We start from the raw sequence: 72,089 nt of genomic DNA, 5'->3' as shown, positions 1-72,089 counted from the left end.
TCATGCGTCGGGTAATTCACCTCGTGAATCTTGAGCTCTCAGACGCATACGCAACAACCTTACCGTCTTGCATCAGCACACAACCCAGACCCACATGAAACGTATCACTGTATACCACGAAGTCCTTACTGGGTTCAGGCTAAATCAGAATCGGTGCCTGAGTTAACATGTTCTTGAGCTTCTCAAAGCTCTCCTGCTATGCATCAGTCCACACGAAAGGAACTCCCTTACGCAATAACTTAGTCATCGGAGCAGCAATCAAAGAGAACCCTTCTACGAATTGTCGATAATATCCTGCCAACCCCAGAAAACTACGAATTCTTAACACATTCTTCGACTGTTTCCAATCCAACACAGCCTCAATCTTACGAGGATCCACTCGAATCCCCTCTGCAGAAACTACGTGTCCAAGAAATATCACTTCACGAAGCCAAAACTCACACTTGTTAATCTTTGCCTATAACTATTTCTAACGAAGAATCTATAAAACCACTCTCAAATGCTCATCGTGCTCGTCCTCAAACTTAGAATACACCAAGATATCATTGATGAACACCACCACAAATTGATACAAGTAGGGCTGGAACACACGATTCATCAAGTCCATGAATGTCGCTGGTGCATTAGTCAACCCAAAGGGTATAACTAGGAACTCGTAATGTCCATAATAAACTTAGAATGCACATCGGCCTCGTTCCCCCTCAATTGATGATAACCTGACCACAGATCGATTTTGGAGAACATTGAAGCCTCTCTGAACTGATCGAACAAGTCGTCTATTCTCAGAAGTGGGTATTTATTCTTAATCGTCAACTTGTTCAACTGACGATAGTCGATACACATCCTCATTGTACTGTCTTTTATCTTTACGAACAGAACAGGTGATCCCCACGGAGACACACTGGGATGGATAAACCCATGACCCAACACTCCTGAATCTAAGCCTTAAGTTCCGTCAACTCTTTCGGTGCCATTCGATAATGGGCGATAAACACCGGAGCTGTGCCCGAAAACAACTCAATCTCAAATTCTACCTCACGATTCGAAGATAATCCTGGTAGTTCCTCTGGGAAAACATCTAGAAAGTCCTTCACCATTCGAATATCATTACCCGACGAGTCTCCAGAATCAGCAGCACTGATATACGCCAAATACGCCTCGCAACCCTTCCTTACTAACTTTTCTGCCACTAATGCAGATATCACATTGGTCAGATAATCTCGTCGTTCCCCAATCACGACTACCTCAATATCCTCCTCAGTTCTCAGAACAATGCTCTTTGCAGTGCAATCCAGACTCACTCGGTGTTTAACCAGACAGTCTATTCCCAAAAATAAATCGAACTCCCCAAATGGAAGCTCCATCAACTCAGCTAGAAATACAGTCCCTTGGACCTCTAACGGTACGTCTCTAAACAGTTTGCTAACCTTAACAGACTGCCCCAACGGACTCACCACTATTATCTCACTAGAAGTGCTCTCAAACAGTAAACCCAAGGTTTCATACACCACACTAGCTACGTAAGATATATTGTGTCTATATTTATCAATGCATAGTAAGGTACATTAAAAATTAAGAATGTACCCGTGATGACGTTCGAAGCATCTTCATCCTCACGACGACGAGCAACATATACCAGTGTAGGCTGCCTCGCCTCAATCGGTCTAGCACCCTTGCCTGGTTTTCTTGTCCTCGGTCCATACCGTTACCACCCCTAGCCTGACCTCAGCCCCTAGGTGGCTACTAGCCTACCCTCGGCGGCTGTGCAGTCTCAGTAGTCGGAGCTTGCATCTAATTAGTCCTCAATGGACAGTCCTTAACACAATGCTCATTAGATCCACATCTAAGGCAGGCTCTAGTAGACCTCTAACACTCGCCCGGATGGCATCTATTACAGAGCTAACAAATTGTTACCCCAGCAGGTGCAACAGTAGACCCAACTCTCACGGCCCCATCAGATCTGACCTTTTTTTTAGGCCTCATCCCAGTATTCGAAAGTTTTGTATCCCTCTTAGCCTCCCCTCTGTCACGGTTCTAGCGCTTAGCGCGCTTAACCTCCTCAGCAATCTTGGCTTTCTCGACCAACACAGCAAACTCACACTCCCTCTGCGGAGCTATCAAGATCCTCAAGTTATCCCTAAGGCCATCCTTAAAACGGACACAACGCTCATACTCAGTCGTCACCATGTCTTATGCATAACGGCTCAGTCTCAGAAATTCGGCCTCATACTCGGCCACTGAATGATCTCACTGAGTAAGATTCAGGAACTCACGCCTCCTAGCGTCGATATAGCTAGCTCTCACATACTTGCCCTGAAGAGCCATCTTAAATAGATCCCATGTCAACTGATCGGGCTGAGTGTCATCCTTAACTATTAGCCATCACTAATACGCTTCATCGCGAATCAGTCAAACAACCCCCTTGAGCTTCTACTCAGTAGAAAAGTCCAGATCATCCATAATACGCTCCGTGGCCTCCATCCAGTACTCGGCTACATTAGGATCAACTCCAATTATGCCCCTAAATACCTCAGCCCCATTGGATCAGAGTCGTTCCATAACTAACCCACGGCCCCCAGAACCAATGTTGGATCCAGCGACCCTCTCCAAAATCTGTAGCATAGCTTGGGGCAGTGCATCGTCCCCAGCTACATGATCATAAGACCCCGACTCGGTATCAGTAACAGGTGAAACCAGCGTCTCACTAGTTTCCAGATTCGAAATCGTATCAGATGCGAAAGACTCAGCTTGAGACCCTCTACGGCCTCTACCTCGCCTCTAATACTCCGTCCACGAGTACCACGTGTACTCATCGTAATTTCAATTTAATCTGTATTAAAAATTTTATGCAAATCAGTTTACAGTTCCGATATTTGTTAACAGATAGTTTATGCAGTAATGTTATCAGAGTATTCAGAGTCTGTTATCGCAAGTTGCAGTGTTGCTACGGTTTTCAGTTTACACTACCTAGTGTGTCTTGGTAGAGTCTACTACCTACAGTAGTTTCATAGCATAAAACAGTATTTTCAAATAGAAATTCAGTATGTTCTAAGTATGCTTTCAGACAATTCTAAACAAAATTTCAGAAACTTACAAGATCGGTGCCAGAGACTCGGTAAACCACATACTTAATCAGAGTATTTGAAAGAACATTCGAAAGTAATTCTTTAAAACTAATTTTAGAACTCAAAATTCACAGCCGAGCTTTGAACCTGGCTCTGATACCACTAAGTGTAACACCCCAAACTCGGCCTAGACGTTATGGCTGGATCTGACAATGTCACATGAGAGTATTTTTAACCAAACCATATCGATTCATAATCCATTCCATTCGTTATCTTTTACTTAGTCAGAAAATGTGTAATAGTTGAATTGTTTCGAAAACGTTTCCTTATCACGGAAGTTTTTGAAACCCATATGTTGTTATTATTTTAAGAAACTGTTTCTATCTTGAAAAGAAACACATAGTTAATTTACGGAAAACCATAATTTGACATTGCAATTTTTAGTTCACGTTCCTAGCTCAAAAACCCAAATAAAAATCCAGAAGTCCGAGTCTAAAGTTACATAAAAAAAATCCCCAGAAAATAAAGTAAAAAAACAAAAGTAGAAAGTTCATAACCAAAATGTATGTAGTCGTGGTCACCGTCAAGTCCTCCACTACAACGATCCACCTACTGTTGGGGATTACCTGAACAGATAAATAAATAAAGGAGTGAGTTTTCGCAACTCAGTGTGTACAACCCTACAGTATAGCATGCATACAAACCGATAACAGAATTTAGTCATAATTCGGGCCTAAGCCCTTACAGATTCGGTGGGGCCCTTGGCCCACTTAGAAACAAAATCAATTATAGTCTTAGAGCCTCAGTCCCTCTCAGATATAGATGCATAACAGATCAGAATAACAAAATATGCCCACCAACCCTGCACACCGACTCCGTCCAACCCAACACACCTTGTGGGGATAAAATCGACCCATCCAACCGTACATACACTAAGGTACTACAATGCAGCACATATCATAAGTATGCAGCTTAGCTGCCAGATAGAGGGCTTATGAAGCCCTTCAGTACTTCCTTCACTTCATCATACCCATGCCGATGCAGTGCATCATACAATATAACATGCTATAATGCAGATAACAGTTCATGCATTTATTTCAGAACAGATCAGATATTCATGCTAGGTATAACATGCTAACACATACATCATAATATCACATTACATAATAGGGCTCTAAGTAAAGCTTACCGACCTTAGGACAAATCACAACCGACTTGGGCGACTCGTGCAACCTTACAGTACATTTCAAAAAAATAGGATCACACGCCCATGTCGCCTGCCCGTGTGGGCTCACACGCCTGTGTGGCCCATACGGCCCAAATTGGCCTTGGCCGTGTGAATCACACGGCTTGGCCCAGATTTTTAAATGCCCGTGTGGCCTATACGGCCCATTTTCTTGAGCCCGTGCCTCCCACACGGCCTACAAGCCATCACACAACCGTGTCCGTCACGCCCGTGTCAGGTGCGCATGGCCTGGTTCGTCGACCACCCGTGTACTACCATACAACCTACCACACAGGCAACCATACGCCTATGTGACGTCGACAGAACGCTTTTCGACTTTCTCTGACACCTGGTTTGATTTCAACACATAATCACTCCCGGGCACTTCAGAACCTATATTTGACAATTGACACCCTAATTTCAGTCACTTAAACTGAGTTATTACGGACAGGCAATTCCCGCAAGTTAACAACGACCTTACCTCTAATGAACGATGGCAGTTCCTCACTGATTAGAGTGCCGTTTTGCAGTCCATGGAATTTTGATTGTCTCCTAAACAGAAAACAATCTCTTAAGAACCCCACAATCGTAAAAACGAAACAAACGCACCCCTACACTTACCGAATTCGTGCCAAACGCAGAGATACGCAACGATGATGGAAACACCCAAAAACTAATATTAAAAGGAATAAAATCGGCAGCAACAAGGGATTTTCGGCTGGGGAAGAAAAAGAAAGAAAAAGAATATGGAGGAGGGGGAAACTTGTAGAGAATTTCGGCAGAGAGGGAGAGCAGAAGTTTGGGTAAGGACAAGGCTTTATTCAAATAAAAACAAAATTTTTCCCAAGCTAAGGCTTGAACTTAAGACCTCTCACACACACCCAGAACACTTAACCACTAAAGCAAATTTCGGGGTGTTACAATTTAAATAGAATCTAAATATTAATTAGGTAAAAATAAACTTAAATAATTATAATATCTTATACAAATTGAGCATCTAACTTATTTTATTTTCTTAGATTTTGATAATCAAGATTATCTAAAATTTATAAATTCCTTAATAAATGAGTCCAACCTATTTTGATTAAGTATATTTTATAAAAAGAAAATCTAGCTTTACCCATTTCTAAAAGCATAAAAAACTTTAAGAAAAGTGTTAGCCGTCTCAATGTCTATTTTAATTTTTTTCTAATATAGTACGAATAGAATAACATTTATTGATTGATCAAACATTATCTCTATATTTTAGAATCTCAACAAAACATGAGTTTACTAACTCAAAAAAATATTTGAAATCTAAATACGAGAATCCTATGCAGAATCTTTGCACATTATCAAACCAAGAAAAAGGTCATTGGTGCCATGGCCCATGCCCAATCTGTGCTCCACCACAAGTGACTTTCCTGTTCCATCAAGACTTAGAGTATTACAAGTCAATGGAATTAGTTTAAGTTACGTTCCACGTATTTAAGAAGTTATATTTAAGTTAATTAAATATTAACTCGATTGATATAAATATTGTTGTTAATATAGGAATATGTGAGTTTAAATGCTCTAAAGCGTATTATTCCCTATTAATGAATTAGGAAAGAGTTATGGAGAGTTCTAAACATATTATATATATATATATATAAACAAATATGATCAGAATATTATTAAAAAAAATACAATATGCACTTAGATTTGTTGAATCTAAAACTATAAAAAATATTTGGATTTATACTATTAGATTATTGCACACGGTAATAAATTTATAAAAATAATATTACTATTAAATAAAGCTTTGGTTAAAATGAAAAAAATTAAAATATTAAAAACCGCAATATTTTAAGTTTAAATCCTATCATATGCATATATTTTTATAAATTTTATATAAAAAGATAAAACACTCCAATAATATTTGTTATATTGTAAAAATAATGAGTTTTTGGTAATTTTAAAATTGAGTTGTGATCTGCCAATTGAGTCTTAGCTCGATTGGTATGGATATTGTTGCCAATGCAAGAGGATGTGGGTTCAAATGCACTGAACCTCCTATTTATAGGTATGTGTAGTTCTAAATATTGTGTCAAAAAGATCAGATATCATTAGAATTTATAATAAAGTTGCGTAGTAGTATTTGTTGAAATATGACTCCAATATTTTATACCACAACATCAATAAAAATATAAATATAACTACAACATTGTAATTATTTACCTATGCATTTTTATTCATTTTTTTAATTACAAAATAATAAAAATTAAGTCCTTGCTAAAGTGCTATAAAATTACATCTATTTGACTTTTTTTTTAAGAGTCTGAAACTCAATAGTGTTGAAAATAATAATTTCGGAATCCCATTTTTAATATTCGAGTATGTAAATATTATTATTAATATTAGGTTAGTAAGAAGTTTAATTGGAGTTTGGCTCTTTAGTTTTGTAATTGGATTGTTAACTCTGGTACAAGTGTAATGACCCTAAATTTAGTGGTATTGAAAAATGAGGTATTGAGACCTCATTTTCATAAATCAAGCCTATAAATATTTCTATTAAATATTAATGGAGTTACTATATAGATGAATTGAATTTTGGACAAGTAATTTTATCAATTGGATAGTTAATTAAGGTGTAAGGACTAAACTATAAAAGTGGTAAAAATTAACCGCTATTAAATTTTAATTAATTGGGGGACCAAAGGAGTAAATTGACCATTGTTAAATGACCAAATGGCGGTGATAGCCAACTATCATCCACTAAGGTTTTTCAAGTGTGGTTAATGTTAATTCAGTAAGGATTAATTATAAATTAATTAAGGTATATAGACTAAAAATTTTTTTTATCATCATTCATTTGTTCTTCTTCAACCGAAAATACAAAGCAAAACATAGGGAATCCATTTTTAAGCTTTAAAGCTTTTGTCCTTCCAAAATTGGTAAAAATAGAAGTCATTTTCTTGTAATTTTATGTTTTTAAGGTCTCGAGAGCATGATTTAGCTAACTTGAGTATTAATTTGTAAAACTGTTAAAGTTTTCAAATGTTTTTATTGTTGAATATTGAAGTATTTTGTACTAGATTGATAGGTTTTAAGCTTATATATGAAAAAAAAAAGACTAGTTTGTAAAGTGAAAATTATTAGTTTTGAACATAAGGACTAAATTGTAATAATTTTAAAATTAGCATAAATTTTATATAATTATAAGTATTAGAGGGATGTAGAAGGATGAAATTAATATTAGTTTTGAAATCAAAGCTCAAGTTTGAAAGTTATGACATTTTCGGTTTTAGGGGCTAAATTGAATAAACTATAAAATTCTAGAGAATCTCTATAAAATGAAAATTTATTGGCATATGCATATAAATTGATGTTATGGGATATTTGAAATTAATTACTATTTAGAATGGGATTTGAATCAAGTCGAAGATAATCGGGGAAAAAGGAAAATTATAGAATAGTCATTGTTGTTCAACTTGTCTATCAATTTTTCCAAGTAAGTTCATATGGTATATTTATGTTTTGACCCTTATGTATGTTGTAATGCGAATATATACAAGTTTTTAGTGAACTTTGAATTATTTTCAATTTAGTACAAAAAGGGTAACATTTGGATTAAAATTGATAAGGAATAAATATAAGCTTATATTCTAGAAATTGCCCTCGTGAAACTTCGTAAATGTATTTTGCACATGTTTATAGGTTGATTTTTTATGATTCCCAGCTCCAACATTTATTACAGACTCAAAGATACATGTGACACAAGTTTAGTCTAGACTGGTAACCTGATGTCGTTTTAAAGGTTTAGCCTGAACTGGTAACCTTACATGTATGTGTATATATATGTGTGTGTAACTCTGATCAAGCTATTTTATGTGTCGATATAAAAGCTTAGCCCGTAGGTAACCTGAATATTGAATATTGAATATTAGGTAATGATATGTTATAATACAGGTTATAATGAATTTGGCAATTAAGCTCACCAATTCTTTGTGATGTTTATTGTTTTCATACCTTTGAACTTACTAAGCATTTGAAATGCTTACTTAGTTATTTTTTCTTTCTCTATAGATAGTCAGATTGTGGAACTCGTCAATCAGACTTCACGAAGCTCACGTTATCCTTTTATCAATTCGATAGCCTTTTGATCATTTTGTAGCTAGGTTTTATGGCATGTATAGAGGTGTTATAGGTGTGTTAAATTGTATCTATTAGCTTAGTTTGAGCTTGGTTAGCTTGTGAAGTAAGATATGTTTTGATCATATTATGAGACCATATGTATAGTGCTTGAATGGTTTGTTTGAAAGTACTGCAAATGGTATGATTTGAATAAGGAAATGACTTGGTTGCTGATTTGAATGGCTTGAATGCATAGAAGTTTAGTTTGTATTTTAAACAAGATGTTAGATGTGTCTTGGGGTTAAGTGTGATAATTTGAATTAATTGGTTGGTTTGGTCCATGGTAAATGAAGTTGTAGTGTACATATTGGAGTGGTTTTTAACATATAGTTTTGCTGTATAATTTGACACAAACAATAATAAACCCAATACAAATAATAAACCCAATGAAGTGTAGGATGAAACCATACTAATTATTTTCATTTCCTACCTATTGTTTAGAAACAAATCTCATAATTCCAATGCTTCTTTATTTCTTTCCTATTATGAGTAAATTAAATTTTCACTAATAATAAAATCATGCTATTTTATAGTTTATATAGATTAATTTTTTCAAGGTTGGTTGTTATTTTACTAAGCAACGTTATTTTCAAAATTTGAAGTCAAATCTCTACTTAAGAATACTGAAAGAGCATAAGTCGATTTACTCTCTATCCTAACTGATGTCCACACATAAGTGAGAGAAATCAATACACGATGTTTGTTAAAGCAACCGATAAATGATCTTACAGAATCTTACTCAGTGGATAATTTTGTTTAACAATTATTTGGATCAATTAAACTTAATCAACTCTGACATGAGAAGTAATTGTAACTCCTACAATGACCCTAATTATTACAAATCACTCTCCAAAACTTCACTTAAAAATTCACAATAACTCTCTACTAAAATAACTACAATAGTACAAAGCAAAAAGACAACCAGATACCCTCCACAAGCACACCAAATGCAGTCGACCAATAGCGTTTATATAGGCTTCTTCAAGCCCTGATCAAGCCAGCTTTTAGATAAATTGTATCATCTATTTAAAATTGATTTTATCTTTCAAAATATCTAAGTAAAACAATTAGCTTAATCCCAAGTAAAACGATAACAATAATGTATGAGATAATGAAAATCGATCCTTCCTCTTTAAATTTGATCAGCTTCATTAAGGACAGAATAAAACATGAACTCAGGAACATCTGTTATTAGTGTAACATAGAAGATCCAAGTAAAAAAATACCAACATTATATTGCAATTAGTTGTTCTGGAATTGCTGTCTAAAAATTTGTCCAATAATTTAAACAAGTGATAAAACATGGATGTAGCAAAGCATCAAAACTGGAAAACATGAAGCCAAATATACAAGTAAATAGGGAAAAAAGAAGTTGACTACCAAGAACACACTGCTTTGCTTCCACCTAGCTGGAGTGCTTTTTTTTTTTTTTTATCCTTTCAAGGAATGGATACTTGAAGCAATGCTTGAACTTTGAGTTTGGCTTCTGCTGGACGCACCGGTATGGAATGAAAAGGATGCTGAAGATGTAACAATATTGTCTTGCGGAGCTGCAATGTATGTTGAAACCGGCATCTCCTGTGGTAGCATAGTGTTATAGACTGAGGTTTATGCATGTGATTAATGTGTGGATTAGGTGGTTAGGCAGTTAGTGAGCTGGTAATTTGTTAAAGGGTCTCTCAAGTGTATATATACATGTAGTTGGGCACTATTCAAGGAAAGCAAAGTTTAATGAAATCTGAATGAAGATTATTTTCTAATTTTATGTAACCGTTTTGGTAAAGAAATTCACTAGTTTACCAGGTTCTCATCATGGTATCAGTCGCACGGTGATCCTCGGCCATGGCTACCACGCACTCCGCCGATTCTGACTCCGTTGAGCCTCCTAGCTCCGTGTTTCTTGGTGACCGTGTGGTCACGTCCTTCCCGCGGCATGAGGTTGTGAAGCTTGATGCTGATTCATTCATCCAGTAGCAGTAACAAATTCATCTGATTCTTCGTGGTTACGGCTTGCTCGGATTTCTTGATGGAACATTGACGGCTCCATCGCGTTTTGTTTAGTCTCCTGATGGTGCGCTTGTCACAAATCCATCTGCGTCAGTTTATGATCAACAAGATAACCTTCTTACCTCGTGGTTGTTATCCACGATCAGCTCCTCCTTCTTGAATTCATTCACCGATGTTTGGACTGCCGGTGATGTCTGGATCGTGGTGAATAACTTGTTTGCCGCCGATACTACTGCCAAGCAATCGCAGTTGTGTCATGAACTGATTCTCTCCGGAAAGGTAATCTCTCTATCCGGTTGTATGTTGACAAAATCAAAACCTTGTGTGCTCTCCTTGCAGCGTCTGGCTCTCCAATTTCAGAGGCCGAACGAACGGCGGTCCTTCTCGCTGGCCTCTCATCAGAGTTTGACGCCATCGTCTCTCATGCGTCGCTCTTCCCAGTGCCGTTACCTTTTCAACGTCTTATCGATGCTCTGAGTGAATGTGAAGCTCTCCAGATTCGATCTGTTCAGGATGTGTTAGTGGCTGCGAACGTTGTAGAAGGGACTCAGTTGCCGTCGACAGACGGGGCCTTTCGTGGTGGTCGCCCCCTGGTCATGGTCGTGGCCGAAGCTTTCGTCCTCGCATCCAATGTCAAATCTGCAGCCGATTTGGTCATCTCGCGCAGCGGTGTTACTACCGCTATCATCGTGAGGGGCAGCCGTCGTTGGAAGCACGGGTGCTGGAAGGGAGCCATGGTGGTTTTGCTTTTGGTGAGAACAGGGAAGAGTTTGGACGTGAGAATCAAATCCCTATGTATGGTCAAAATTGGGGTTTCCTGGTCAACATTGGAGGCCTCAAATTCGGCTGAATGAAGTTTTTATTGACCTTCCATCACGTGGGCCATCTACAGGTTATAAAAGTAATGGATTTAATCCATTTAATCAAGCTGGTAATGGGCAAAATGATGGTGCTGGCCCAAATTTCAATTCTGGCTCTTATGGGCGTAATGACTTTGGCATTGGACGACGTTCCGTTGACCTACAATTTAGTGGTGATTCTTTGGGCCACCCGTATGGTGGGCCGACTTTTAGACCCCGTGGTCCCAGTGGATCGGTTCGGTCCCGTTCAAATGATGACCATATTTTGCCAGAGCCTTCTGCTAACTGTGTCAATGTTACCCGATCTTGGAAGACTGTTCATGAGGCTTTGTGGCGTACTAAACCGCGTGCTCGTGTGTTTAGTATGGATTCTTCTTCGTATGATTCGTCTCAATTTGTTGGGATCCCTCTCCGGCTTCCTGAGTTGCATGCTTCGAATTATTCTGATGCTACGACTTATGATTCCAATTTTAATACCACTGACTCGTATGTTCCTTTGCCAGTAGGAAGTACGTCATGATGCTCAGACTTAGGGGCTATTCACCATGTTTTTCGAGACACTTCGGATCTACATGGTTCCACTCCGTACTCTGGTAAGTCATCTCTTTTGATGGGTAATGGAGTATCTACTGATATTTTATCTATTAGGAGTGCGGTCATACCTACGAAGCAGAAATTACTACATCTTTCCAATGTACTCTGTGTGCCTAGTATTCGAAAGAATTTGCTGTCTGTATCTAAATTTGCTACTGATAACAATGTTTTCTTTGAATTTCACCCATCGTATTGTGTGATTAAGGACATCCAGACACGGGAAATCTTAATGCGGGGCCAAGTTCGTGATGGGCTCTATCATTTCTCAACTGGTTCAGATAGTGTGTTATCTTCTGTTCCCACTGCTGCTCACGTTTACTCTTCCGTTGATGATGTGTTTAGTTTGTGGCATAAAAGGCTGGGTCATTCGGCGGATAATATTGTAAAAAATGTTCTTACAAGTTGTCAAATTTCTTTCAATAAAAACCGTCTTGCTGGTGTTTGTGTAGCTTGTCAAAAAGGTAAATCACATAAGTTGCCTTTTTCACCTTCTAGCACTAAATATGTTGATTTGTTTGAATTGGTTGTTTCGAATTTGCGGGGCCCAGCTGCTATTTCATGTGAAGGAAATTTGTACTATGTGTCTTTTCTTGACTTGACTAGTCGTTTTACCTGGATCTACTTGATCAGTCGAAAATCTCAAGCTTTAGAGTGTTTTGGTCAGTTTCAGAAGATGGTTTCCACTCAGTTTGGGAAGCATATTAAGCAATTTCAAAGTGACTGGGGAGGTGAGTTTCGTAAGTTCTTCTCCGTTTTAGCAAGTCAGGGAATTATTCATCGCGTCTCTTGCCCTCACACATCTGAACAGAATGGTGTTGCTGAGCGTAAACACAGACATGTCGTGGAGACTGGTCTCACTCTTCTGGCTCAGGCTAATTTACCAATGGATTATTAGGGTTATGCGTTCTGTAGTGCGGTGTATCTCATTAATCGATTGCCTACTTCGGTCCTTGACGGGAAGACCCCAGTTCAAAGTCTATTTGGTCATGCACCAGCTTATGATCATCTCCGTGTGTTTGGATGTTGCTGTTTTCCGTGTTTACGACCGTTTGGTAAACACAAGCTTGAATTTCGGTCTCAGCCATCTACATTTCTGGGGTATAGCTAGCGTCATAGAGGTTATTTCTGTCTAACGCCCGATGGGAAAATCATTGTTTCTCGACATGTTGTGTTTGATGAGAATCGATTTCTGTTTTTGATTTCTCCTACAAGTACCAAGTTGCCTCTGAATACCACTACATATATGCCAGTGGTTCGGTCTGCTGTACCTCATATGGTTCGTCCGGATCCTGTCTCTGCTACTGCGGACTCTATCAATCATCCTGGTCATAATGGTACCAGAACTCAGCCTGTTTCCTCTGATAGTGCTCATTCAAGACCTATTGTCCAAGAAGAGGTTCCATCTAATGTACGATCTGTTGTTCAAGAGGAGATTTCATCTACTGCAACTTTTTCTCCTGAGCCTCCTACTATTCCTCCTGTCTCGCCTACTAATACTCATGCCATGGTGACCAGGTCTAAAGCTGGAATATTTAAACCCAAAGCCTTGTGTGCGGATAAAGTTGCGGTAGAGCCATGTTATGTCAAAGAAGCACTTGATCATCCAGACTAGCGACTAGCTGTTCAAGCTGAATTTGATGCTTTACTGGCTAACTCAACCTGGGAGTTGTGTCCTCTCCCTCCTGGTCGGAAAGCTATCGATTGTAAGTGGTTGTTTAGGATTAAGAAGAATCCTGATGGGACGATTAACTGGCGCAAGGCACGCTTGGTCTCCAAAGGGTGTTCTCAGGTACTTGGCTACGATTTTAAGGAAACGTTCAGTCTGATAGTCAAGCCTGCTACCATTCGAACCATCCTGCCTGTTACTGTGACCAAGGGGTGGTCTTTACGATAGGTTGATGTCAACAATGCCTTTTTGAATGGAGATTTAACCGATGAGGTGTTTATGCAGCAACCTCCAGGTTTTGAGCAATCTAGTCCAATTGGTGAAAAGTTAGTATGTCGATTGACTAAAGCTTTATATGGATTACGGCAAGCTCCTCGTGCCTGGTTTGACAAATTGAAACAGTTTCTTATTTCTGCTGGGTTTCAATTGTCAAAATCAGATGCCTCACTGTTTGTCCGTTCATCTTCTGATCATACTCTCTGTGTTCTTGTCTATGTGGATGATATTGTTATCACTGGTAACTCGTCTGATGTGATAAATTGCTTTGTTCAGCTGCTTCACAACAAGTTTGCTCTAAAGGATATGGGTGAGCCACATTATTTTTTGGGTATTGAGGTCAGTCGGTCATCCTCAGGTAGTCTTCATTTGTGCCAGCGCAAATACATTCGTGAGCTGCTTGCTCGGAGTTCTATGACTAATATCAAAAGTGTTCCTACACCAATGGTAACTTCTTCTTTGTTATCAAAAGATGAGGGTGAACCTCTTGCTGATCCTACTGAATATCGTAGTATTGCTGGAGCTCTTCAGTATATCGTTTTGGCAAGGCCAGATATTGCTTATGCTGTTAATCGAGTGTGTCAGTTCATGCATGCTCCCACTTCTCTACACATGATAGCGTTAAAATGAATTTTACGATATTTGTATGGTACTCTTTCTCACGGTTTATTGCTTCAGAGATCTGATCGACTGTCTTTGGTCGGTTATACTGATGCAAATAGGGGACTTAATTTTGATAATCGTTGGTCTACTACGGGATATTGTGTGTATTTTGGACACACACCTATTTCTTGGTGTTCCAAGAAACAACAAGTTGTTTCTCGCTCTACGGCAGAGGCTGAATATCGAAGTTTAGCAGCCGCCGTTAGTGATGTTACGTGGCTAGTCTCGTTGTTAACAGAATTACATCTCCAGTCAATTGATCCTTCAACGGTATGGTGTGATAATTATAGTGCTGTTGCTGTTGCGGCTAACCCCATTATGCACTCTAAGTTCAAACATGTTGAACTTGATTTGTTTTTTGTTCGCGAGAAAGTGGCCAGTGGTGAGTTGGTTGTTGGCGAAGTTCCTGCATGTGATCAAGTAGCCGATGTTCTCACTAAGCCGTTGTCTGTTTCGGCGTTTACTCATTTTCGTCATCTTCTTAGGGTCGTCCCCATCGAGGAAGCTAGGTGAATGTTATAGACTGAGGTTTATGCATGTGATTAATGTGTGGATTAGGTGGTTAGGCAGTTAATGAGCTGTTAATTTGTTAAAGGGTCTCTCAAGTGTATATATACATGTAGTTGGGCACTATTCAAGGAAAGCAAAGTTTAATGAAATCTGAATGAAGATTATTTTCCAATTCTATTTAATCGTTTTGGTAAAGAAATTCACTAGTTTACCAGGTTCTCATCACATAGGCACTGGAGCTTTGAAAGAAAGGATGTCGACATCCTGCGGTATCGATGGGCGGTCAAAATAGCTCGGGTGAGCACAGGCCAGCCCAACTAAGAGCAACCGTTCCATTTGTTTCATCTCGTGATTGCCATGCAATTGTGGGTCAGCAGTGTGTAAAAGGCTCTCTTTCCTACATAGTTCCCAAACCCATTCCACCAGTTTTGTTTTGAATCTCTTGCCATTCCTTTCTATTACAGCAAATGCCTTCTTTCCGGAAGCTATTTCTAAGGCAACAATACCAAAGCTATATATATCTGATTCCTTAGTGGCTTTGTATGTGACAAGACACTCGGGTGCTATATAACCATCAGTCCCAAGCATAACCGTAGTTGTTTGAGACTCTTGTCCATGGTCAACAAGCCTAGCCAGCCCAAAGTCACCAAGCTTGGCATTGAAACTCAAATCTAGCAGAACATTACTTAACTTTATGTCTCAATGCAGCACACATTGATCACATTCTTCCTTCAGATAGAATAACGCTGAGGCCAATCCCATAGCGATTTTATACCTTTTATCCCATGTAAAAAAGCATGGCTCTCTATGCAGATGGAAATCGAGACTCTTGTTTGGAAGAAAATCATACACAATTAGAAACTCCTTATTGTCATAGCACCAACCAATGAGTTGGACTAGATTTCTATGCCTCAACATGACAATAGTTGTAACTTCTGATAAATACTCTTTCACCCATTGTTGAGAATTTGGAGTTATCCTTTTGACAGCAATGCTGCAGTTAATGTCCCTCAAGAAGCCTAAATAAACCTTCCCAAAACCTCCCTCTCCAAACAGACCTTCGTCAGCAAAATTACTGGTTGCAAGTCTTTATGCCTTGTAGGAAAACTTCCCAGGTGCTGTCACCATTTCCTGAATATAGGTAATTTATAGTTATTTCAAAATAGGATTTGTTAGAGTTGTGTGATTCAAATCTTTGTTAAAAAATTAATACAGTGGTAAAATTACTGATCTACGTTGTTTTTATTCTCTCTCCTAAATGCCACATCATTGAAAACGTGTCACGTAGGATGCGTTTTTAGGAGAGAGAAAAAATATGCATCTTACATAGTGAGTTTTCACCGCCACATTAGTAAAAACGCACCCTGTAGGACGCATTTTCACAACTTAAAAATTATTTTTTTCTTGCAATTGGAAATTAAAAGTTTGTAGATCTATTTTAGTCTATATTTGAGATAAACATGGTTATAGTTTTAAGGAATATTTGAATTTACGATGGTGCCGTGGAGCTGGGTGACCTATAAATTTCATCTGCCATGTAAGTATGGAGTCATCACCTAGGAACTCGGATCGCATTGCAAGTCAAGGTCTTAGTTGATGGTGATTATACAGTCTAGGGTTGAAATGTAACTACAACTTCAAGTTTACAAAGGTTATGCTATCAAGAGATGGAGCATAAATGGGGCTGTAGGTTACAATGGTTATGCAGGCACAACAACGAGTTTCTTATCATAAGAGAATGCTTTATAAAACTCAAACATAAGTAGGGGAAGAAAAACATAGTGGCATTTCAGTATAATTAAGTAATGTGTCTTATCCATCACCACTAAAGGCGGTAACTCCATTATTATAACCTGTGACAGCATTGGAGGTATAAAAAGTTATACTAAAAAGGTCACACTGCCTTCGGTGGAGATGAACAATACCAATTACGTGATTTTACTGAAAAGTCCCTTGCATATTCCTTCCTCGCACCTATGTTTAAGTTTTATGAAGCATGCTTTTCGGGTGAAAAGACTCATTGTCATGCCTGCATTATTTATTATAGCGAACACCGCCGGATAAGATATGGTCTGCTTTGGGCTCACATAACCCTTACGACTTTGTCCTTAAGAGCACCCATACACCCCCAAAAGGCATCTTACTACTTAAGTATTACTACCATTTTATATTGTCTAGGTCTCTCTTGTGTTTTGCTGTTTTGAGATTTACTTAGAGTGTTACATCCACCCCCTTTTAGGACTCAAGGTCCTCGCTGAGGTTTGCCCCACCATCGCTCAAGAAGCACGATGAGTGGCTCTGATACCAATAAATATCATAGCCAACACCTAACCTGGTAAGATATTGTCCACTTTTAGTGCACATGGCCCTCACCGCTTTGTTCTGGGGAGCGCTCATACACCCCTAAAAGGCATCTTACCACTTAAGTGTTTCTACCCCTTTATATAGCCCAAGTCTCTCCTGTGCTTTATTGATGTGGGATTTTCCTAGGGTGTTACATTAGCACCATTAACTACAGGTCCATTTATGCTCTATCCCTTGACATCATAACATTTGTAAACTTGAAGCCTTAGTTACACTTCAACCCGAGACGATATAATCACCGCAAACTTGGACCTCGAGTTGCAAAGTGATCCTGACTTATCAAGTGATGGTACCATACTCACACGATAGGTGAAATTTGTAGGTTATCGAGCTCCATGACATCACTGTGAACCCAAAAGCAATTTAAAACTATGATTAATCACCTTCAAAGAAAGAGAGAAATAAATCTTTAAACCTAAAAATTTTTAAAGGAGATTGAGATGTGGTGAGTAAGGGACGAAGAAAAAGCATTTATATAGAGGATGGGACGGGGTATAAAGGGAAAAAATTTTTATCATGAGAATCTTGAGTTGTAAGGCTTAGAAGCAATTAAGCTGGAGTGGTTGAAATGGCTAGAGAGAAAACGCACCCTACAGGGGGCGTTTTCATCTGACATGGTAGTGAAAACGCTTCCTATAGGTAGCGTTTTCCACAAACGTTTCAGACATGTGGCTTGAAAACGTGTCTTGTAGGAAGCGTTTTCACTATCATGTCAAATGAAAATGCCCCTTAGAATGAGCGTTTTCTCTCTAAGCATTTCAACCACAAAACTTAATTGCTTTTGAGCTTTTGCAACTTGGGATTCCTGAGATAAACTTGATTGAAGAAAATGTAGAAATTGCATGTGTAGAACTCGCACGCCAAAGTTAATATTAATTATTAAAATGTAGAAGAGCTAATTAAAACGCTAACTCATGTAGTGAAAACACTAACTTATTCGTTTATTCATTAATTTTTTCCTGTAAAGTGTAAGTTACTATTAATTATTAAAGCAAGATATAATACAATTTGCAAGTGAAGTTTAGGGTTTTTTCGAGCCTTCTGAGCAATTATTTGTTTTTTTTGAAAATATTGTATTTAACAAATGGACGGAGAAAAACTTAAATGAAAAAGTAACATAAATAATTGTAAATTTTAAACTCACAAATTGATTGTGTACAAATCAAACTAATTTAATAAATTAGTTTTGTACATTGTAAATAATTGTACATTTCAGATGTAAAACAAAGTATATAAAAAACTACAAAATTACAAAATAACGTAATTATCTGTGTCCCGAATATGTGCCACAACTGGGTCGGCGTAGGGCACGCCTCGGGTTTCGTCTTACTAATTGGTTTGTCGGCTCCTCATCGACTTCAGGATCAGGTTGACGTGCATGTTGGGGTTGATCGCTGACTTCATCTTCTTCCTCCATTGTTACTGCAACTGTGTTCTAGTTGCCCATTGTGGATTCCCTCCTGTTTGAGTTGGCGGTTGCAAGGATGGTCCACCCTGGTAGAACAAAGATGTTGGAGGTGTTTGCAACATTATCAACAGGCAATTATATGTCGTTGTATGGCCTAGTTGCAGATAGAAGGTAGGTATTATCAGCAATACTGAATGCGTTAGTATTGTTGGCGAGATTGGCATGTAATATGGCACAGTAGGTGGTGGTCGTGCATAATATATCCATGCAGAAGGTGTTGATGTAGGGAATGGTTGTGCGTGCTATAGTGCTTGTTTAAAATAAACTGGTGCTGAGTATGTTGATGCATAGAATGATTGCACATGTTGTAGTGGTTGTGTAAAATAAACTGGAACTGAAGGTGATGAAGCGGGGAATGAGTGTGTATGTTATGATGTTTGTGACAAAAAATTGGGTTAGAAGCAAAAACAAATGAACCATACTGATCAAGAGGTTACATGAAAATCGGGTCCTCTGGTGTAGATAGAGCATATGTTGATCCCGTCACATCTCCATCTCTCAACCTAGGATTGATGGGCCCTCATCTTGGCCTCTTACGGTGACGTTACCTACTGCTTTTCGAAGTCGATAGTAGATACGACTTACTGTTATACCTGAACCAATCTATGTAATCTGGAGATGTCGTCAACTCTGGTGTGAGAAATAGTTCACGTGTTGGCAAGTAATCATACCTACGCTACCACATCTCGATGTACTTCTTGTGGAATGTTGGCCAATCTTCCTCGAGTTTCCTCTTCAAGTCGATCTTGTGTAAGTCATCGAGCTTTTAAAGTGGTGGCAGAATACGTTGCGTACATCTGAACTATCGCATGAATTGGTCGGATTCGTACATCTCGACAGTTGCAAAATGGCCAATGGCACTTTGGCGTGCCAGATTTTGTGATTGGCTAAAAATTCTATCGTGACACATTCTTGAATCCTTGGATCTGTATATGGCATCCATACAAACTGCATTACGAATTTATAATTTTTAAAACATGTCTGAGATTTAATTTCAAGTGTTATAGTACATATTTTATAACTTTGAAAATCATAAACTAATATCCTCTTTGATTTCTTGATCTGGAGCTAGTCGAATATACTCGAGCTTGGTTGGTATACCGCTGTGTCTCATGGGGTTGGTTCAGCTATTCATATAATATGTTATTTCAAAAATACAACAATGAAAAGTAAAAATGGTAATGATATTGTCAAATGAATTTTACCATATGAAGGAGAATGCAACCGTTGATTTTAGTTTTATTCGATATTGTCGCTCAACACATTTCTCGGTATAATGTCACCAGCACCACTGATCCCCAACTAAGTTGTCCTGATTCTTTCAAGTTGGCTAGTAATGGTAGCCACCTTAAATGTACCAAATTGCGAGAGTTATCGAGCATTAATAGACCCCCGATCAACCTCAAGATGAATGTGGTGTGAATTGTTCCTTTTCAACGTCACTCGCTGAAGTCTCGATAGTCTGGAAGTTATCCTCCAACCATCTCATCTTGATCCGGCTAACCCTAAACTTGTTCGGCACATTCCCTAGTAGTTCCTCACATATTGCACTCCAATCAGCATTAATAATTGGCCCTGTAGTGATATCCCCATTGATCGATAGGCCAAGTTGTAAACTAACATCATCAAGTGTAATTGTACACTTGCTGAAAAGAAGATGGAATATATATATCTCTAATTTCTATCTCTCGACCAAAGCTCCTCAACCAAAACACTTATGAGGATCCAATTTAGTCCCTATAGAAATGTTTTTTAAGGAATGTTCTTTTTTATATATATATAACTTTAATTAGTGATTAAAGCCTCTATAAAAATATAACATAAATCCAAGGAATCTTGGTACCTTGTAATAATTGACATTGCTGTTAGTTTTTCCTTTTTGTTTTTGGTTTTGACGACATTAATTTGCAAATGTTTGTCAAGAAGTAATTGGCTCCTTGTAGTGTCACGGGCTCCACTACAGTTACTGCTTAAATATATTCTTGATTGTTGTCCATAGATGTTAATAAAACTACAAAGACTTGGAGAAATTACAAGTCAATGAGTCTCCTAGGAACCTTTCGAATCGGTTTTTATTTATTTGTAAGATTTTATATATTTGTTGATGTTAAATATGACCCCTATTTTTAGTTAAATTTGAGAAATAATTTTTAGTTAAACTCTGTTTACTTATTTCAATCAAATACTGATTAATTTAGATTATTTTATTATTATTTGACCTATGAATTTAGCCTATAAATAGGCTCTTTTACAACCTTAGAAAAACACAACAATTAGAAATTAGAACTCATAACACATTTAAAGACTTTTGTGTTTACGTTTTGAGGGTTATTTGTTTTTGAGTTTTCGGGGTTTAGTCTTTATCTTCATCTTTTGTACTATTCGTTCTTTTGTCATTATAGTAAAATTATCTTTGCCCGTGGTTTTTTATCCTCTTTGGAGGAATTTTTTACGTTAAATTTGTGTGTTTAATTTCTCAATTTATTCCGTTATTTTTCTTATTCGTTATTTAATCGGGTCGATCCTAATAATTCATTTTGTTAGGAAAATTGGACTTTTATTAATAACGAAAACTATCATTATTTTACACTTGGAAAACCATAACAACAAGTACAAAATTAAAATATCAAAATAGTAATCTTCATAGCCAATGAAAAGAACAAAATACTAAGTGTTAACTACTAACCAAGAACTCACTGTTTGGCTTCTGTGTCTGAACTTGGAGTCCTTGTTTTATCCTTCAAGAATGGGTATTAGAACCATTGCCTGAAGTTTGGGTTTTGCTTCTTCTGGAACCAGTGGTATGGAATGAATTGGATGCCGAAGATGTAACAGTATTGTCTTCCAAAGCTGCAATATATGTTGGAACCGGCAGCTCCCGTGGTAGCATGGGCAGTGGGGCTTTGAAACCAAGGATGTCGATGGCCCGCGTTATCGATGGGCGGGCATAATAGGTTGGGTTAGCACAAGCCAGCCCAACTAAGAGCAGCCGTTCCATTTGTTCCATGTCGTAATTGCCATGCAATTGTGGATCAGCAGCGTCTAAAAGGCTCTCTTTCCCATACAGTTCCCAAACCCATTCCACCAGTTTTGTTTTGAATCTCTTGCCATTCCTTTCTATTACAGCAAAGGCCTTCTTTCCGGAGGCTATTTCTAAGGCAACAATACCAAAGCTATATATATCCGATTCCTTAGTGGCTTTGTATGTGACAAGACACTCGGGTGCTATATAACCATCAGTCCCAAGCATAACCGTAGTTGTTTGAGACTCTTGTCCATGGTCAACAAGCCTAGCCAGCCCAAAGTCACCAAGCTTTGCATTGAAACTCAAATCTAGCAGAACATTACTTGACTTGATGTCTCGATGCAAAACGCATTGATCACATTCTTCCTGCAGATAAAACAACGCTGAGGCCAGTCCCATAGTGATTTTATACCTTGTATCCCACGTCAACAAGCATGGCTCTCTATGTAGATGGTAATCGAGACTCTTATTTGGAAGGAATTCGTACACGATGAGGAACTCCTTACTGTCATGGCACCAACCAATTAGTTGGACCAAATTCCTATGCCTCAATCTCGTAATAGTTGTAACTTCTGATTCGTACTCTTTCACCCCTTGTTGAGAATGTGGAGTTATCCTTTTGACAGCAATACTACAGTTGATGTCACTCAAGAAGCCTAAATAAACCTTCCCAAAACCTCCCTCTCCGAGCAGACCTTCATCAGCAAAATTACTGGTTGCAAGTCTTAGCTCCTTGTAGGAAAACTGCCTAGGTGCTGTTACTTTTTTCATTTCTACGTTGACAGGCATGGGCCCATCATCCCTCATCTTGTTATACTTTCCTCTCCTGCAAAAAAGCCAAACCAGACCTAGAACTAGGAGCAAAGCAAAAATGCCACTAACGATGGCTAGAACTAGACATAGCCATGTCTTGCTCTTCCTTCTGGGGTTGACTGGAAGGCTTGGTGCAATTGCTGGAGGATGGATAGTTGTATTCATGGAAACTTGTAAGGTAGAGCTGAAATTCCAGGAATAAATAGTCTGTAGCTCTGTCATTGCGTTATATCCAGCGGCTCCTGAGAAGCCAAACGTGACCCATTCTGTTAAATATCGGCTAAGATCCAGTGTTGCAGAAAGACTAGATGAATTCTCACCAGAAAAATCACTAGCATCAACTAAAAAAACACTCAAGTGTTTTGTACTAGAGTTGTAAGTGATGAAAGCATTAACTTTTCCCCCATTTTCAATATCACTCCACCACCATTTGACGGTGGGGTTAGAAGCCTTGACAGAGTTGATATCAATGCCCACGTGCTCAGACATCCCCGCAGGATCCCAAGCACTGTGATATGTATCAAACTCCACTGCAACAAATTTAGAGTTGACGTCGTAAGTCAAATTCAACCAGCAATTAGTTTGAAGTCCCAAACAAGCACCGATGGATCCAGGTGGGATATTTGAGCCATTGGGAGCCAGGAAAAACGCAAACCCACTAGCGTGTGAGCTATTGTGCAAAGAATCAATGGAGAAAGAAAATTGAGTGGTGAAATCTGCAAGTAGGAGATTCCCCGATGAATTGTCCCAAAGGTGCATTGGCTTGTAATAAGTGGCTCGACCAACACTACCATTTAGACCCTTGTTTATTTGGTCAGCAGCAAGTTGTATTGCGTTGCCTGATGCGTATGCATCAGCTTCATACACTATGCGATGCGTATTTGGGTTGAAATCAGGGAAAGTGAAATTGATGTTATTATCATCATCCACCGATGCAGCCTTTGGAAGATGAACAACAAGGATGAATAATAATATGAAGAGAAGTGCAGGTTTTGAAGATTTTACATACAAATTCTCAGCATTCTTCATTTTCGGAGTAAAGATTTTAAGGAAATTTTCTGCAAATGCATGGTAATTCATTGCTTTTTCAGGCGTGGAATAAATAATTTGCTTCGTCGATAAAGTAACAATAATTAAAGAAAAGTTTGGAAACCCAAAAAGCACGTTTAGATTGTAATCCTTCTATGCTTCGGTGTGTGAACAGAGACTTTTTTAAGTCTTCGTAATAAAAAAAGTTAATTTGGTTCAATTTTATGGACGGTTGATCCATTTTTTGGGCTGAATTCGACTATGTTCCCTTGCTGGGTCCCAATTTCTTTTCGTCGGTACAGTTAGTACCTGAATTTCACAATTATTTTCATGTTAGAGTATGAATTAACATGAATTGGAAAAAATAAAATCTAAATTTTAATATGGGAATAATTGTGATTAATTTGCAAAAAAAAAAAGTTAAAGTCTTAATGTGGAAAGGGTTAAAATGTAACAGCCCATCTTTCAGAAAAATCGGAACAGTAGTTTTGGAACCACAAATCCTATTCCAGAGGGGAAATTTACTTTAATAATATTTTATGGTCTATAATATGATAAAAATGTTGTGTGAAAATTTTGTAAAGAAATTTTATCGAATACATGTTTAATTTGATAAAGGACCAAATTGCACAAAGTGCAAAAGTTGAGTTCTATTTGCTAAAGGGATTAAATAGCTATAGAAATTTAAATTGGAGGTCCTTATAAGGCAAATATACCATTAAAATATGCTTTGTCATTAAGGATGATGATTTATCCACGGAAAAAGAAATAAAGAAAAGGATAAAATTGGAAAGTTGAAAAAATAAAGGATGATATCATAATTAAATAGAAAATATCATCATTTTATATCATCTTCTTCCCCAAAAATACATGGAAACCCTAGGAAAGAGAAAGCAAGCTTTCTTGGCCAAATTAGGTAAGTATTCAAGCCCCGTTTTTAGTAATTTTTATATTTTTGAGATCGAGGTAAATTAATCTATCTATTTTGGGGATTAATTTGAAAAGATATCAAAATATAGAAATTTTTCCATAGAAGAATATGCTGAAATTTTGAAATTTATGGTTGAAAATAAAAGGTTGTTGATAGATAAACAACTTTTACAAAGTGAATTTTGATGGAAATTTGATTTAAGGGCTAAATTGTAAAAATGAAAAATCCATGGAAAAATTCTAATTTTTATGAAATACATGGGCTGAAAATATTACATACAAAATTCGGTTAGGCTCAGAACAAGGAGTAAATTGCAAGAATTTCATTTTTCGAGCTTAGGGATAAAATTATCATTAATTAAAGTTTAGGGGCAAAATAGTAATTTTTCCTAAGATGTAAATTGGACTAAATTGAGTATGAATTACTTTAAATTGATGTTAAATTTACTTGTACAGATCCAGATAAACCGAATATAGAGTTAGAACAAAGAAAGAAGAAAATGTCGGATTAATAGACTTTATGTACACAAACACTTATCAAGGTAAGTTCGTGTAACTTAAATGAGTATGAAAATATGCTGATTTAAATGATGTACTGAATTGAATGTGATATATGAAATTATATATGTGAAATGTATAAATGTTGCAATATAAGGAATAAATATGCTTGGAATTATTTGAAATGAGTTAAGTTTTGTTTGAATATTGGATTTCGATGGATAAAGGTAATTTCCCTTGTTAAATGAGGTCCTGCATTTGTTGCAGACGGGACTTAGTTCGGATGAGTAATCTTATTGACCTCATTATAGATAGGATTTAGCCCGGATGGGTAATCCCGATATAAACCCTGTCGAGCATATGATACAGATTGGATTTAGCCCGGACGGGTAATCCAGATCAAGCTCTTTACAGCATATGTTATAGAAAGGATTTAGCCTGGACTGGTAATCCTGTTGTATGATATGTGGCTCGAGAGTGTGATTTTTTATTATGTGCCTTAATGGGTACCCCTGATTATGAATTGACAGATTCTGATTTGTACACTTCAAGTGTACTACTGAGTATCCATCAATATTTTAAATAAATTCAACGGGCAAAATACTAACATGGGAAGATATGAACATGAAATAAGTTATTACACGTATTTGTCTGAAATATTGAAAATGGTGGTACATGATACATGGAAATATGATATGATGATAAATGAATATGGAACTTAATTTATGAATACGTTCATATGTGACTATAAATTTGTACACTTTGAGTGTACTACATGAATAACTATTGATATATCAAATATATTAACGGATATGGATCAGACATAAAATGATCTGAACTTGAGATGATTTGAGTTGACATGAATTAATACAGGTGTATATACATGATATATATATATGAAAAACATGGAAATGTTGTACATGATATAGAGATATTATGATATAAATGATATATATTTATGAATAAAAGGAAAGAAAATGAAATGTATCATAACATGTATGTATGTGTTATAAGGATATATGACGTGAAAAGTATATGTGTATAGAAATTTGATTTCTGTTGAGTCATGCATGTTTTCTTGATATTCATGTGAATTACATAAATAATATACTTGATGAGGATATGTATTAGGGCTTGTGACCAAATGGATTAAATGAGCCTTACATGTTTATGTTGAATATGAATAAATGGTAAGTTAATTACCATGTTATACAGACTTACTAAGCATTATATGCTTACTCTATTTTATTTTCCCATGTCCTATAGTAATTCGGAAGCTCGTTGGGTTGGAAACTTGGCGGATATCACTCACACTATCCATTGGCCCATTTTGGTATATAAGATAAATCAATTAAGGTTATAATAGCATGTATAGGTTAACTCGGCCAATAATGGCATGTAAATATTTAATAATGACTATCCGTTGGAATGGCTAGTTATAGACATGTTTTGGTATATATGTATAAAATACTATATTACGGTATATGTTTGATGTGGTTGATTTATAAAAATCATAAAGGCATATTGATAATGGAATTTGACTAACATGTTTAAGCATGAAATTTTATTAAACATAAATGCAATTGGTATATTGGTAAGCATGATAATTAGATTAAAATGATGATAAAATGTCATTTAAGGTGCCTAAAGGCACATTGGTTGAATGATCATATGGCCTTGTGAATGTGATTAAGTTTTGGTGTAGATTGAAGTTAAATCTAGGTGAGAAATAAAGCTAGGAAATGGTTTTATTTTGTCCACACCGGTAGACACATGGGCGTGTGTCTTGACCGTGTGACACACGGCCTAGCACATGGGCGTGTGTTCTAGCCATGTGTCCCCTGCATCTTAAATTCGAGAAATAGAATGTTTAGAATTAAGCACACGGGCAGAGACACGGGCGTGTGTCTCAGCCGCGTAGGTGACACGGCCTAGAACACAGGCGTGTGTCTTGGCAGTGTGAAACCTGCACCTAATTTGTGAAAATTAAATTGACCACACGGCCTAGCACACGGGCGAGTGACTTGGCCGTATGATACAAGTCAGGGAGTTACATGGGGTAAGACACGGCTTGAAACATGGGCGTGCCATAAGGTCACACGGGTGTGCGCCATGACCACACGGGCGTGTGAGCTCTGCACCTAAGAAAAATTTTGAAATTTCACGAAAAATTTTCTAAGACCCTGATTAAGTCCCAATTCGATTCTAATGTCCATATCGGACCTCAAAGGCCCATTCACGGGACAATATGACTAGTATTGGACATCAATAGTAAATTATATGAAATATTTGTAAATATTTTGTAAACTTCGGTAATGCTTCGTAACCCTATTTTGGCGATGAATACGGGTTAGGGGTGTTACAAAATCAAATGTGAGTAACTTACAAAAAAAAAGTTAAAGCCTTAATGTGAAAAGGGTTAAATTATTTTTTTAGGTTTGAACTTGACAACTATTATCATTAGGATCTGAACCTTTTTTTTTCAAGTTAAGTTGTAAATTTGGTAATTGTTTTTATATTGGGGCTTGAACCTTTTTTTATCCAAATTAGGTTTTAAATATGATAATTGTTCCTCCACTGAGGCTTGAACTTTATTTGTCCAAGTCAGACCTTGATATTTCTATGAAAACTCTAAAGCTTCGGCCCCAATGTAGAAACAATTGTCAAGTTCAGTTCTCAATATGAAAACAATTGTCAAGTTTAAGGCCTAACTTGAACAAAAATAAATTTAGGTCTTAGTGCGAGAATATCAAGTTTAGACCACAAATAGTACATTAACCCTTTTTAAAAATTATAAGTAGCGATGGCAAAAGAATGAGACGACACGGATGTTGGTAAAAGATAGACTGTGTAATCCTACTGAATACCGAAGTCTAGCCAGTGCCTTACATATGTAGTTCTTACTCGTCCTGATATTACTTATGTTGTAAACCGTATTTGTCAATTCATGCACAGTCCTACTACTACACATATGATGGCATTGAAACGAATCTTGAGATATCTATGTGGTACACTTGATTATGGTATTGTTTTTCGGCCATCCACTCGCTTGTCACTTGTGGTACATTTTATGTAAGTACGTTTGAATTGGTATAGTGCTAAAGGATTTGAATTTCCAATTGAACAAGCCTGCACAGATTGAGAACCAAAGAGCCAACACCCATATTCTCTTCCAATTGTCCTCTAAAAAATAGGCAAGACCCCTTCCCCATCTTTTAATGGGGTTCTTCTCTTTTGTTGGAACCAATTTTTCACTCAATAGCCTGCTTAAAATGCGGCTGTCTATCACTAGGTTGATTGGCTGATTGACTGTGATTGACTGTGATTCCTTTGCTGTTACTTTAGCTTGATTTTTTTATGGATATATGTAAATGATAAATCATGATAATTATCATCTTACTGCACGACCATGAGCATGGAAAACTAGGAGATTGGCAATTTGTTTACATGTAATTGTGAATAACTTGCGAAATTGGTTTAGTTAGTTGTTTGAGTACCTTCATCAATTGTGATTGATTAAATTGTATTACAATAATTGTAAGTATGTTCTTTGACTTACAATTGAGGCTTTAATTGGATACTATCTCTTTTTTAAGCTTTATAGAATTTGGAAGTGACTTACAAGTGAGGTTTTAATTTGATTTCTGAATGCTTAGAAGTGTAAATTCTTTTGTATATTAGCACCCTTGTTAAATTTCTTGCGCCTGGTGTATCTGAGCACTGTTGTTCCAGTAAATTGATGTTCTATGTGAACTTTTGTAGGTATTGGACTGTTAGCTACGGATTTGCTCCAGACATAAATCGTTGGCAAGCTGAAGCTCTAGTTGCATTTCAAGAGGTATTTTATAGTTGCAATTCAAGAGGTATTTTATAGTTGTAATTCCAGTAAATTGGACAGTTTTTTTATGGTTTACTCCACAGTAATGTTTTTATAGTTATATTTTGCAAGTGGTGATGTAATAAGTTAATTTTTATTGGTATTGAAAATTTTGAATTTGGGATCGAATTTCTTAAGTTTAGGTAGTTCGAAAATTTTAATCGAGCAATTACGAGACCTGTACGAAATTATAGGATTTCTTGCACTAGTGTATATTCATATACAACGCATTAATTAAAAATATTTTTAAATAATTAAAATTAAAAATATTATTTTAATAATATTACATATATATCGACTTTTGAACCATTATAAATTAAACCTAATCCAATCATGAGTAAATAAAATAAAAATTGGATCATTAGATATAATCAAGTAAACAACTTGATTAAAAAACATATGGATAATATATTAAAATTGGATCATTAGATATAATCAAGTAAACAACTTGATTAAAAAACAAATATTCATTGTTATTATGATTGAAAGTGCTTGTAAAAATTGTTTAAAGAAAAACAAATATTCATTGTTATTATGATTGAAAGTGCTTCTAAAAATTCTTTAAAGAAATATGTAATTTGTTAATGTTAAATTCGTAACATTGTCAAAAAATACGATTAAGTTCCTTCATGTGCTATAATTTTATAATTTGATTTCTTTTCATTCATCATGTGCTATAATTTTATACAGTGTTGAGTTTTTGATTCATGATATTGAACTCAATTTTAATTTTATAAAGTGTTCACATTTTGATTCATGATATTAAACTTAATTTTAATTTGTTTTTTTTTCTTAAGATAATTATGTCAGGTGTTTCAGAATCAAATGTTCCTTCCCAATCATCTCGAGGAACCAAAAGGAAATAGGTTCCAGAAGAAGATGCAGCATTGGTTTCCTGCATGGTGGACTTGCACAATGTTGGAACATTTAACGCTGATACGGGGTTCAAAGCCGGTTACTTAAACGAGTTAGAAAAAATGTTAGAAAAGGCTTTACCCAATACAATGTTGAAGGCTAGACCTAATATCGAGTCAAGGATTAGGTTACTAAAAAGGGATTGGTCAATCGTGTATGACATGCTTAATGGCCAAAACAATAGCGGTTTTGGTTGGGACTACCATAGGCAGGTCGTTGTTGCTGAAGATGCGGTTTGGGACTCTTATTTAAAGGTAAGAATGAGTTCAACTCTTTATTATCTTATTTTTACCAACCTTATAACTAATATGATTTCCTCATTTTTATAGAGTCATAAAGAAGCCGGTCAGTTCAGACATCGTAGTTTCCCTTACTATGACCAACTTACTGCCATATACGCAAAAGATCGAGCAACTGGGAAAGACGCTCAAACAGCCGCTAACGTTCTTGAAGAAATAAATGCTGAGGATGTACCTACTGCAGATATTAATGAAGAAAGAAATGAATACTATGACTGCGATGCTAATGTCTGTTTGGATGACATGGATGTTTCTGCTACGGAGCCGCAACCAAATAGAAACCAAGGGGGTTCCTCCTCTTCAAAGAGGAAAAAAAGAATTCTGACGCAAGTGGTCATTTTTATTCTTCAGTTAATGATGCTGTCACTTTATTGGCTAAAAACATGCGGGCCATTGGCGAACAAATCAGTAGGAGTATTGCCTCCGATGTGGTAGTTCAACAAAGGTCAGAAGAATTCCAGACCATCCAAGAAAAAAGCTACAAATTTATATCCAACCTTATGTGAAATAGAATGTTTAACTGTGGATGAGCAGTTTCGAGCATTGAGTAAAATTCCAGATCATCTAACTCAAATGCTCGTTTTCTTTAGTTTACCTTCTAATGTACAGTTGGAATGGGTCAGAAGATTTCTTACTGACCATTAAAAATTATGGTTTTGTTGATGACATTTTCGTAACTTTTTCTGTTTGTAATATTTGGGATGGTATGTCATTACAATGTTCTAACTTTTTGGTGTGGCAAAACTGTATAACATATGGATTGTGACATAGAATTTCATGAATTTCATTTAACCTTTTGTTAATATATGAAAATTATGTTTATGCAAAATATAATTCTAAAGTTATTTATTACTGCTAATATTTTTTATTGTAGAATAATTAAATTATTTGTTCCACAAATGATATTTTAGCACATTAAATATGTATTACAGTTTAAAAATAATAAAGTGGATTATAAATTATATTTAATAATAATTATTTAAATTATATTTTATAGTATTATATATTATGATTTTAGTAAATTCATATAAGAATAAGAATTTTATTAAATTATATTTAATAAGAATTATTTTAAATTATATTTTATAGTATTATATATTATGATATTTATTAAATTATATTTAATAACAATTATGTTAAAATATGATTAAATTATTTATTATTTATATTAATAATCTTATTAAAATTTAATAACAATAACAATAATCATCTACCTAAAAAAAATTCTGCTAAGGGTATTCTAGTCATTTTAGCTTTTTTCCTTATGCTATTACACCTCTATTCCATTCAATCAAACACAAGAATACCATTACGCCTCTATTCCAATCCATTCAACCAAACAAAAGAATTACCTATTACGCCTCTATTCCATTACAACGAACCAAACGTGGCCTTATTTTAATACATTTATTGAAATTTTGTGTGATTTTTTTTGGTGAATACATCAAGACACTAGGAATCCCCTAGGTGGATCCCTAAGGATTTCCAAACCTTCTTCTCTATCAAAGGCCATTTTAGCTATACAATCAACATCCTTATTATTTTCTCTGGGAACATATTGTAAAAATCAATTTCCAACCTCCTTCAACATTTTTCGTATTCGCCTGATCAATGCACAATTCGAGAATGACATGAAACAATCATTAATAGCCTTGTTTTGCTTCTATACTATGAGTCTGAATCAAAACATTCTCAAAGTTCCTACTCAACATAATATTTAAACCATCCAGAATTCTCCATAGTTCAGCATAAAAAACTAAACACTTACCCAAACATCTATTATAACCAGAAATCCATTTACCTTTCCAATCTTGCAAGACACCTCTTGAAGTAGCTTTATCCAAATCTATTTTAACTGCACCACCAGTAGGGTTTAACACTAATGTACACTTAAATTCCATAATTATTTTTTGACTCGATCAAAGTCTCATTTGTTATTTATATTATTTTTTATAAATATATTTGCTACATAAATTTATTTTTCACCCAAATATTTTATAATCTTATATATTTTATAAGTTTTTAAAATTTAGTCAAATTAAAAATAAAATTAAGCAAAGTTAACGTGGTGTATCATCTAAGAAGGGTAATATGAAAAAGAAATGAAAGTAATGTGGTAGAGACCAAGACTCAAACCCATTGGTTTGAAAGGTGAAATGACTTTTCTCCTTCATTTTTAGCCATTGGTTAGCAAATTACACGTTTCTTCCACTTGAATGACTTTTTCATTTGTAGTCATTGGTTAGCAACTTACACGTTTCTTCCCCTCGGTTTTAACTTTTTTCCTTCTAAAACCAGAATATTTTTAAAGCTCCAATATTTTACCCCACGCTTTTTAATATACATTTTCATAAGTTTTTAAATAAAAAAATTTGTATAATCCCACATTTCTATAAGTTTTCAAAACTTTTAATAAATATAAATAATTCTAACCAGATAAATTTTAGTATACTAAAAACTATTGCCAAAAAAGACCCTCCTCCACCACCATCAAGTGTCAGGGAAATTGATTACCACTCTCCAAAGGTCAATCAACACCAAAATTCCACCTTAACATTCCAAATCTTTGCCAAATTAAGCCTTGATTTTCTTACATCTACAACCAAAATTTCAAACTCTCCCTCTCCTATCTCCATTTTCAGTCGTGAAATCAGCCTAACATTTAAGGATGTTAAACTATCATCTCATTGTGTAGATTTATCAAAAGTGACCCAAAATTTAGATGAGAAGTTAACAAGTCTCTCATTCTTGAAGAGAAGAGAAAACTCATTGTTTATTTTACTTTTGTTATTGAGCATCAACTTATAAAAAAAGGACCTTTGGTTTCTTTCTTTATTATAATCAAAACTCATTCTTTCCTTCTTTATTAGAGTCTAGATTTGATAAGATGAAAAAGGAGTGAGTTGTAAAAGACATTTTCCAGATTCCAATTACGAAATCTAGAAGTTTTGATTTTTCTAATAAAAGATTTTTAAGTCGTGGGATTGAAGATTAGAAATTTGGATACATTATTCCTTAATTTTGTTTCCTAGGCAGACAAATTTATTATTTATATCAAATTTTCATAAATATATACTTCCCTTTGCCACCTAAGTTTATTCAAATTTAAATATTTAAAATAAAATTAAGTTGACGTGGTGTATGATGTAGGAATAGTCATATGAAAATGAAAAGAAACAAGTAACGTGGCACCTACACTCCATTGGTTTTAAAGGCCCTGAAATGGTCACTAAATTATTCTTCGTCTTCTATTTTGGTCATTGTTTATTTAATTATTAAACTATTCGAAATCAAATTCTTTTGGTTATTAAAATTTGATCAAAGTGCCGAGGTGAATTTTTTTTAGTGGCCTAATAATAATGTTAGCCTTCTAATATTTACATATTCTATCAATTTGATCCTAAATTTATCGTTTTAACCATGTAATGTATATTTCGAAAATGAGGAAACTTATGACAATCACCTATATACATATACGTACATACATGTATCTTTTATATTTATCATTTCCAAAATATGTATATATACACATATATTTTAAAATGCATACCTACTCGTACATACACACTTTTTATAATGTACATACTTATATTTTATATATTTTTGTATTTTATAACCTATTTATATATATATGTAAATACTTATATTTTTATATTTTATAATTCATATGTGTATATCTTTTATTTATTTTCTTCATTTATTTATTTATTTACATGTCCGTTATTATTATTTGTTATGCTTTATATTTGTTTATTATTGTACATACGTGATTGATTTTATTTATATATATGTGACTTCTTATTTACTTATATTTTGTTTTCCTCGTGATTATTTTGCTTACATCATCATCATTTCATTACACCCATTTTTTAGATTTCAAAAAAGAAATTTTAAAAATATAAGTAATATTCGGTATTTTGGATCTTCGAGAGAATCGAGCCCTAACGTATTGGGTTCCGATTTTCTTCGTTGAATTTAAATAATCGAGATTACTCTTTTAAAAAAGATAAAAAGCTCGTTATCGAGAATTTAATACGTTGTGTCCTAACGCATTGGATGTAACACGTTGTTTTCTCGAGACGAGGATTTTTCGAAATAAATGCAATATTCAAAGTTTAATATTTTGAGAAATTGTGCCCTAACGTATTGGGTTGCGATTTCTTCATTTGATTTAAACAATTGAATATTCTTTTAAACTTTATTACACGAATCTTTTCAAACTCAAGTTTTAAACGATATCGGGAATTAAAAAAGGATCGTGTACTAACTTACTGGTCGTGATCCCTTTTCTAATCCAAGATAGTTAAATATCTTTTAAATAAGCATTTTTCATTCGCGTATCGGGAATTCGAGACATTGTGTCCTAACTTACTAGATATGATTTTCTTTCTCGAATAACGTGAAATATACCCCTTTTTCCTGAAAAGTTTCAACGTTTTAATACAAGGATCGTATTTTTAAAATTCTTCAAAGTTCTCAATTTTCGACATTAAGACATTAAGTAATCAACTAGGTACCAATTTTGGGCGTATCAAGGGTGCTAATCCTTCCTCGTGCGTAACTGACTCCCGGACTCGTTTTTCTGAATTTCGTGGACCAAACTTGTTGTTTTAATAAAATCAAACCATTTATTAAAAATAACCACTTTTCGAGGTGATCCAATCACACCTCATAAAAAAGGATTGGTGGCGACTCCCGTTTCATTTTTCAAAACCAAAGTCCGTTTTTGTCAAAAAAAATGGTGTCAACAAATGCATTTGGGTTAAACGAGATGAAGAAATGTTCAAATTTTTTTTGCTCAAATAGAGACCCACAATTGTGGAAAACTGAGTCAATACTCAAAAAGTATAATCACAATAAGTGTTAAACTCCTTACCCCCAAATCACTCACAAATAGTAATGACAAATTTGAAATGGCTAGTCTTTCACTCACAAAAATTTCTCCCAATTTCGTTGACAGTTCAATTATAAATCTCATACAATGGCTAGTCTTTCATTTCTATTATTTTCATTTTTGCAGTGATGAAAGGTTTTAATTGGGTTTTGCTCGACCCTACTAAAAAACATGTCGGTGTTATTAAAATTGATATATTTACCTTATTATAAAAGATTAATTATAAAAAAAGTCAGTTAATGCTAAAGTCACATATAACTCCAAAGACCCCTCAAAAAAGATATATTTGCCTTCTTTTGAAATATCTTCACTGCAAACCATTGTTGTAACCCAATCATCTCTCTAAAAATTAAAAGTTAAATGTGGAATTGAATTAAATGTGATACAGAAATGTTGAAGTTATTATCCCTGAATCACCCGCAAATAACCATAAAGACCCATTTATCTTAATATTGAGAGGTTTGTTTCATCCAAAAAGATGTGGTGCTCTTGAATGCAATTGATTGTGATTGAAAATTAAAGTGAAGTTGATGGAAAATAAGTTAAAAAATTCTACTTCTCCAAAATTTAATGTGAAACAGCAAATTCAATGTCGACGTATTTTTTATCGTTTTTGAAACAATGATATAAAAAAATCCTAAATGCATTTGGATTAAGCGAGATGAAGAAATGTTGAAATTGTGTTGCTCAAATAGAGACCCACAATTGTGGAAAACTAACTCAATACTCAAAAAGTATAATCACAATTCTACAATACATGCATGTCTTAAAATTTACATCAATATGTTAAATTAAGAATATTAAATAAATAAATTATTTATCATATTGTTATTATTAATCTTGAGTTGGTGTCAAGTTAATTTTTGACACCAACTCAACCAACAATAAAAATATTTTATCATACACACGATGTGGGTGAACAAATATATTTTATATAAAAAAATACGTAAAAGATCTCAATAGTCTCTCTCAATTTCCAAATTGAGGAAATTGGTCACCCTAAAAAAATTAGAGCAATTTAGTCCCTATTAATTTTGGAAGTGAGAAACTAAGAATAATTAATCAAGGCATTAATTTTCCATAAAATTTACATGGTTTTTGTTGGTATATTAATAAAATTAGCCTTCAAAATTTGCACACTTTGCAATTTGGTCTTAATTTAACAAAATTTTTGTGCAACGTTTGTGTAAATATGTAAATGTTGAGGTTGAATTTCTTGAATTTTTTTTAAAAAATTAAGGCCAAAATGACAAAATATATAAATATTGAAGGCTAAATTTATAACTATACCAATCAAAATTATGTACAATTGATGGAAGAATTTAACTCCATAATTAATTGTCCTTAGTTACTCACTTTCAAAATTGATAGGGATTAAATTGTTCCAATTTTTTGAGAGGGATTAATTTGCGCAATTGTGAAATTAAGAGGGATTGGAGAGGTCTTTTTACCAAAACTACATCGACAAATGATTATTAGTGGAGTGGTAAGCGTTTTCTATACGAATTTTTTAGTCTTGTGTTTGATTCTCAAATAATATTTTTCAATTGTTTTACTTGAAGATTATATAAAAGTATGAAAAGGTGAAAATACACTTATAATAATATTAATTTCCCTTTAAAATAATAATATTTTACTAATTTTAAGCCCCTGACTGAGTTGGTATCCCAAGCCAACTAATCAACTCTATTTAGAATAAGTTATATCATTCAAGGATACTTTAATGTTCTTAATGACAAACAATTGGCGAGGGTAATAAATATAACTTTATTGATGTAATAGGATAAAATTTTGTTTTATGCACAATTTAATCTTTTTTTTTTCATTTTGATATCGTACATATTTCATGTGTTATTATTAACTAGTTTCAAACCATAAATTTCATTCTTTATTATATGTTATTTTTAAACACATCTTTGCATTTCTAAATTTGTGGTTTGCATACACATAAGTGTGTAATAGGATTTGTAGTCAATATTTAAGAGTTTTGTTGAGTTGGTGTTACCCTCAATCAGGTTACCAACTCAGTAATGTATTTACCAAAAGCCCCTCATTTTTAAGCTATTACTATATTTAAGTGTTTTAAAGAGTTAGGGCCACGTTCAACTACGTCATCAACTCAATTATGAAATTATAAAATTTATAATTAATATTATTACTATGTCACTTTTGTCTTTTCATATACTTGTATAACATCTTTAATTAAAAGAATTATAAATTATAAATTATAAATCTAAAGATTGAACACGTATTTACTAGTATTAAAATATAAGTACTTTACCACCCAACCTATACCCAATTTAAAGGTAAATATTTTTAACATAAAATGGGTGTGTGACAAAATCTGGTTATATATATATGTTTTTCATATACTATAATATATATTTTCAAATAAAAAATATAAACTACAGATGTAATTATAAGACACATTGTACTCATAAATAAAAAATATAAATTCGAAGCTTAAAAACAATATTGCCACAAACGAAGGATGCTATAAAAGTAAATATATATTTATTATAATTTGATTACATCAATTGGTTGAATTATGTATTTCATTACTAAATAATCAATTCGCTTAAGCTATTATAACTAGTTTTAAAATTGATTTTAGCAGGGGCGTATAGCTAGGGGCATGGGCTTCACCGAGCCAACTCAATCTATGTCATCTGTTTCTATTGAGTTTTGCTCGACCCTACCCCAAAGACCTGTCAATGTTGTTAAAATTGAAATATTTATCTTGTTGGGGAAGACCACCGGTAGAAAAGTAAGTTAATGCTAAAGTGATATGTAACTCCAAAAACCAAATTTAATGTCTATTTTGTTCATTTGAGTTTTCAACACACAAAAAGCAAGATCCTAGAAGGAGCGTAAGAGAAGTGGTGGAGAGAACTCGTCAAAGCTAACAATCTCTAAAAAGATCTTTCTCAACAATTTTTTTAATTTCTTAATTGATGAAAACAAATTTAGGTATTTCCCAATTTGTAAAAACATGATTTTTTTTTCATTTTTGTATTTTAGGTTTTTCTTAGCTTTTTTAAAATATTATTTTGGAATTTTTGTAATCATCTTATAATTTCTTAAAAATAATATATTTATAAAACTTTCTAAACCATAAATACCAATGAAGGATAATGTAATAAAATTAAGAGTAAATGTGTATTTAAGCCAAAGAAAATAAAAGAATAATAATGTAATTCATCTAAAAACAATTACAAGGACTAGACTAACAATTTGACCTAAAACTTTGTTTGAAATGATGTCATTAATGTGTTACATCATCTTTTTTAAAGAGATAAAGATTAAATGAATATGAGATACCATCAAACTTGTATCTCTTTTCAATAATTTAACATTATTTCAATGTTTTCATCTTGAAAAAGATCAAATTCAAAATGATATGTCAAATTTTTTAAATGAAAACGTTGAAATGGCATTAGATGAATAAAAAAATATACAAATTTTATGGTATCCCTATGTCATTTAATCCTTTCTTGCGTAGGGCTATAACTTTAAGGTGAGTTATTACAAAGTAACAAATGAATAATATTGGTGACCATATATTTACTTCAAAAGATTGGTGACCAAAACTATAATTTTAAGCAAACATAAGTGACAGAATTTGTGATTTTCCATTTTTTTTCATTTTCAAAAGATTTTGGTTTTACATCTTAGGCATAATGACAAATTTAACTCTAACATTTTTTTCATTTTACCTCAATTTTTTTATTGCTATAGCCCTCAATAGTAACAAATAAAAAATTAATTTAGCCTTTATGAAAAAAGTGCACCAATTGAGTACTCAATGATTCTAAAAAAATCAATTGACCTCTTCATTGATTCTAAATAAATTCGAAGCTTAAAAAAATATTGCCACTAACTCTAAAAAGGAGATGAAGGAGACCATTGTCGTAACCATTTTTTGTAAAACGGTGTCGACGTGGATTTTGAAAACAAAAACGAATACGGGAGTCGCCACCAATCTTTTTTTTATGAGGTGTGATCGGGTTACCTCGAAAAATAGTTGTTTTTAATAAACAGTCTGGATTTATTAAAACAATGCTTTTGGTTTGCGAAATTCAGAAAAACAGGCTTGGGAGTCTGTTACGTACGAAGAAGGATTAGCACCATCGTAACACTCAAAATTGGTACCTAGTTGATTAATTAGTGTCTTAGTGTCGAAAATTGAAAACCTTGAAGAGTTTGAAAATACGATCCTTCGTTAAAATATCGCTTAATTAAAAAAATTTAGAAATGAGCGTATTTCACGTTAATCGAGAAAAAGAATTATATCCCGTAAGTTAGGATACAATATCTTAAACCCATAAAATGAGAATAAACACCAAAAGTTTTATTACTTTTAAAGATATTTGATTATCTCGATTTTAGAAAAATAATCATATTTCGTAAGTTAGAACAAGATCTTTTCTTAATTCTCGAGATTATTAAAAATTTTGCTTTAAAACGTTCGTTTATTTGAATTTATCGAGAAAATCGAAACCCCATCAGTTAGGGTACGATATTTGGAGCCTTAGAGAATAAGCTTGCCTTTAATTCATTGGAATTTCGTATTGTGAAATTTAAAAGGACATTTTACCATTTATGTTTAACGAGAAAATCAAAACCCCGTAAGTTAGGGTACGATTTCCCGAATCACCAAAATGTGAAATGTTACCTTATAACAAGATTTCTTTCATTTTTTTGAAAGTTTAAAAGGGTACTTTGCTATTTAGGTTTAACGAGAAAATTGAAATCCTGTAAGTTAGGATACGATTTTCTCGAATTGCCAAAACGTAAAATATGGCCTTATGCTGAAATTTTCATTTTTTGCTTGTTTGCATAAAAATTAATATAACGTTTAAAACGATGTAGGGTACATTGATGGATGGAAACAATGTGAACATACGAATAAACGATTCATAACACGCATGATGACAAAAATCGCACAATGTACATTACTTTAATGCTAACTAATAATCAAAAGCAAATGAAATAAAATAACATAACAACAATTTAAAGTAAATAATAAAGATTTAAAATGAATAATATGAAATGCTCAAAATTAACAATATAAAATTTAACATAAATAAAACATATGATAGTTGGAAATAAACATGTTTAAGCAATTCAAAATAAGCATTACATAAAATAGTTTAAAAGAAATTATATGTAAAAAAAAATCTAAAATAAATAACATGTGAAACCAACTTAGAATAGGTAATCAAACAATTTAATATAAATAATAAAAATAAAATAAAGTGCAGGCTGTTAATGAAGAATAATAGGTGTAAAAATTGAAATGAAATAATAAATAACAAATTAAGAGATTAAAATGAAACAGGTTAAGGACCAAATTGGAATTAAAATAAAATCATTGGGAAAAATTTGAAATAAAAAAGAGCAATTTGGGGTTGATCGAAACACGTGCAAAGACATAGGGGGCCAAATGGGAAATTAATCCCCAACCCTTAAAGCGCGTCATTTCGCATGGGACCAAATTGAAACAGGTATAAAATTTACGTGGTCAAAATATAAAAACAGTAGCGATCAGATTGCACTGTACTGCAAAAATGGAGGGGCTGAACATGCAATTAGCCCCTCCCAACAAAACACACGGATCTTCAGCGCTTATTGGGTCGGGTCGTGGGTCTTATACAAATCGGCGTCGTTTTGGCTGTTGTTGTTTAAACCCAAAACAGTGTCGTGTTGAATCCCATATAAATAACAACAATAAAAGCAGAAAACCATATCAGCTTCATTCTTCAACAAAAAATCTGAGGGGTCTCTCAGATTCTCTCAACCCGCTCTTTGGCCGGCCATAATCGTCGCCACAGTGCCGCCGTGGGCGATGGCATGTGACTCAAAGGTTATTTTTTACCTCGTTTAAAAAAGGGCCATTTGAAGATCGAGCCTTCTTGGCCCAAAGGTCGAAGGAAAAGAGACCCTTGTGCCCTCCCTTGGTCTGATTTTGGCTGCCACAAAGGGGCTCCGGCGATGAGACTTGCAGGGCGTTTCCAGGTAAGTCCCTCATTTCTCTTTTTTTTATCTTCTTTTATTAATAGTTTTTTTAACAAAACGAATTTGTAAAAAAATTATAAATAAAATAAATAAATGAATCGAAAAAAACGAAGAAAACAACATCCTTTTTGTTCTCTTTTCGATTTCTAATGTCCGTAAAAAAAATTACAACGAGAATATTTCAGCTTTTATAGCCGAGTTACAATCTTTTAATTTCTATTTTTGTTTTTTTTATAGTTGTTTCTTCTGCTGTTTGCATTGATTTCTTTCTGTAGGTGTTAGGTGCACGTGGGGTGTAGATGTGGCTGGTGTTCGGCGGCCAGGAGCAGGCCTAGGGGCAGCGGCTAAGAGTAGACCTAGGTGCGGTGCACCTAGTGTTTCTTTTGGCTAAAAAGTTTTTAGTTTTGGGCTAGGGTTTAGTTTGGGCTGAGGGTTAATTTTGCATTTGGGCCTGGCATAATTGGGTTTAATTTTGTTTATTAGTTTTTTGGGTCTTTTATTTGTAGCGGCCGGGCAAAAATAGGCTATTACAGCTGCCCCTCTTTGCTCGTTGTCGTGTAACGAGAACAGAGCAAAGACATCAAAAGGGACCAATTTTGCCCGGTGTCACTGAATCTTGACTTCTTGGTGCTCATCTTCTTCAAGTAGCCTCATTCCAATCCACTGTGTCTTGTTGCTTCGATTCACTCTACTAAAACTTCGGAGCGATACGACTTGTAGCTTCAATCTACTTTTATTTGTAGCTTCGATTCATTTTTTGGGTCTTTTATTTGTAGCGGGCCGGGCAAAAATGGGCAATTACAACCATAAAAGTAAATATATATTTATTATAATTTGATTACATCAATTGGTTGAATTAAGTATTTCACTATTCAATAATCAATTCGCTTAAACTATTATAATTAATTTTAAAATTGATTTTACCAGGGGCATATAGCTAAGGACATGGGCTTGACCGAGCCAACTCAACCTATATCATCTGTTTCTAGTGAGTTTTGCTCGACCCTAAGAAATCAATTAGGAATCTTCAATTTTAATGAAAATCTACTTCAGAGTCGGCTTCAATGGTGTCTTTGGAGTTGTTTTCTTGAATATTCTAAGAAGGCTCTCTCCTATCTTCTTATTTTTGTCATATATACGTCTTAGAATGCCCGAAAAACCTAAAATTCATATTTTTTCGTAGTTTAGAGTGCAAACCTACGAAATTGACATGGCTTGCCACAACTGTGTGGGTCACACGGTCGTGTGGAATAGGTCCGCCCGTGTGGGTCCTATAGTTTGCCACTATTTTTCAATTTGCACTCATTTTTTGCTCCTTTTCCTCCCAAATGTTCTGTTAAGCATAATGATGGCAATTTGTAACCCAAACATCTCTCTAAAATTTAAAATTTGAATTAAATGTGATCCAAAAATTTTTAAGTTATTATCCCCAAATCACCCGCAAATAATGATGGCAATTATGGAAAAGGCCCTCAATAAATGAAGTATAATGCTAAAGACCCGTTTATCTTAAAATTAAAAGTTTTTTTTCGTCCCAAAAGATGTGGTGCTATTGAATGCAATAGATTGTGATTGAAAATTCAAGTGAAGTTGATGGAAAATAGGTTAGAAAATTCTACTTGTCCAAAAATTGAATGTGAAACAACAAATTCAATGATATAAGAAATGCATAAATACATTTGGATCAAACGAGATGAAGAAATGTTGAAATTGTTTTGCTCAAATAGAGACCCACAATTGTGGAAAACTGAGTCAGTACTCAAATAGTGTAATGCCCCAAAAATCCAAGTATTTATTTTTGCATGTTTTTAACACAATTACTTGTTTGCTTCAGTGGTTAAGTGATTTGGGTGTGTTTGGGAGTGATTGAGAAGTCTTGGGTTCAAACCTGGGCTTGTGCAAAAAATTTTGCTTTTAAGGAAGAAAACTCTTGCCTATAGTTAGTAGGCTTTTAAATTATTGTGGGTAAAGCATGCCATAAAAAAGCCTGCTGGTCTAGGGGTAAGTGGCGTGTTACCTATGCCAGTGGTCTAAGGTCTGAATCTTGCTGGAGGCAAGGGAGTGTTTATTTTGTTGCTATGCTGTGAGGATGTTCGAGTTTGACTAAAACACTGAAGTGGTTGAGAAGAATTCAAATTGAGTGGTTGAGGCGAGGTGTGATCAAGTGGAGAGATTTGACGAGAGATTTTAGGAGAAAATCAAGGGAAGTGAGGGGAGAGGGAGTTTTGTGTCGAAATGGGTCTCTGAGGCACTCAAGAATTCGACTAGAGGGGTGCTTCTCATTTCGATTCTATTTTTTTCCCTCTGTCGAAACCTCTTATCCCCTTTTTGCATTTTTTTCCTCTACCAAAACCTCTTCTCCCCTAAACCGTTTCTCTTCTTCCTCTCTCTCAGGTTTTGTGTTGTCGATTCCTAATTCTGATCACTGTCGAAACCATTCCTCTCCTTGCCTCTTCTTTATCTCTTTTCCCAAATATTTCTTGCAATTGTTGTTGTTTCTTCCTTGCTGATTCTCTTTTCTTTTTATCGTCATTGTGCCAATTCTGTTCTTACTGCTTCCTGTCGATCAATGTTCCTGTGTTCCCTCTCACTGAACTTCCCAAGAATATTACTCTTCTGAAAAAGCCGACTGCTTTTCCCATCTCTACTGTTTTGATTATCATTCTTTATTTGCCAATAAGTCTTACACTTCGTAGTGGGTACTCTTCTCACGTTACTGGTAAGTGAAGATAGTAATTTGTTATTTTTTTTGCTGATCGATTGAGTGCTTACCCATTTTCAGTTTGTGCCTAGGAACTTTTCGAAGAGTTGAAGGTTTGTAATCAACAGTTGGGTAGGCGAAACTCCCCTCTTTACTCGGTCGAAGGTAATGTGGTGTGAGTTCAACAATTGGGATCTTGAATGTATTCGATTAAGTATATGTTCAAATGATTAATGGGGAATTGTTGGTCAATTGTAGCTTTCAAAGGTGGGGGCGGTTTTCTCAACAAATAGAAATCAGGTGTGTAAACACTGCCCAAATCGTAAACTGGCAAAAGCCAGAAAATATGACAAATGACGATACACGAGCATGTGCTTGCTCGTGTGGTAATTCGGACGCATAAAACATGGGCGTTAGACTGTTGAGGCCACCATGAGCGATTCGTTTCCATTTTTTTTCATTTTCAAAAAATTTTGGTTTTACATTTTAGGCATAATGACAAATTTAGCTCTAACATTTTTTTTTTCATTTTACTTCAATTTTTTTTATTGCTATAGCCCTCAACAGTAACGAAGTAAAAAAAATAATTTAGCCTTTATGAAAAAAGTGCACTAATTGAGTACTCAATTATTCCAAAAAAACAAATATTGACCTCTTCATTTAACAAAAAACTGTGAGTTGAACGATTTAACCGTTGATTTGACTAATGTTACGAACAAAAATACTATAAGTTATCACATTATAGTACGATAATGTGGATAGTACGATAATGTGGCATGCCACATAAAAATAAAAAAATATTTTTTAACAAAAAAATTAAAAAACATTTTTAAATTTACTTGCAACAACCTTGAGTAACATCATCCACAAAAGCTTGAAGGTTCATATCCATAGAACCACCTTTCATGGTGGCTTCCCTCACTAACTCTTTCCATTTCTCAACATTTTTCTTCACTTCCATCCCTTTTCTCTTCATCCCCCATCACCTAATCCAAGCACCTAACAATCTCATCACGTTAATTTATTGAAAGAATATTTTATAAATTAACTTATTATTAATGTAAGCACTAAATTTTTTCTAGTTCAAGTTTCGTTTTTAAATTTTTTTTCCAAATTACGGGTTTGGGCTTGCTCCATTGGGCCCAATCATTGGGCTCATTGGGATTGGATAATTGGGCTTGTTTGGACTTTAGCTTATTAGTGTTTTATTTTTGTTTTCATATTTTAAATAATAATAATTTGAAAAATACAAAAAAAATATAAATTACATTTTAACCCCTAACTTTTCTAAAATTACATATTGACCACTAACTTTTTTAAAATTACATTTTAACCCTAAACTTTTCCTAAAATTACAATTTGACCCTAAAATTTTTACACCATTTGCAATCTAGTCCTTCTGGCACAAAATCCCTGTCGTCAAGCGTGATTTGCGCACCTGCCCCCCAATATTCCGACAGTCGGCCTAGGACATGGTCCCCCTCCTCCAACTACTACCTGCAAAAAGAAAAAAAATCAGCAATAAAAGGGACTTTGATCCCCAAAAATCAACATCAAATAAAGAAAAATCAAAAATGAAGAAAGAAAAAAACAAAGAAAAAAATTTAAAAAAGCAGCAGCAAAAAGGACACGACCGTGCCCCACGGCCACTGCCACTGTAGCACCACTTCCGAAACTAGCAAGCCGAGTATAAAAAATTGACACGAAAGAGAAGAAAAAGAGAGAAAGAAGAGAAGAAAAAGGGAAATGAGAGAAGGAGAAAAGAATAGGGAGAGGGAAACGTCGGCCATCGTCGCACCACCCGGTAGAGGGAGCATCGGCGACGGCCAAAAGGGCTAGGGCCGAAGGAAAAAAAGAAAGAAAGAAGAAAGAAGAAAAAAGAGAAAGAAAGAAAGTATAAAATAAAATAAAATAATAAAATAAATATCGGGTCTGACCCTACTCAACAACACTGGCCCAACCCAAACAGCAGGCAGCAGCAACCCACAGCATCCAGCCAACAGCAGGCTCAGCGACCAGCAGGCCCACCAGCGCCTAGCAGCCCAGTAGCAGTAGCAAGCCACAGCCGGCCCACTGCAGCAATAGTCCCACCAAAGCTCAGTAGGCTCGACAAAAAAAAGAAAAATATATAAAAAAAATAGTTAGGTTTGACCCAACCCGACCTGTGCAATTCGACCCGACCCAGCATACCCTAGCAGCAAGCAGGATGCCAATAGCAGTAGCAGGCCCACTTCCCAGCAGGCCTAAGCCAACAAGTCAGTAGGCCAGCGCCTAGCCCAGCAGCACAACAGGCCTGCAGCAGGCCAGTGCCCAGCCCAGTAGGTCGACCCAACGGCCCAATTTGCAAGAAAAAGGAAAAAAAGTGAAAGAAAAATAAGAGAAAAAGAAAAAAAATAGCCCGAGTCGTGTAGCCCATTCGATCAAGCCCATAATTTTAGGTTTTTGGTAAACTCTAGATTTTTTTTATTTTATTTATTTAGTCCCTGTATTTAAATATTATCCCATTTTTAATTAAATTAATATTTTTAAATAGATTTTAGAAATATTTTATTTTACATTTTATTAATTTAAATAATTTCAATATATTAGGCAACAAACCGATTTAGCATCAAATCCTTAATTTCACTGCTATGTTAAGTGGACATCAGTGATTTTTGTTAAATACGGAACGCCCTTCTAAAAATTGATTTATCAAAATTTACTTGTAAATCATCAAAATTTAATTTTAAAATATATAAAAAACAATAATATTTAATTTATCAAAATTCTCGTTTTTCAATCGGATCATGATTAAATATTAAATTGAGCTCGTATTTTTGAAAATTAAGACAATGCACGTTTAACAAGATACTAATATTTGGGTGTCGCAAGGGTGCTAATACTTTTCTCGTGCGTAACTGACTCCCGAACCCTAATTTTCTCTAGATTTTGACGTGGACCTAAAATTGACTCTTTTTTTTATAAAAAATTTTAAAAATAATTTTTTCTTCTAAAAAGAGAATTTAGTAGGTGTCCGATCACACCTAGAAAAAGGACTGGTGGCGATTTATCTTTTTTAAAAAAATAAAATTGAGACTCTGTTTTCAAATTTTCAATAATCGCCTCGACTAACGCCCGTGCAAATTTTAGGTCACTACAGCTGGCGACTTCGCTGGGGACGTGTTTTTGAGAGTTTAGTCTGATGTTAAATGCATGTTGTCAAAATTTTTAAAATTCCCTGTTCAAATTAACATTTAATCGTGATCTTTGAATTTTGTTTTTGAAAAGTCATGCATCTACATCATGTTGTAAATATTTTTCTTACTCGTTTGATGTTTTTGCTTTTCAGCTCTAAATTTTACTGTTTTAGTTTTTTTAGTTAAAAAACAACAAAAAGGGTTGTGAGTTTAAGTGGAAGTAAACGCTCGCCTTCGTAAGTTAACTCATCCCTCCGTACAGGCTAATGAAATACTTCCGAATTACATATGACTTATGCTTTTGTGAGTTAAGTCGTCCCTCTGCATAGACATAAGTAAATGTAATCTCTCGAATTGAGCTCACGAGCCTGTGATACGTGATGACCGAGGCTCTGTACTAGACTTAGTAGGTGACAGTATGTACAATTTAAGTACCTTTCTAGAATCAAAACCACATATAGTGAACTCTACGAGCAACCTAATTAGAGCTATGCCGAACCTTTGTCCATTGAATAATCACCAAATAAGTACATGGGAGAAACGCCTCTTACCTTTTATTACATTTATACTTGTTTTTGTAAGAGAATTAGGTCTGTTTAATAAAGTTGAATGAAATAGATTACCTAGTAAATATGTGGGGTAGGTTTACTTCGTAAAACATGATTGGGTAAAAATGTGAGTTAGTTTCTCCAAAATACATGATTAAATAGTTTAATTTATTAGATTTATCATAGTTTCTCCTCTGTTTATATTTGTTGTGATTACTAACCAAGGTTATTTGTCTTCATTTTATTTCTCATCATTCATCATAGGCATCCTATTAGGAAGGTTTTGATTAGAGGTTGGTTGCCAAAAAAGGGTTTCTAATGGAGGAGTCCATTATGCAAGTAACTGGGAAAAAAACAGTGGTTCGAGACCGGTCTTTGAGGACCCAAAAAGCAAAAGGGAACAGTTTAAAGGAAGGATATATCTCCAATCTTCTCAGGCATGTGACTTCGAATGCTTGTCAGAATAACCTCGAAGACTTGACTAGGATCTAGAAACAATGGAAATCAGACACTAGGGTCATTTTCATTGGAAAATACAAGGATATAGTTCACTTGATAGCAATCAATGTGGACAAGCAATTGATTCAAGCCATGGTTCGATTCTGGGACCTAGCCTATCAGTGTTTCACTTTCAATCAGAAAGACATGGCTCTGACCATAGAAAAGTATTCTGCTCTACTTCGCATTGACAATGTACAACTCAACAAGATATACGTGAAGGAGCTTAAACCAATGACCTTCAAGAAAAAGCTAATGAAGTTGACAGGGATAACTGATACATGAGCTGAAATACAGATAAAGAAGAAGAATGAAGTCAGTTGTGTTTCGTGGTTTTCTCTTTGAAATTTAGTTAAAAATCATCCAGATATCTTGAAAATGATAGAGTTGTTTGCTTTGGCTATTTACGAATTAATTGTCTTCCCAAAGGTTCTCGGGAACATTGAAGTTTCGGTAGTGGATTTCTTTAAAAAGTTGAGACAAGGAATCAACCTCGTCCCAACTATCTTGGCCTAGACTTTTAGATCTTTGAGTAGTTGTAGGAGGAAAGGGGAAGGGCATTTTATCAAACGCACTCAGTTACTTAATGCTTGGATTTTTAACCACTTTTGGAAAGCGGAGCGCACACATTTCCATATGTTTTCAAAGACATTTGTTCTGTTGGAAGCATACCTTGAAAAAGATTGGCCAAAGGATTCACTGAATAGCACTGGATATTGATTTTTCAGAACCTTTGGGCTGAGGATATAACTTAGAGAGCACCTTGGATCCGTCCTTCTGTCTTGTTATACAAGTGTGGAAACCAAGATTGGGTTCCTTTACTAGGATTATAGGGTGGGGTTGGATATGCTCTGTTGATGGTTCAAAGACAATTTGTTTCGCGATAATTCTTACCAGCTACCGGAGATTTGACACAATCTGAGTTCTCTTTTACGGGTGAGGGTTACATGAAAAAGTTTCGAGATACTGCAAATTCTTAGAGGGAAATCTACCTAATAGAGTTAGCTCTCTATACTGATACTATCATTCTAGATTATGACATATGGAGACAATGACGAGTGAAGAGTCAACTAACCCCGCCTATTGATTTTGCTTTTTAGAATCCATTCTTAGAAGAAACACCGTCCAAGATGGAGATAGTAAGACATGAATTTGAATGTGAAAAACCCAAGCTATTACGAGATATTAGTTCTCTTCAGGAGGAAAATTACCAGCTGAAGATTGATGTTCAAATAGAAAAATCCAGAATCGAGAAAGTCCAGAAAGAAGCTGAGATCACAAGAAATGACTTAAGGGATCTTCATTTGGAAAATAAGAAATTAAGAGGCACCATAAGGAATAGTGGATTGGGCAAATCATCGGCAGAATGGTAGGAAGAAATAAGTAGCATCAAAAGTGGGATAGAGTTCTGGAGAAGGAAAACAAAGAAAGAAGAGTAAAAAGTTACACGTGCTATGATAGAGTTAATGAAGAAGAATGTTGAATTTGAAACCGTGTCTGCAGAATTAATAACTAGTCAATCTGAGAGCTAAAAGGAAAGATACGAGATTTAAAAAATATGCTGCAAGCTCATCAGCAACATTTGCATGACCTCTTGAGAGCTCTAGAGAAAAAGAACAGTCAGCACGATAGAAACATTTGCGCCTACGAAATATCTCTCCAAGAAAAAGATATTTCATATCGGTAGTTTGGTTAATGAAATTCGCAAGGCGACTATGTAAATAGTGCAGTTATTGGATGAAGCAGAAGTTCTCAATTGCCAATTCCCTCTAAGTCTAAAATCAAGCATACCGAAGTTCCTAGAACATGTGAGGAAACAAGGCGAAGTGGCCAAGAAATTTGCGTAACTGTTAAATCAGATATGACAAAACATTTTGTAGTAGACTCTTTTGATTAATGAAACTCCTAAGTATGGAGCTATCTTAAAATTAACACCCATTTTTGTATAGTCACACATGACCAATATTCATTAGTCATTTATCCATACATTCATTGTATGTACATATCGCCCTAATCATTCACTAAGGCTAAAACTATATAATCCACAGTTGCGATACTACAAGTCTGGAATCACATCATTCTTATAGAACGCATCTAAGAGCTACAGCTATGGATGCTAAACTCAATGAAAGAATTGAAAGGATGAAAAGGGCCCAAAGAGAGTTGCAAGAGTAGTTGGCCAAGTCACAGCAAGAGGCGAGAGATTTGATGGTAAGATCTCAAAAGGAAACGTTCGAGCAAAGGGATCATATGGCCAAAATGATGGAGATGATGACAGCCTTGGTTAAAGGAAAGGGACCTATGTAGAGCCTTGATATTATGGAACCTCAGTCAAGAGCTAATAATGATCAGGATCCATTTTATCCCCTAAGATTCACTCCACCTCACGCCCATACAATGCAAAAAGGATATCCTCAAGAGGAACCTACAGTCCTAAAGCAACGTCTTGCACCACTTGCTCATCTAGGGCAAAGATCATTCGTATCGAATCCCAAGGCTAATCTGGCAGATCCAATTGTTCCAGATCTAGACGATCCTGTAAAAATAGCCAGGTTGAAAATTAATAATCATGACGCTCAAGATAAGTATAGGATCATATAAGAAAGGCTAAAGATCATAGAAGATACTGAAGTCTTCTCTGTGTTGAGTGCCAAAGAGCTCCATTTGGTACCCGATCTGGTTCTACCCCTGAAATTCAAGGCACTAGATTTTGAAAATTATGCTGGGGTGAGATTTCCAAAGGCACGTCTTATCATGTTTTGCTGGAAGATGACTGGCTATGTAATAAATTATTGATACATTGTTTCCAAGACAGCTTGGTCGGATCGGCTCTTCGATGGTATAATCAGCTCAGTAGAGAAAGGATCCGATCATGGATAGACTTAGCATCAACATTTTTTGAGCAATACAAGAGTGGAAGGATGGAAGACCCCGAGAGTTCAAAAATGGCAACACCCGTAAGAAACCCATATGGTTGAGATCGAAAGCCACTATACCTCTAATCCTTACCCAGCCCAATCATGACCTCACTATCGCTCACCTTCAAACTTCTACTTTCCTCCCCAAGGTCCTTACTGTCAAGCACCTCCTCTTTACCCCGTCTACGCCATGAATAACCAAAGACCATTCACCATGTTCCTACTAAACACTATGCCTATACAAAGCCAACCTAAAAATTAACAAACACTAGTGAAACCCAATTCTGAAAAACCTCAGTTCACCCCAATTCCCATGTTATACGGAGAATTGTACCCAAAACTATTGGAGAAACAATTAATATCCCCACATTATATAGAACCCCTGAAGCACCCATACCCAAAATGGTATGATCCTAACGCTAGTTGCATGTATCACGTTAGAAATCAGGACCATTCTACAGAAAATTGTCTTGCCTTTAAAAGGAGGTTCAAGGTCTCATCGATGCTAGTATTCTGTGATTTGATGGCGTTAGTAATGTGGCTGGAAATCCTATTCTTAACCATACTGATAGGAATGTGAATGCGATGACAAATAAAGACGAATGGTGAGCCACAAGTTGTGTTGCCAAAGTAAGGACACCTTTGCGGAATGTGTAAATGGCCCAATTTGCCTGGGCCCATGCAGAAGCAACAAACAAAAAATAAAACCAAATAGAAAGCAAACATTAACAGTCCATTTACAGCAAATTCTAGCAGGACCGTATGACCCAAAACCCAAAAATAGCCCAATAACAATTAAGTCCCAGTTATAATAAACAGAAACCCAATAGCCCAACAAAAAACCCTAAGCCCAAACCCGACATTTTCAGCAAAAAAACCCTTGGCAGGAATATAATTACTGCCGCCGCCGCTCTCCACGTCAGCCCCACCGCCGATCCTCCACGTCAACACCTCCGTACGGCCATCTACTTGCAAAATAGACTAAAAGAATCTAAAAGCAAAAAGAATGTAAAAATAATAATAAGAGAAATAGAAAAAATCATATTTTGGGCTATAAAAGGAGCCCCGATCTTTGTATTTAGAGGTTTACAGATGAAATTAAAAGAAAAAACAAAAGAAAAGTCAATACAAAAAAATACAAACGTTTTTGAAGGTAGATCTTCACTGTTTCTTTATTTTTTTCTTTTCCCGTTTATTTTATTTTTATTTCTTATAATAAATAAAATAAAATAAAAAGCATACCTTTTTTTCGTTGAGAAGTTGAAAGGCCCAAAAATGGCCTTTTTTCAGTTTTTCGGCCACTGCGGACGGTGGCGCCGTCGCCAGCGACTGGCGGCCGCCACGGTGGTCTGGCGCAGGAACTTGGCCAGACTTGGGGCTATTGCAGAGAAAAAAGAGAAGGGTTTTTTTTTGTTTTTTTGAGGGGTGTGATGTAAAAAATGAATTTTTTTAATTTGGTTTAAATAGAACAATAAAACTGCGCCGTTTTGCAAGTGAGGTTCAGGTGCCAAAACGATGTCGTTTTGGCCCTAACCCGGAACCCAACCCGTCTGCCCTTAGGATTCGCGTGTTTCTGCAGTGAAGGGGATATTTGTGCGAGGGATCCCTCCGCTTTTGCGTAGTAGCGCAATCTGGTCCCATTTGTTTCTTTAATTTTGGCTGCATAATTTTCTGTTATTTTTTTTGTCCACGATGAAACGTTGCGTTTTGGAGGGTAGGAAATATTTCCCATTTGGTCCCCCATATTATTCGCGCGTTACATTTTGATCCTTTGCTTTATTTTATTTCATTTTTTTCCCTTTAAATTCTGTTTTGATTTCAATTTAATTCCTGTTTGATTAATTTGATTATTTATATTTGATTTATCAATTCATTTTTTTATTTATCATTCTTTTACTTTCAAAATATTTAAAGTTAAATATTAGGTATTATTTTATCTATTTATTTTATTTTACTCTTAAAATATTCAAACTTAACATTATGTAAACAAATTTTATCTATTTCGTTTTTTTATCTTCTATTATTATTATTATTATCTACTATGTATTTATTCACAAATTGCTCATTTAACCTTTTTTTTAAGAACTGTTTCGTTTATTTTATTTGTTTATTTATTTAGTTTCAAATTTTTTTAATCAAATGTCTTATTAATGTTAACGTATTCATTTATTCACTTAACATTTCTTTTATTTTATTTTTAGAATCAGCTTTTTTATTGATTTTATTTTATAGTGTTTTTTTAATTTATTCTTTCATTTATTTGCTACTTTCAATATTTTAGAATTTAGATATTATTATTAGTATCATTATTATCACAATTGATCATTTTCATTGTTATTATTGTCCTATTATACATAATGGCATCGTGATCTATCGTTATTATTATTTTTATGTTTTATTGTATTACTACAAAATTACGTGGCATTATTGTTATTCATTAAACATGACATTTTTACGTTTAACTATTTTTTTACTATAATCAAATAAACTAAACTTATATCATTTTAATATTGCATTAAATTTTTTTACCTAAATTTGTAAAAAAGGAAATTTAAAAAATAATGAATGCAATATTTTGTATTTAGAACTTCGAGAAATTGTGCCCTAACTCACGGGGTTTTGATTTTCTTGCCAAACCTAAATGGCCGAATATTCTTTTAAATTTCAAAATACATGGAATTTCAATAAAAATTAAAGGCAAGCTTATTCTCAAGGGTCCAAATGTCACGTCCTAACTTACGGGATGTGGCATATTGTTATCTTGGGACGAGTGAGCCTTTAATGCTCCTTGCAATTTAATTTAAGCATTTTAAAATTAACATTAATAAAAAGGGATCGTATTTTAAAATCTTTTCAAAATTTCAACTTTCGACATTAAGACATTAAGTAATCAACTAGGTACCAAATTTGGGCGTATCGAGAGTGCTAATCCATCCTCATGCGTAACCGACTCCCGAGCCCATTTTTCTTGAATTTTGTAGACCAAAATCATTATTTTAGTAAAATCAAAATCTTTTATTAAAACGATTGAATTGCAAGGTGATCCGATCACACCTCAAAAAATATCGGTGGCGACTCCAGTTTTTTATTTTTATTTTCAAAATAAAAGTCGACACTATTTTGTTTTAAAAAGTGGTTTCGACAGAATGTATGGGAGATGATGGTTGAAAATGGTTTGTTTTTATCCATTCAACAGAATTTTCAAGGAAGGAAATAAAAGAGGTCAAAGTTTTCGTGACTTCTATGGCGTCGAAGGGCATGACATCCAATCTTGTGAGGAATCTAGAAAACTACTTCAAGACATGATGGGGTTAAGATCTTTGATAGAATAGAGAAGGGCGAAGAGGGGGAAATATATGTCTCTGACAATCAACCATTAGTTATCCCTTATAGCGTCGATCGGCCTTTGGTGATTTATTACGAGGCAAAGACAGAGGAAGTTAACCCGAAGGTGATAATCGAAGTGCCATCTCTTTTCCCTTACAAGGACAATAAGGTGTTACCATGGAAATATGATGTCAATATTGTCGTACCTGAATGTGAAAAGTCAAAGGCTACAACTGGAGGTGTTAGCAGAGTGCGACACTTTACTCACAACGGGAGATGTTACTCCCCGAGATGGTTGAACCAAGAAAGAAAGTCGCTAACTCGAACCAGAAAGGAAAGGCACTAATGCATGAGGTTGAGGTCGATGTTGAAATGCCATATGAGCAGGAAGTTAAAAGACTTGTGAATGAGGAGGAAGCACATGAATTTTTGAAGTTCATTAAGCACAGTGAATATAGCATCGTGAAGCAATTAAACAAGCAGCTGGCACAAATCTCAGTATTATCTCTATTGTTGAACTTAGAGCCACATCGAAATGCCTCGCTAAAAGTGTTAAATCAAGCTTATGTGGTGAGCGATGTATATGTAGAAAAGCTTGATAGGTGGGTAAATAATCTGAATATAGATAATTTTATCTCTTTTAGTGATGATGAAATGCTGCCGAATGGTAGAGGCTTTGTAAAAGCGTTACATATCACAACCAGTTACAAGGGTTATATAGTACCGAATGTGCTCATCGATAACGAGTTTGCACTCAATGTCATGCCTCTGGCCACACTTTCCAGGATGCTAGTTGATATGTCTTATCTAAGGCCTTGTCACTCCACAGTAAGGGCATTTGATTGGATACGATGAGAGGTTATGGGAAATATCTGAATTCCCCTAGAGGCATATGATATCGAATTCCAAGTCATGGCATCACGCCTTAATACAATTCCCTTTTAGGGAGACCTTGGATTCATTTTGCTGGGGCAGTTCCTTCATCTCTCCATCAAAAAGTAAAGTTTATCATGGATAGTCGTTTGATTGCTGTCTCGGTGAGAAAGACATTGTCAAATCTATCTCTACTGATGTACCCTACATTGAAGTAAGCAAGGATGCCGTGGAATGTTCCTTTTGTTCCTTTGAGTTTATCAATGCCACATTCATTGCTGAAGAGAATAAGATTCCCACACCCAAGTTGTCAAAGAATACAAAGATGGGAATAAATTTGATTATCGGAAAGGGAGCTCGAGCGAGGAAAGGTTTGGGAAGATATCAGTAAGGGATAGCCAGAACTTTGAAACTAATACACCACAAGTCTCGATGCGGCTTGGGGTTCGAGCTAGATATACGTCAGAGAAGAAAACAATTGCAAAACAATAAAGAAAAAAGAATCGCAAGAGCCTCAGGTCAGGAATTGGATTGGGAGCCAATGATGTATCCTCATTTGTTAGAAACCTTTTCATCTGCAGGAATGATGTACCTAGGGTAAGACAATCCGTGAAGCGCTTCGCTAATGATTGAAAAGGGTCTTCAAAAAATCAGCATAAATGTTGTTGAGACCGAGAGTGATGAAACTGAGGATATTTCAATGATACACTGTAATACCTCTTACCCGTATTCGATGCCGAAATAGGGTACAAGGCATTACTAAAACACATACACTTGTATACGTATTAAACCGATTTACAAAATTTCATCCGAATTAAGATATTTCACAAAGCATGATTATCACCCAACATTATCTATGTACCAAAATGACTAATTCACAAGTAATAACAATTCAATGTTTTATTTCAGTTCCATTCAATTCATAACTGTTCGTGTTCACAATTCAAATTAATTTCTTAATCAAATTTGCATTTCAATACTACAATAATTCTTTTAATTCAAATCATATCCATAATAGTTCTCATTCAACTCACAAACAATTCAATATCGATATTTACCTTATGTTTATTACTAAACATATTATTCAAATTTCAACAATTTCTATTAATAAATTCAATACTGATACGTCTGTCGATTATAACGAACATTTGGCCAATTATACACGAATCATTCATTTATTTTATTTTTCCTCCTCTCCTCTCCATTCCACATCCTTAGTGTACATAACACTTTTAGAAATAACATTCTCCATAGTTTCACTATCCATTCAACTTCAAATAAGTTGTCTAATCAAGTTATAGTCACTAAATTATTTTCATCTGGAGCTACAAAACTCCAAATTAAGTTCCATTATTTTTTCCCGAAACTAGACTCACATATCATCTTACCATAAAATTTTCAGAATTTTCGCCTAGGCCAATTAGTACAGTTTATTCTTTAAAATCACCCCTGTTTCACTTCTCAACATCAATGCCCTCTCTTCACTAAAAATGAATTATCTCATTGTACAGATATTGGATGATATTTTCGTTTGTTTTTTTTAAAGTAGACTCATTAATAATTCTAAACATATAAATTATAACTCATAATTATTTTTGTAAAATTTTTAATGCTTTTTCCAAGTCAGAATAGGGGATTCTGAAATCATTCCAACCCTGCCTCACTAAAATTTAAATATCTCAAAATATACAACTCTTTTGCTTGCTCTGTTTCTTTTATATGCAATTATACCCATTAAGATTTAATTCCATATCTCATTCAACCACTAACTCAATTTCTACAATTTTTGGTGATTTTTCAAACTAACATCACTGTCACTATCCAAATCTATTCTATTTCAAATTCACTCATTCACATAACACTATAACAATTTATTTTGTAAGCACGGTACAAAACTTCATCACTCCAGTGACTCTTTGGCAACTCATCGCATTTTAATCACATATTCATATTTGTTTGCAATTTCTCATATCCCATTGAACATGTTGGTATAATAGCGAATATTTGGTGGTTTACACATAGTACCACTCGATTAACTATTATCATTCGATACACGTAGTAGCCCTCACATAGTACTACACACGTGATCAAACTTTTTGATTCACGTAGTAGCCTGCACATAGTACTACACACGTGATCGAAGCTATCCGATACGCATAGTAGCCTGCACATAGTACTACACATGCGACCTTTCATTTCGGTACACGTAGTAGCCTACACATAGTACTACACACGTGACAATCACTTTTACTTTCATATAGTGGCCTACACACAATCTGTGCCACATATGTAAGCACTTTTGTCATTTCATTTGTATCCCTTTTTATTCTGAATATTCAATCGGAACATTTCTCACTTTTTCTCGTTTTTTTCTCTCACTAATCAAAGTCAATTCCATGTCTTTCTTGACTTATAATAACATATTTAACTTATTTAACACTCACATTATTCAATCTAGTCCAAAAATCACATTTTAGAAAAATTACATTTTTGCCCCTAAAGTTTCACAAAATTACGATTTTGCCTCTAGGCTCGGAAATTAAACTTTATTCCTTTTTTCTTATGTTTTATGACATGCTAAACATTTTTCCCTCCAATGACAATATCAAATTCTTGCTCTATAGTGCACTTATGCACATTAAGTATTTTTACCGATTATGTCAATTTACTCATTTTCACTAAACATCGTTTAGACAAAATTGTTTAACATAATTCTAAGCTTCATATTCCATAATAAAACATCAAAATTCACACTTTTCATCTATGGGTAATTTTCCAAACATGAATTCTAGCTCGAATTAATGGAAGAATTAGCTTAAGCTAGTTATCGGGATTCTAAAAATATAAAGAATAAGAAAAACGGGGCTAAAACGGACTTACCATGAAGCTTGAAAGAATGAAAAAACCCTAGCCATGGAGTAACCTGATATTCAGTCAGCCCCCTTGAGAAGATGATGAAATTTTGGCTTATTTTGTCTTTTAAATTTGTTTTAATTTCTAAATTACCAAAATGCCTTTAACTTAAAAATATCCTATTTCACCCATTTCATGTCCATTTTTGTCTATAACATAACCAATTGTCTAATTACCATTTAAGGACCTCCAATTTAAAATTTCATAACAACTAGTCACTTTTAACATATAGAACTAAACTTTTGTAATTTTTACAATTTAGTCCTTTTAGCTAAATTGAGTGCCCAAACGTCGAAATTTTCGAACGAAATTTTCACGAAATATTTTCGTGAAATTTTAGACCATAAAAATATAATTAAAATAAATTTTTTTCCCATCGAATTATTGGTCCTGAAACCACTGTTCCGACTAGGCCCAAATCGGGCTATTACAACTCTCCTCCTTTACGGATTTTCGTCCCCGAAAATCTTATCAAAAGTAGATTAATGATTTGTTTCCCCTCAATAAATTTCAAATTCAGACATTACTTTAGATTTTTCACTGACATTAAACATTTTAAACCCTTATAGTCATCAAATATGTCACATAACTCTTTTCCTGCAACTTTAACTATAAGAAATCACAAAATACCTCTGTTCACTTTTTCACTAGAACACTCTTCAAACAGTTCGTTAACGTATGTTGATAATCAATAACTCCTTATTCAATTCAGGCTAAATCATAACAAATGTTTCAGTTGACAATATTTTCGTGCAAAAGAAAGTTTCAACAATTAGATTAACTTTAATTTATCACAACATTTCTCAATTAGAGTCATTAAGATAGATATAATTTTGTATTAAGTCTTCAAGAATACAAATTCTTCTTTCAGATTAAACCTCAATCTATATATACACTCAAAGTTTATTTCAAATCCGGTAGATATATTCAAACTCATATAACCCAGACATATCATTATATAGAAGCCACAACCATCATATAAAATAATATCAATTCCGATGATATCCCAAAAGATGTCTAAAAAGATCAATGTCTCTCATAGATATTAGAGTCTAAAGTAACAGAAACAATATAATGTTCACGTATATTCAACAGAACAATAGCCAGTAGAAACAAAATATTAGCCTTATACAAACTTTACCGTCGATTTTCATATTTTCACAAGCGAATAAATACCAGAAAAAAAATATGACAATGTCGAACATAACCTAAACAGACCAATAATACCTTCATCTATTAATATGTTTAGCTAATATTCTCATACGATAAGAATTCAGTCTAAACTAAACAATCACATATATTTCTGAGGATAATCGTACAAATAGAGTATTCAAAAGAAATCATAGTAACTACCCAATTATAGCCACTGTACTCGGCTATCAATCCCATACAAATATTATTCTACTATCTAATTCTGTCATTAAAAATTTTCACATTATCTCTTTACTAACAGAAATCGTTCCAGACAAACTTCCAGTTAATTCTTTCTTTAAATAACATACCTGAATAAATCATTTAATCGGATTTAACTTCTTTTGTGATAGTAACTTTGCATAATCTGAGTAGTTTTCGGAACTATCTATATCTCTCTCTTTTTATATTGTCTTCATTTTCTAATTTGTTCACTTTTCCGACCAATTATTAATCTTTCGTACACAAACTTCTGTAACACTACACTCGTAAGCTTATTCAACCAAAATCTTACAAATCCAATTGTAACATTTTACTGATATGGGGGTGAGTGTAGTAAAGCCTCAAAATTATATTACACATAAATGCGCATAACACATACTATCACAGATAGCCAATTCATTACTAATTTCACATTCTCAAAGAATTTAATAAACATTTGCTTTTAATCACTTTTTTTTTCTCAACACCTAATTCATATGTCAACTCAAATCACTAATTCACAATCGAAATTTCTATATAGCATCATAATCCAAATATCATAACTCATGTGCTCATATAATTATAGCATTTATCAATAACAAAATGTTATACTCTTTAATCCATACTTTTATGAGTTTCAACTCATAATCAATACATTTTCATTCAAACATTTAAGTGTTTACTTCTATATTGTCAGAATTAATTCAGTTGAAAAACATATATGTCTCATCAAGATAATTTTTCATCATAAAACAATACTAATGAGGGGGTGATATGAGGTTGTAAAGCCTCTAACTTAATCTCATAAATACATATATATGACTTAGCTTTCATTATCAATTTAATACCGTCATAACCACATAGTTCATTCTAAGCAAATTAACACATGTATTTATTACAAATATTTTCTATCACTCACAATTTCACACAAAGGATTTACTTACTCGAGCTCAATATTAATATCTAATTAAATTCCAATGCTTAGCTTCCATTTTACTTGCCGACATTTGTCAAATTAGAGAACGACTTGCGGAATTGAGTACTTCCTTTTCACATTGCCATAGTATAACTATGGTCTCACACAGAAACACATATCACACTGATGCCATAGTTCAGCTATGGTCTTATACAGAAGCACATAATCACAATTTCATATATTGTCATGGTCAAACCATGGTCTTTTCCGTCAATTCATCACATATTACTGAACGAAAGTTCTCATTCCTGCGTTCTACTCAATTTGATCTTCCAATCCAATTTTCATACTATTGTAATTTTCATGGTTCAATAGTAAAACATAAAACAAAATATCAAATTATCTCTAATTTAACAATTTAACATAAGATTCTACCATATGAGCATACTGATTTCACTTATTCAAACAAATGTACATAAACACACATTCCATCCATTTAAGTAAACTTTCTTACCATATTCACTTAATCAAATATGTTGAGCACATAGCATCATATAATCACCAACATTCTCGAATGAGCTTATCACAACATAAAATTTTTTTATCTTATGATCATCTCTTTTCATACATGAACACATACATAATACACATTTTTATTCTTACTTTTCAAAATTCCAACATAACGTGAACATATTTCATTTATCTTAATATCATTTTCAACATTATCAAAAATAACTCAGTTGAAAATCATCTCTGTTTTAGTAAAACAATTTCACTAGAGCCCGGAGATATCACATCATCACGAGTAATAACATAGCATGTATAGCTAGACTCACAAATGCTACGTTCAACCCAAGAACCGATTAAACCGTAGCTCTGATACCACTAAATGTAACACCTCTTACCCGTATTCGATGCTGGAATAGGGTACGAGGCATTACTAAAACACATACACTTGTATACGTATTAAACCGATTTACAAAATTTCATCCAAATTAAAACTTTTTAAATTATTAACGTGCTTTTATAATTCTTTACAACCTATCCTCGAAATATTATATTCATAAATAATAGAGCCTATAAGACTCGATACAAACTCATTCATATACTCAATTTATCCATTAAATCATTTCAACCTTGAATAATTAACATTATGCTAAAATCAACACTAATAACAATCATAAATCTCTTCATATTAATTTCACATATTACTACATTACATATCTCGAGCATATGCCAAAAATTCGTATAGACAACCATCAACAAACTCATTTCTCCTTTAGTCGACTAGTAAATTAGCCTTAATATTTGTAACACCCCTTACCCGTATTCAACACCGAAATAGGGTACGAGGCATTACCGGAGTTTACTAATTAATTTTCAGACATTTCATTTTTATCTAGCATTCATATTTATAACCAATCAAAATCAAAACATTCATGAGCTAACGTTAACCAATTTAACTTATACATGCCATTATAACCAGAATCAAATCATCCAAAATTACCGATAGAACCAATGGATACTGTGATATATCTCCAACAAGCTTCCAACTCAATCGAGCTTCTGATAATCATTTAAATGCATCAAATAATTATACATATTACCAATAATAATTCAATTCCAATAATAATAAACACATATATATATAATATTCATTACCAAATAGCATTCACTTCAATTAAAATTATATAGAATATAGCTCATTCGAGCTCAACAGAATAATTGCAGAAATACCAAAATTTAGGGACATTTTGGAAATTTTCTATCTTTCTCAAATTTTCACCCAGTCTTGTTTTAAATTTCATTAAATTTTGTAATTTAAATAAATAAACAATCCATTTCATGCAATTTGGTCATTTTTGACAATTTTTACAAAATTACCATAAAGTTTTACTTTTATTCAATTTAGTCCCTGAGTCTAAAATGTGCAAATTATCCATGCTAACTAAATATTCATATTTATATATTTTTCTCCTCCTCATCTCCATTCCACATCCTTAATTTATATAACATGCTTATAAGTAACATTAACTATGATTTCACTATTTACTTGTAAATTTATTCAAAGCTGTCCATTTGAGTCATAGTCACTAAATTATTTATATCTTGAGCTACAGAACTTCAAATTGAGATCCGTTAATTTTAGCTGAAACTAGACTCACATATCTTCTTACCATAAAATTTTCAGAAATTTTTGCTTATCCAATAAATACATTTTATTCTTTAAACTCATCCCTATTCTGCTATCTAACAGTTCCGACCCTTCTTCACTAAAAATTAATTATCTCCTCGTACAGAATTCGAATGATGTTACCGTTTGTTTATATTAAAAATGGACTCATTAAGGATTTAAACATATAAATTTAAGGCCCTAATTATTTTCCCAAATTTTTTATGATTTTCCAAAGTCAGAACAGGGGAACCCGAATTCATTCTGACCTTGTCTCACAAAATTTATTATATCTCATGATTTACAATTTCATTACTTACACCGTTTCTTCTATGAGAAACTAGACTCAATAAGATTCAATTCCATATTTTGTTCATCCTCTAATTTCATTTCCACAATTTATGATGATTTAGTGCAAGATATTGATTACTAAGTTTATAACTTCCTTATTCCCTTTCTCTATAATATTTCCCATCACTTTCACTTATTTCTCTTCACTAATATATCAAGAACATAAGAATTTATATAAGAAAACTCTACTATAACATCATTTCTATGCTTTTTCAATAATATCAACTTTAAAATATATTGAAATCTCAATGTTCTTACCTTGTCATATTGATTTCAACCTTTAACTTGATTTTCTCTCTCCTCCAGCTTCTATTTCTTGAATCCAACTTAATATTCTAGCTCTCCATAGTCTCCTTGTTATCTTTGTCTCTTAATGGCTATGGAAATTCTTTTGATTTCTAAGTGAAAATGGTGAATTTTTGGTGAAAGGACCAATTTCCTCTCTTCTCTTCAACGTGAGATGCATGAAAAAGATGATGATTTCTCATCATCTTTCCTCTCTTTTATATAAAAATTTAATAATAAAATAATACTAAAAATCTTAATAAAATATTAATTAAATAATATTTATCTAATTAATTAATTAAAAATATCACAAACATCATCATTACCTTCTAGAATTCTCTCTCTTTCTAATTGACCATTTTTCCCTTTATAATCTTTTTGAAATTCCATCCTTGAGTCATCACTTAATTTGGTAAAATTACAATTTAGTCCTTCAAAATTTTTCATATTTTCAATTTGGTCCTAATTTATCCATTTTCCTTAGTTTCTAGATTATTCCACCCTTAAAATATTTACACTATTGGCCCTTCAACTTTTTCATATTTACACTTTAACCCCTCAAATTTTAAGTATTTACTCTTGAGTAACAAAACTTTTCTCACTTTTACGATTTAATCCATTCTTGAACTACTATGTCATAATATACTTCCCAATGTTGACATAACTCAAAATTACCCTTTTTATCTCACTATATCAGGAATATTATCTTACTTTCTTACTTTAGTAATTTTCGGGATATTACAATATTCATATCAACCATTAAATCTTACCATTTTATAACATCTCATAACCAAATAATTCTAATAACAAGATATTTTATAATCATCCCTATGACTACAGATATTTCACAAAGCATGATTATCACCCAGCATTATCTATGTACCAAAATGACTAATTCACAAGTAATAACAATTCAATATTTTATTTCAGTTCCATTTATTTCATAACTTTTCGTATTCACAATTCAAATTAATTTCTCAATCTAATTTCCATTTCACTACTACAATAATTCTTTTAGTTCAAATACTATCCATAATATTCTCATTCAACTCACAAACAATTCAATATCGATATTTACCTTATGTTTATTACTAAACATATTATTCAAATTTCAACAATTTCTATTAATAAATTTAATACCGATATGAATCTACTATTCAATTTAGTGTCTATCGATTATAACGATCATATTGCCAATTATACACGAATCATTCGTTTATTTTATTTTTCCTCCTCCTCCTCTCCATTCCACATCCTTAGTATACATAACACTTTTAGAAATAACATTCTCTATAGTTTCACTATCCATTCAACTTCAAATAAGCTGTCTAGTCGAGTTACAGTCACTAAGTTATTTCTATCCGGAGATAAAGAGTTCAAAATTAAGTTCCGTTAATTTTAACAAAAACTAGACTCACATATCTTCTTAATATAAAATTTTCAGAATTTTTGGCTTGTCCAATTAATACAGTTTATTCTTTAGAGTCACCCCTGTTTCACTGCTCAACATCAATGACCTCTCTTTACTAAAAATGAATTTTCTCATTGTATAGATTTTGAATGATATTTTTGTTTGTTTTATTTGAAAATAGACTCATTAAGAAATCTAAACATATAAATTATAACTCATAAGTATTTTTTAAAAAGTTTTAATGATTTTTCCAAGTCAGAACAGGGGATTCCAAACTCATTCCGACCCTGCCTCACTAAAATTCAAATATCTCAAAATATACAACTCTTTTTCTTGCTCTGTTTCTTTTATATGAAAGTATACTCATTAAGATTTAATTCCATATCTCATTCAACCACTAACTCAATTTCTACAATTTTTGGTGATTTTTCAAACTAACATCACTGTCACTGTCCAAATCTGTTCTGTTTCAAATTCACTCATTCACATAACACTATAACAATTTATTTTGTAAGCACGGTACAAAACTTCATCACTCTAGTGACTCTTTGGCAACTCATCGTATTTTAATCACATATTCATATTTGTTTTCAATTTCTCATATCCCATTGAACATGTTGGTATAATAGTGAATATTTGGTGGTTTGCACATAGTACCACTCGATTAACTATTATCATTCGATACACGTAGTAGCCTTCACATAGTACTACACACATGATCAAACTTTCCAGTTCACGTAGTAGCCTGCACATAGTACTACACACGTGACCATTAATATCTAACACACGTAGTAGCCTGGACATAGTACTACACACGTGATCGAAGCTATCTGGTACGCATAGTAGCCTGCACATAGTACTACACATGCGGCCTTTCGTTTCAATACACGTAGTAGCCTACACATAGTACTACACATGTGACCATCACTTTCACTTTCATATAGTGGCCTACACACAATCCGTGCCACATATGTAAGCATTTCTATCACTTCATTCGTATCCTTTTTTATTCTGAATATTCAATCGGAAAATTTCTCACTTTTTCTCATTTTTTCTCTCACTAATCAAAGTCAATTCCATGTCTTGCTTGACTTATAATAACATATTTAATTTATTTAACACTCACATTATTCAATCCAGTCCAAAAATCAAATTTTGGAAAAATTACATTTTTACCCCTAAAGTTTCTCAAAATTACGATTTTGCCTCTAGGCTCGGAAATTTAACTTTATTCCTTTTTCTTATGTTTTAAGACATTCTGAACATTTTCCCTCCTATGAAAACATCAAATTCTTGCTCTATAGTGCACTTATGCACATTAAGTATTTTTACCGATTATGTCAATTTACTTATTTTCACTGAAAATCGTTTAGACAAAATCGTTTAACATAATTCTAAGCTTCATATTCCATCATAAAACATCAAAATTCACACTTTTCATCTATGGGTAATTTTCTAAACATAAATTCTAGCTCGAATTAATGGAAGAATTAGCTTAAGCTAGTTATCGGGATTCTAAAAATATAAAGAACAAGAAAAACGAGGCTAAAACGGACTTACCATAAAGCTTGAAAGAATGAAAAAACCCTAGCCATGGAGTAACCTAATATTCGGTCAGCCCCCTTGAGAAGATGATGAAATTTGGCTTATTTTGTCTTTTTAATTTGTTTTAATTTTTAAATTACCAAAATGCCCTTAACTTAAAAATATCCTATTTCACCCATTTCATGTCCATTTTTGTCCATAACATAACCAATGGTCTAATTACCATTTAAGGACCTCCAATTCAAAATTTCATAACAATTAGACACTCCTAAATAGAGAACTCAACTTTTGCACTTTTTACAATTTAGTCCTTTTGGCTAAATTGAGTGCCAAAACGTCGAAATTTTCGAATGAAATTTTCATAAAACCTTTTCATGAAATTTTAGACCATAAAAATATAATTAAAATAAATTTTTTTCCCGTCAAATTTGTGGTCCCGAAACCACTGTTCCGACTAGGCCCAAAATCGGGCTGTTACATACGCCCTTATCCTCCAGGATATGTTTTGAACAATTGGATTGATGTGGACCTTCTTGTAGTTTCTAAGTTCTCTCTAAAGTAATGCCCAATGTTAATTCTCCATTTTATTATGTCTCTAAATAGTGGGATTCCTTTTGTAAGCGTTTATGTTTTCTTTTTATCATTTCAATTAACATTAATGAAGATATATTTTGTCATAGTATTTTCACTTCCATTAGCTTTGTAATTATCCCCTCTTCTCATAGCATTTCCCTGCATATATCTCATATCATTCTCCAAAATTGTGTTTTTTTATTCCAATACTTTGATGCTCCTCTATAGTTTTCTTTTCCATTCACCTTTCATGTGCTCAAATATCATTGGCATGAACAATCTCGTTACAAATCTTGAAATTGATTTCAAGAAAGCTATTTGTTTAGGAGAATTCGAACCGAAGAAAATGCTGAAGATTGTGTCTTGTCTCCTGCCTTACTGAGGATGGTAAAACAAGAAGAGAAAAAGATTCTACCCCATCAAGAACCTGTTGAGATAGTAAACTTGGGAAATGAAGAAAAGAAACAAGAAGTGAATATTAGGACTTCCATTTCAGAGAAAACCAAATAGAATTTGATCGCCTTGCTCCGTGAGTGCAAAGATGTATTTGCCTTGTCTTATCAGGACATGTCAGGGTTGAACGAGGATGTAGTGGTCTATAGCTCCCACTGAAACCAGAATGCAAACTCGTTCAGCAGAAGTTAAGAAGGATGAGACCTAAAATGCTGTTAAAGATAAAAAAAAAGTCAAGAAACAATTTGATGATGGCTTCCTACAAATCTCTAAATATCCAGAATGGGTAACTAACATAGTCCTAGTACCGAAGAAAGACAACAAGGTGCGAATGTACGTGGATTATCGTGATCTAAATCGAGCGAGCCCTAAGGATAATTTTTCTTTGCCACATATCGTTACATTGGTGGATAATACGACAAAACATTCATTGTTTTCTTTCATGGATGGTTTCTTGGGTTATAATAAGATAAAGATGGCTCTCGAAGATATAGAGAAAACCACATTCGTGACAATGTGAGGAACGTTCTACTATAAAGTGATGTCGTTCGGATTGAAGAATGTTGGGCAACATATCAGAGAGCCATGGTGATGTTGTTCCATGACATGATGCACAAAGAAACAGAAGTTTATGTCAATGATATGATTGCCAAATCTTGGGAAGAAAAAAAGCATGTTGGGAACCTTAGGAAGCTATTCAAAAGATTAAGAAAGTTCCAGTTGAGGCTTAACCCAGCCAACTATACGTTTGGGGCTGCCTCGGGAAAATTGTTAGGTTTCATTGTCAACGAGAGAGGTATTGATATTGATCCAGATAATATAAAAGCCATACAAGAACTGCCACCTCCACACACACAAAAAGAAGTCAAAGGATTTTTAGGAAGGTTGAATTACATCGCTCGATTCATTGCTTAACTTACCATCCAGTGTTATCCAATTTTTTGACTCCTTCGAAAACATAATCCAAGAGAACGGAACGAGGAGTGCCAAATGGTCTTTGACAAAATAAAACAGTATTTGTCTAGTCCCCCGGTGTTAGTACCATCGATGCTTGAAAAACCCTTAATACTGTATCTGACCGTGTTAAAAAACTCAATGGGTTGTTTATTGGGCAACACGATGAGTCAGGGAAAAGTGAAAAGGCAATTTACTACCTCAGCAAAAAGTTCACAGAGTATGAGGTAAAGTACCCGTCAATCGAAAAATTTTGTTGTGCATTGGTTTGGGTAGTTCGAAGGCTCAGACAATACATGTTGTATTATATGGCATGGTTAATTTTAAAGCTAGACCCAATAAAGTACATGATGGAATCACATGCACTTTCAGGGAGAATGAGACGATGGCATATCTTATTGTTTGAGTATGACATTGCGTATATAAGCCAAAAGTTGATGAAAGGAAGCGAAATAGCAGACTTTTTGGTAAGTCGAGCAATGGAAGAGTACGAGTCTTTGAGATTCGATTTCCCAGATGAAAACATGATGTGCATTTCTGGAAAAGAGGGCGAGCCGTCAAAAGATCAATCATGGAAGATGAGCTTTGATGGTGCATCGAACGGATTGGGGCACGGGATAGAAGCAGTCTTAGTGTCACCGAAAGGGAACCATTACTCGCTCACTGTCAGATTGAATTTTTTCTGTACCAATAACATAGCGGAATATGAAGCTTGCATCATAGGACTTCGTGCAGCCATTGAAAGGAAAATCAAAATTTTAGAGGTGTATAGGGACTCAGCATTAGTGATTTATCAAATCCGTGGATATTGGGAAATAAAGGATTCAAAATTAGTTAGATATCGCGATCTCATTGCGGAACTGTTTCCCATGAGAAGAAAACCAATTGGCTGACGCCCTATCCACCTTGGCTTTAATGTTTAAAGCAAACAGAGAAACTAAAATAATGCCTCTCCAAATGAGTATATATGAGGTCTTCGCATATTGTTTTAGCATTGAGAGGGAGTTAGATAGACGACCATGGTTCCATGATATCTTGCAGTATATCAAGAATCAAAGGTATCCCGAGTAAGAAAATGAGAATTACAAAAAAACAATTAAGAGACTAACGATTGGATTTGTTCTTGATGGGGATATTCTATACAAAAGAATACTTGAAGATGTCCATGAAGGAATTTGTAGAACACATACCAATGGTTTCACTATGGCTAGGCAAATTATGAGAATTGATTATTATTGGCTGGCGATGGAAAGGGATTGCATTAGTTACGCATGAAAGTGCCACAAGTGTCAAATTTATGACGATAAAATCCATGCAGCTCCTTCGCCCCTTCATGTCATGACTTCTCCCTGGCCTTTTTCTATGTGGGGTATGGATTTTATAGGGCCAATTTTCTCGAAGGCTTCTAATGGACATTGATTCATGTTTGTGCTAATAGATTACTTCACAAAATGGGTAGAAGCCACTTCATTTGCTAATGTGACAAAGACTACAGTCTGTAGATTCCTAAAAAATGAGATCATATGTCGATACAGTTTGCCTAAGAGAATTATTTTAGATAATGCTTTGAATTTGAACAACAAGAGTGTGTGAGCAATTTCAGATAAAGCATCATAATTCCTCACCCTATCGCCCCAAAATGAACGGAACAGTAGAACCAGTTAACAGAAACATTAAGAAGATTATCGGGAAGATGACTAAGACATATAAAGATTGGCACGAGAAGCTACCATTCGCTTTATACGCATAATGCATCTCTATACGGACATCTACGGGAGCAACTCCTTCCTCCCTGGTCTACGGGATAGAAGTCGTTCTACCTATCGAAGTGGAGATCCCATCGCTACGTGTCTTGATTGAGTCAAAACTAGAAGAATCAGAATGGGTTCGAGCTCGATATGATCAACTAAACCTTATTGATGGGAAACGATTGAAGGCAATTTGTGATAAACAAATGTACCCGAAGAGAATGATCACAACCCATGTTAAAAAGGTGTAGCCAAGAGAATTTCACGAAAAGGAGCTCGTACTAAGAAAGATCCTCCCAATACAAAAAGACTTTCGAGGAAAATGGTTACCAAATTGGGAAGGGCTGTACGTTGTAAAAAAGATATTCTCGGGAGGGTTCTGATTCTCACTAAGATGGATGGGAAAGAATTACCTAATCCAGTGAACTCAGATGCTGTGAAGAAATATTATGCCTAAAACAATCAAGTCAAGATGAAAACCTAAAAATGGCATCTTGATAAACAAAAAGGATTAGGATGAAAACCCAAAAAGGCATCCTAATGAAATAGCTTCGAACTTAAAGAACAAGACAACTTGAACGGGGAGTCAAATGACGAAGTTACAACAGTTGAAGTATTCTCAGAAGCTTGAAATCTTCTACACAAGAAGCCATGCTCGAAAAGATCTTTGATGGAGAAATATTGAAAAGTTCATGCGTTAGATATCTAGAGCATTCATGACCATTAAATTCGTTTATTTTCTTCATGACGTTTCCTTTATTGAACTTTTCCTTGTTAGTCTTCTTTTTATGTTGCTTTTGAAATAAAATATGAACGTAATGTTTTCCCTTCATGCTTACTTTGTCATTTTTCAAGCATCTCATGTTTGGTTCATTTAAATAATAAATAATAAGATGACATACTCTAAACAAAAGGAATGTTGAGCATTATCCAGATGAGAATTTGATTTACAAGGGCCTCAAAGCAAGGAAAAAGTTTAACAAGGGGCAGAAGGGTGACATACGAAAAATGTGGGATTACTCACAAAACTTTAAGATGAGTACAAAACCTGAGAGAAAAGTCAAGGATTGAAGCAATAAATGCAAACCCTTACGAAAAAGAGGGCACGTGACAAACAATCCAGGGTGTATGGAATGATCATGTAGGCATAAAAAGATTTAGGACAAACACGCGCATATCATAATAACATCGTACATGACATATACAAGTATCCCAATAGAACAATAAATTTTGGGAGGTAGCTGCACTAAATCAATGAAAAAGAAGGCTTTCGAGTTTCACCTGATAATCTTTTTTAAATTTTGCTTTTTTTCAAAATTATTACTTTTTTCGTCTTTGAAAAATCAACTCATAATCCGAGAAGTGAGTTGAGCCTCGGGTCACACATTGAGGTATTTTCAAGTTCTATTTTTCAAAAAATAAACTCATAATCTGAAAAGTGAGTTGAGCCTCAGGTCGCACGCTAAGGTATTTTCAATTTCTGTTATTTTTCAAAAATGAACTTATAATCCGAGAGGTGAGTTGAGCCTCGGGTCACACGCTGAGGTATTTTTAATTTCTGCTTATAAAAACTTAACTCATAATCCGAGAAGTCAGTTAAGCCTCGGGTCGCATATTGAGGTATTTTCAATTTCTATTTTTCAAAAATCAACTTATAATCCGAGAGGTGAGTTGAGCCTTGGGTCACACACTGAGGTATTTTCAATTTCTGTTTTTCAAAAATCAACTCATAATCCGAGAAAATGAGTTGGGCCTCGGGGCGCGCGCTGAGGTATTCTCAATTTTTGTTTTTCAAAAATCAATTCATAATCCTAAAAGTGAGTTGAGCCTTGGGTCGCATGCTGAGGTATTTTCAATTTCTATTTTTCAAAAATCAATTCATAATCCGAGAAGATGAGTGGAGCCTCGGGTCGAGCACTGAGGTATTTTCAATTTTTATTTTTCAAAAATCAACTCATAATCCGAGAAGTGAGTTGAGTCTCAGGTCACACGCTGATGTATTTTTCAATTTCTGTTTTTCAAAAATCAATTCATAATCCGAGAGGTGAGTTGAGCCTCGAGTCGCGCGCTGAGGTATTTTCAATTTCTATTTTTCAAAGATCAACTCATAATTCGAGAGGTGAGTTGAGCCCCAGATCACACGCCGAGGTATTTTTCAATTTCTATTTTTCAAAAATAAACTC

General features: G+C 34.3%; 2 protein-coding genes across 2 annotated transcripts; both read right to left on the bottom strand.

The window, feature by feature from the left end:
* Positions 1-15,243: 15,243 nt before the first annotated feature.
* LOC107940879 (L-type lectin-domain containing receptor kinase IX.1) lies at positions 15,244-18,802 on the bottom strand. The gene is made up of 3 exons (XM_016874344.1): positions 18,679-18,802; positions 15,735-16,079; positions 15,244-15,692 (listed from the first exon to the last, which is right to left on the bottom strand). Exons 1-3 carry the CDS (start codon positions 18,800-18,802, stop codon positions 15,244-15,246), a joined length of 918 nt encoding a protein of 305 aa, XP_016729833.1.
* A 2,591-nt stretch (positions 18,803-21,393) lies between these two features.
* On the bottom strand, positions 21,394-23,874 carry LOC107945181 (L-type lectin-domain containing receptor kinase IX.1). The gene has a single exon (XM_016879053.2). It carries the CDS (start codon positions 23,769-23,771, stop codon positions 21,594-21,596), a length of 2,178 nt encoding a protein of 725 aa, XP_016734542.2. The 5' UTR covers positions 23,772-23,874; the 3' UTR covers positions 21,394-21,593.
* Between the last annotated feature and the right edge of the window lie 48,215 nt (positions 23,875-72,089).

Source organism: Gossypium hirsutum, chromosome A04 (genome assembly GCF_007990345.1).
Source record: "Gossypium hirsutum isolate 1008001.06 chromosome A04, Gossypium_hirsutum_v2.1, whole genome shotgun sequence".
In the NCBI taxonomy this organism is placed as follows: Eukaryota; Viridiplantae; Streptophyta; class Magnoliopsida; order Malvales; family Malvaceae; genus Gossypium; species Gossypium hirsutum.
The sequence above is the reverse complement of the archived record's forward strand: the minus strand, read 5'-3'. Positions and strand labels throughout refer to the sequence as shown.

Coding starts and splice junctions, on each gene's coding strand:
- LOC107940879 (XM_016874344.1), bottom strand. CDS start 18,802: ATGGAGGAAGAAGATGAAGTCAGCGATCAACCCCAACATGCACGTCAA. Junction 16,080..18,678: donor GCGTGCCCTACGCCGACCCA/GTTGTGGCACAT, acceptor TTGCTGACGAAG/GTCTGTTTGGAGAGGGAGGT. Junction 15,693..15,734: donor GAAGGAAGAATGTGATCAAT/GTGTGCTGCATT, acceptor ATGTTCTGCTAG/ATTTGAGTTTCAATGCCAAG.
- LOC107945181 (XM_016879053.2), bottom strand. CDS start 23,771: ATGAATTACCATGCATTTGCAGAAAATTTCCTTAAAATCTTTACTCCG.